The 60948-nt window shown below is 37.3% G+C and overlaps 2 protein-coding genes across 3 annotated transcripts; both read right to left on the reverse strand.

Annotated features, from left to right (window-relative positions):
* Positions 1–26918: 26918 nt before the first annotated feature.
* Positions 26919–27095, reverse strand: LOC133093537 (DNA-directed RNA polymerases I, II, and III subunit RPABC5-like). The gene has a single exon (XM_061193444.1). It carries the CDS (start codon positions 27093–27095, stop codon positions 26919–26921), a length of 177 nt encoding a protein of 58 aa, XP_061049427.1.
* Positions 27096–32049: 4954 nt separating this feature from the next.
* On the reverse strand, positions 32050–60709 carry SEC62 (SEC62 homolog, preprotein translocation factor). Of its 2 annotated transcripts, XM_061194496.1 has the most exons (9): positions 60649–60709; positions 51726–51834; positions 50589–50694; positions 44673–44877; positions 44335–44427; positions 41448–41508; positions 37095–37214; positions 32761–33261; positions 32050–32215 (listed from the first exon to the last, which is right to left on the reverse strand). In XM_061194496.1, the coding sequence occupies exons 1-8, from the start codon at positions 60682–60684 to the stop codon at positions 32792–32794; spliced, it is 1200 nt and encodes a 399-aa protein (XP_061050479.1). In that variant the 5' UTR covers positions 60685–60709; the 3' UTR covers positions 32050–32215; positions 32761–32791. The 2 variants fall into 2 exon arrangements, with proteins under 2 accessions (XP_061050479.1, XP_061050478.1); XM_061194495.1 differs by having other exon boundaries at positions 32050–33261.
* Positions 60710–60948: the final 239 nt, after the last annotated feature.

Consider the following 60948-nt stretch of genomic DNA (forward strand, 5'->3'; position numbering starts at 1 on the left):
ATGTGCTCAGGACTGTACTAGATGCTTTGGGTAGAAGTATAGTGAAAAAAGCATTAGAATGGGAGTTGCGTAACCTGGGTACTATCCCTCTGGCTCCCCCATTAGCTAGTAGCATGACCTTTGGGAAATCCATTTAACCTGTCTGTGCAAATGTTTCTTCATGTGTAAAATGAGAGACGCAGACTCTGTCCCTTTAAAATCTCCAGTTCTTCAATTCTATATTCTAAGAAGTAGAAAAATCATATCTAGAGATTTTAATTGAATATCCACTAAGTGCAAGAGACTGTGAAAATGTTAGATTCCTCAAATTCCTTGGTTAAAACGCTAGGTAATATTGTTTGTGAGGTTATACCATAAAAGGGACTTCCAAATTATGTGACTTAATTAACAAAATGTTCCACCCGGAAGAGACTTGACACAGGAGTTAGGTGTTGCGTCATTCTAGGACCCCTGCTAAAGTGAAGCAGAGGGCTGAGAGTCCCCACAGCTGTCCTGCCCATGTCTTGGAAGTCATATCTCATGGATAATTCAGTCTTAAATCTCTGGATTCATTTTAAAAAATCAATAACCAACTCAAGTTGAGTTAAGCAAGAAGGTGAAATACTTTGGCACGTGACACTGAAATGTCAAAGGATTGGCAGGGTCTGGCATAGTTTGATCCAGGAATTCAGTGGTGTCCCCAGGACTTGGCTTCTCTCTATCTCTCTTGTCTGCTCCTCTCCACGTTGGCGTCATTTTCAGGCTCCATATGTTGGCAAGATGGTGCCAGGAGCTCCAGCCTCAGCCAGTCTGCACTAATAGCTGCCACACTGGTCCTGGAATTCACCCTGGGTAGACTAAGTTGGGAATGACTTAAAATAAGAAGTGACATTTGAGCTGGAACTTAAGTGAACTGTGAGAACTTATGAGTCATTGGTGGGACAGAGGAAACAGTCCAGGCAAAGGCAGAAGAATATATGAAAGCTTGGTGTGTTTAGGGAAATCCAAAACTCCAGTTCATCAGAAGCATGTGTGGTGGGCCTTAGGGGAAGTGAACAGTGACGTGCCCAATTTTTATCCAGAATTTTAGACAGCATCCATACCCAATTCCTTTCCTTCTAATCTACCTACATCACTTGAATTATTTTTATGAGTTGAAAATATCACCAAATAAACTACAAAAGCTTAACTGAAAAAGACTGCCACCCCCAGGGTTAACAAGTTATATTAAGTTTTTAGGAAAAGTAGGCAATGAGTTCACATTTCCAGTCCAAACCCTTGGTCCTTTTTGAAAGGGAGAGTGTCATTGGAAGTTTCCATCCTGTTGGACCTGGGAGTGATATTTGCCTTTAAACCTACTAAGGCCCTGATTGGTTTTCTGTCTTGGCTTTGGCTCCCCTGGAAGCAGACCCTGAGATAAGGACTTGAGTGTATGTAGTTCATTGGGCAGTGATCTCAGGAAACACCAACTGGGGAGTAGGAAAGACAAGGAAGGTGCTATGGGTTGAACTGTATTTCCCCAAAATTCATATGTTGAAGTCCTAACCCCCTCGTACCTCAAAATGCGACCTTATTTGGGAACAGGATATTGCACATGTAATTAGTTAAGTTAGGATGAGGTCATACGAGGTAGAGTGGGCCCTAATCCAATATAACTGATGTCTTTATCAAAAGGGGAAATTTGGACACAGACATGCACACAGGTAGAACACCATGTGAACATGAAAGCAGAGATTGGGGTGATGCTTCTACAAGCCAAGGAACACCAAAGATTTCATGCAAACCACCAGAATATAGGTTAAAGGGATGGAACAGATTTTTTTTTTTTCTTACAGCCTTCAGAAGGAACCAACACTGTTGACATTTTGATCTTGGACTTCTAGCCTCCAGAACTGTGAGACAATACATTTCTGTTGTTTAATCCACCCAGTCTGTGGAACTTTATTATGGCAGTCCTAGCAGACTAATACAGAAGGCAAGGTGCCAATAAAGGATGTGTTATCAGGCAAGTTACCAGTGTGACCAAATGGAGAAAGAACTCTGCAGACAGTGTAGAACTCAAAATTATCCTGCCAGATACAACTCAACAATAAAAGGACAACCCAATTTAAAAATGGGCAAGGATAGATATTTCTCAAAAAAATACATGCAAATGACCAGTAAAGTACAAGAAAAGATGTTTAACATCTGTCTTAGTCTGTTCCAGCTGCTATGACAGAATACTATAGACTGGGTGGCTTGAATAACAGACATTTATTTTTCACAGGTCTAGAGGCTAGAAGCCCAAGATCAGGGTGCCGGAATGATCAGGTTCTTGGAGAGGACCCTCTTCCTGGTTTACAGATGACTGTCTTCTTGTATCTCATATGGAGGAGAGAGAGGGGGCTAGCTCTCTTCCTCTTCTAATAAGGACATTAATCCCATTATGGGACCCCACCCTCATGACCTAATTACCTCCCAAAGTCCCACCTCCAAATACCATCATATTAAGGCTTCAATATATGGATTCTGGGGAACACAAACATTCAGTCCATAGCAACATCATTAGTCATTAAGGAAATGCAAATCAAAACAGCAGTGAGATACCACTTCACACCCACTAGGATGGCTAATGATAAAAAACATGGCAAGGACTTCCCTGGTGGCGCAGTGGATAAGAATCTGCCTGCCAATGCAGGGGACACAGGATCGATCCCTGGTCCGGGAAGATCCCACATGCCTCGGAGCAACTAAGCCCGTGTGCCACAACTACTGAGCCTGCACTCTAGGGCCTGCGAACCACAGCTACTGAAGCCCGCGCGCCTAGAGCCCGTGCTCTTCAACAAGAGAAGCCACCACAATGAGAAGCCTGCGTATCGCAACGAAGAGTAGTCCCCGCTTGCTGCAACTAGAGAAAGCCCGCGTGCAGCAACGAAGACCCAATGCAGCCATAAATAAATAAAAATTTAAAAAAAAAAGAGTCTGCCTGCCAATGCAGGGGACACGGGTTCGAGCCCTGGTCCGGGAAGATCCCACATGCCATGGAGCAACTAAACCCGTGTGCCTCAACTACTGAGCCTGCGCTCTAGAGCCCATGAGCTACAACTACTGAGCCTGCGTGCCACAACTCCTGAAGCCCACGCGCCTAGAGCTTGTGCTCTGCAACAAGAGAAGCCACCGCAATGAGAAGCCTGTGCATCACAACGAAGAGTAGTCCCCGCTTGCCGCAACTAGAGAAAGCCTGCACGCAGCAACGAACACCCAACACAGCCATAAATAAATAAATAAATAAATAAATGGATAAACAAAATGTGGTATATTCATAAAATGGAATATTGAGCAATAAAAAGAATGAAATACTAGTATGTGCTCAACATGAATGAATCTTGAAAAAACGTTAAGTGAAAGAAGCCAGGCGCAAAAGGCTTCATACTGTATGATTCCATTTATATGAAATTCCCCAAAAGACAAATCCATAGAGACCAAAAGTAGATTAGTGATTGCTAGGGGCTGGAGAGAGGATGGGATGAGGAATGAGTGCTACCAGGTACTGAGTTTCTTTTTGGAGTGATGAAAATGTTCTGGAATTAAATAAGAGTTATGGTTGCACAACTGTATGATTATACTAAAAACTACTAAATTGTACACTTTAAAGTATGAGTTTTGGGACTTCCCTGGTGGCGCAGTGGTTAAGAATCTGCCTGCCAATGCAGGAGACACAGGTTAGAGCCCTGGTCCTTGAAGATCCCACAGGCCGCAGAGCAACTAAGACGGCAAGCCACAACTACTGAGCCTGCATGCCACAACTACTGAAACCTGCACGCTTAGAGCCCGAGCTCTGCAAAAAGAGAAGCCACCGCAATGAGAAGCCCACACACCGCAACGAAGAGTAGCCCCCACTTGCCGCAACTAGAGAAAAGCCCGCGCTCAGCAACGAAGACCCAACGCGTGCAAAAATAAATAAATAAATAAAATTTTAAAAGAAGTATGAGTTTTATGATGTGTAATTTATATCTTGATTAAAAAAATGAGAGATAAGATCTTTAAAAATACTGTCCTGCCTGAGGGAGGAGGGAGCTGGAATATTTATCTACCTGCTCCCAGGAGTCATTGGTTGAAGTCTGCTCCTGGGATGTATTTAACTCCCTGGAACTTGTGGCCTGATTCATATGCGGACTCCAGGAGCTAGAGAGAGCCTGTGCAAGAGTTGCCACTTGGAAGTTGGGCCTAAATATTTTTAGGAACTATCCATTCCGAAAGTGTGGAGAGTTCCCTATGGGCTCACCGGCCAATGCTACTTGCCTTCCAGGGTTATACAGTATTGACTTCTTCCTGCTCTGTTCTCACACAAGTCAAAAGTAGTCCCTCAACTTGGAAGATGAAGTGTTATGTAGTGAGGGTTTTCCATTTATGATTTAATTCATTTTGAGATTATCCACAGTCGTTTTAGCTGCAAACAATGGAAACCAACCCAGGCTAGGATGGCTGTACAGCAGTAACAACAGCTGGACAGCAGCAAGTGTTAAGGAGGTCATGGAAGGTTGGAACCCTCATTTGTAAAAGAAGATGAAGTGATTGTTAAAGTCTGAGTGGCTCTGAGACTTACTGGAAACGCTGGAGGATAAGGCTCAAGCAGTGAGCTGCAGCCAGAGAAGCCACGCGTTGGAGCCAGGGCCAAAGTCACGGAATTTTGCTTTGCTTCCAAGGCACACACTTTCAGCAGGTCAAGCTTGAAATGGTTAAGATCACACAGCGATTTCTAGAGGCAGGCAGGATTAGACAGGATTTTGAGTCCAGGGCTCCCTGAATCCAAAGTCCCCCATTCTTCCTTCTGCAAGTTTGCAATTTCTTCATAAGTAAAAGGACTGATGATGGCAGAAAGGTAGCCGTGAATAATGATGCCACCGGGACCTGGGCAGTGTCCCTATGTGCCAGATGCAATTTAAATGGGATTGTTATTAAATGCAGCCACAATCTGCACTCATACATGTGTCTCAAACAACTAATTGCTGAAGGTGCCTGGCAGTTTTGTTTGCTGGGTGCAACTGGTCCACGCCGAGCAGGTAAATGATTTACACCCCAGAGACAATCTCCTCAGGGCTTTTAACCCTCCTCCATTTTGTGTAAATCTCCAGCTTGGATTTTCTGGTCCTATTCTGTTTGCCTCCATTTCTAAAGCCCTTCCTTCATCCTTTTTTTTTTTTTAAAGCCCACATGATTCTGTGTGTCATCAAACCCTCTTTATTTTCAGTCATGTTTGTCCAAGGCCTTTAAATGCTAAGCTGCTCTGGAACAGCAGCTCTCACACCTATTGGTCTCTAGAGTCCTTAAATACTCTTTTCACAATTATTGAGGATGTTAAAAAGCTTTTTTTGTGGATTATTTGTCAGTATTTTACTACATTAGAAATATAAAAAACAAAAATTTTAAAAATAGTTATTAATTAATTTAAAAATAACGAAAGAGATTACAGGTTAACATAAAACGTTATCATGAAAAATATATTTTTCAAAACAAAAAATTTGTGAGGAGTGACTATTTTACATTTTAAACAAACCTCTTGAATGTCTGGGTTAATAGAAGAAAGCTTGGTTCTTATATCTGCCTCTGCATTTATTCTGTTGCCATATCACACTGGAAAACTCCACTATACACTGTGAGGGAACGGGCATGAAAAGGCAATAACTTCTTACTTAGCATTATTATGAAAATAATTTGACTTTGCAGATCTCCTGGAAGGGGACAACCAGGAGTTCCCCTGGACCATACGTTGAGAATTGCTGCCATTTTTAGAGCTCTTCATTCCTTTGTGTAGATCCATACTTCCATCTGGCATCTTTTCATCCCATGTGAATAATAACTTCCTTTTACATTTCTTGCAATGTGGGTTTATTGGTAATGAATCCTTAAACTTTTTGTATGTTTGAAAAAGTGTATTTTGTCTTAGTTTTTGAAAAATATTTTCACTGGGGTAGTAGAATTCTAAGTTGACAGTGTTTTATTTCAGTATTTTAAAGATGTTGCCCTACTGTCTTTTCACTAGCATTGTTTCTTTTTTTAATTAGGTATATTTGACACGTATCATTACATTAGTTTCAGGTGTACAAAATAATGATTTGATATTTGTATATATTGTGAAATGATCACTACAATAAGTCTAGTTAATGTCCATCATCATACATAGCCACGTTTTTTTTTCTTGTGATAAGAACTTTTAAGATCTACTCACCTAGCAACATTCAAATATTCATTACAGTATTATTAACTATAGTCATCATGCTGTTTGATAATAGCCATTCCAACAGGTGTGAGATGATCTCTCACTGTGGTTTTTTTTTTTCACTGTGGTTGTGATTTGCATTTCTCTGATGATTGGTGATGTTGAACACCTTTTCATGTACCTGTTGGCCATCTGTATGTCTTCTTTGGAAAAATGGCTATTCTGATTCTCTGCCCATTTTTAATCGGATTGTTTACTTATTTATTTATTTTTTCTATTGAGTTGTAATCGTTCTTTGTATATTTTGGATACTAACCCCTTATTAGATATATTATTTGCAAATATTTTCTCCCATTTGGTGGGTTGCCTTTTCATTTTATTGATGGTTTCCTTACCTGTGCAGAAGCTTTTTAGTTTGATATAGTTCCACTTGTTTATTTTTTTGTCTTCATTTTCATTGTTTCTGATGAGAAATCCGATGTCACCTTTATCTTTGTTTCTCTGTATGTAATGTGTCTTTTTCTCTTTCTACATTTACGATTTTCTCTTTATCCCAGGTTTTGAGCAATTTGATTATGATGCACCTTGGTGTAATTTGTGTTTTCATGTTTCTTGTGCTTGGTGTTTGTTGGGAGTTTTGGATCTGTAAGTTTAAAGTTTTCATCAAATTGGGAAAAATTTGGCCATTATTTCTTCTAATGCTTTCAGTTCTCCCTCTGCAGTCCCATTCAGGGATTCCAATTGCACACATATTTGGCTACCTGAGGTTGTTCCACAGCTCGCTAGTGCTCAGTTCATGTTTTAAAAAATTATTTTAAAATAAGTATAGTCTCATGGGAAGTTGCAAAAACATACATAGAGTCCCTTGTACTCTTCTTCCAGTTTCTCCCAGTGGTATAACTGTAGAGCAGTATCAAATCCAAGAAAGTAACATTGGTACAATTCTGTTAATTTACCAATTATCTGTATATGTTAAAATACAGATAAGGTTTCGTTTTCACCATTTTTAACATACATTCATTTGTGTTTGTGTGTATAGTTCTATGTATTTTATCTTATGCATAGATTCATGTAACCACCACCACAATAAAGATATAAAACTGTTTCATCACCACAAAAGAACTCCCTTGTGCTACCCTTTTATATTCAACCACCATCCCTGTCTCCTGGTAACCATTAAACCATTCTCCATTTCTGTACTTTTGCATTTTGAGAATATCACATAAATGGAATCATTATGTAGATAACATTTTCAAATTTACCAGTGAAACCATCTGAACCTGGAATTTTCTTTGTGAGAAGGTTTTAAAATACAAATTTAGTTTTTAAAAATGGATATAACAGTATTCAGGTTATCTATTTCTTCTTTTTTTTAAATAGATCTTTATTGGAGTATAATTGCTTCACAATACCGTTTAGTTTCTTTTGCACAACAAAGTGAATCAGCCATATGCATACACATGTCCCCATATCCCTTCCCTCTTGAGCCTCCCTCCCATCCTCACTATCCCACCCATCTAGGTCATCGCAAAGCACCGAGCCGATCTCCCTGTGCTATGCTGCTGCTTCCCACCAGCCAACTATTTTACATTCGGTAGGGTATATATGTCAATGCTACTCTCACTTCGCCCCAGCTTTGCCCTCCCACCCCATGTCATCATGTCCATTCTCTGTGCCTACCTCTTTATTCCTGCCCTGCAACTAGGTTCATCAATACCATTTTTTTGTTGTTAGATTCCATATATATGCGTTAGCATACGGTATTTGTTTTTCTCTTTCTGACTTACTTCACTCTGTATGACAGATTCTAGGTCCATCCACCTCACTACAAATAACTCAATTTCGTTTCTTTTTATGGCTGAGTAATATTCCATTGTATATATGTGCCACATCTTCTTTATCCATTCATCTGTCGATGGACATCTAGGTTGGTTCCATGTCCTGGCTATTGTAAATAGTGCTGCAATGAACATTGTGGTGGATGTCTCTTTTTGAATTATGGTTTTCTCAGGGTATATGCCCAGGAGGGGGATTGCTGGGTCATATGGTAGTTCTATTTTTAGTTTTTTAAGGAACGTCCATACTGTTTTCCATAGTGGTTGTATCAATTTACATTCCCACCAACAGTGTGGGAGGGTTCCCTTTTCACCACACCCTTTCCAGCATTTATTGTTTCTAGCTTTTTTGATAATGGCCATTCTGACTAGTGGGAGGTGATACCTCATTGTAGTTTTGATTTGCATTTCTCTAATAATTAGTGATGTTGAGCATCTTTTCATGTGCCTCTTGGCCATCTGTATGTCTTCCTTGGTGAAATGTCTATTTAGGTCTTCTGCCCATTTTTTAACTGGATTGTTTGTTTTTTTGATATTGAACTCCATGAGCTGTTCGTATATTTTGGAGATTAATCCTTTGTCTGTTGTTTCATTTGCGAATATTTTCTCCCATTCTGAGGGTTGTCTTTTTGTCTTGTTTATGGCTTCCTCTGTTGTGCAAAAGCTTTTAAGTTTAATTAAGTCCCATTTGTTTATCTTTGTTTTTATTTCTGTTACTGTAGGAGGTGGGTCAAAAAAGATCTTGCTGTGGTTTATGTCAAAGAGTGTTTTTCCTATGTTTTCCTCTAAAAGTTTTATAGTGTCTGGTCTTACATTTAAGTCTTTAATCCATTTAGAGTTTATTTTTGTGTATGGTGTTAGGTAGTGTTCTAATTTCATTCTTTTACATGTAGCTGTCCAGTTTTCCCAGCACCACTTATTGAAGAGGCTGTCTTTTCTCCATTGTATGTTCTTGCCTCCTTTGTCATAAATTAGGTGCCCATATGTGCATGGATTTATCTCTGGGCATTCTATCCTGTATCATTAATCTATATTTCTGTTTTTGTGCCAGTACCATACTGTCTTGATTACTGTAGCTTTGTGGTATAGTTTGAAGTCAGGGAGCCTGATTCCTCCAACTCTGTGTTTCTTTCTCAAGATTGCTTTGGCTATTCGTGGTCTTCTGTGTTTCCATATGAATTGTACGATTTTTTGTTCTAATTCTGTGAAGAAACCCATTGGTAGTTTGATAGGGATTGCATTGAATCTGTAGATTGCTTTGGGTAGTGTAGTCATTTTTCACAATATTGATTCTTCCAATCCAAGAACATGGTATATTTCTCCATCTGTTTATGTCATCTTTGATTTCTTTCATCAGTGTTTTATAGTTTTCTGAGTACAACTCTTTTGCCTCCTTAGGCAGGTTAATTCCTAGGTATTTTATTCTTTTTGTTGCAATGGTAAATGGGAGTGTTTCCTTAATTTCTTTTTCTGATTTTTCATTGCTGGTGTATAGGCATGCCAGAGATTTCTGTGCATTAATTTTGTATCCTGCAACCTAACGAAATTCACTGATTAGTTCTAGTAGTTTTCTGGTGGCATCTTTAGGATTTTCTATGTATAGTATCATGTCATCGGCAAATAGTGACAGTTTTACTTCTTCTTTTCCAATTTGTATTCCTTTCATTTCTTTTTCTTCTCTGATTGCTGTGGGTAGGACTTCCAAAACTATGTTGAATAAGAATAGTGAGAGTGGACATCCTTGTCTTGTTCCTGATCCTAGTGGAAATGCTTTCAGTTTTTCACCATTGAGTATGATGCTTGCTGTGGGTTTGTCATATATGGCCTTTATTATGTTGAGGTAGGTTCCCTCTATGCCCATTTTCTGGAGAGTTTTTATCATAAATGGGTGTTGAATTTTGCAAAAGGTTTTTCTGCATCTATTGAAATGATCATGTGGTTTTTATTCCTTGATTTGTTAATGTGGTGTATCACATTTATTGATTTGTGTATACTGAAGAATGCTTGCATCCCTGGGATAAATCCCACTTGATCATGATGTATGATCCTTTTAATGTGCTGTTGGATTCTGTTTGCTAGTATTTTGTTGAGGATTTTTGCATCTATGTTCATCAGTGATATTGCTCTATAATTTTTTTTGTGATATCTTTTTCTGGTTTTGGTATCAGGATGATGGTGGCTATGTAGAATGAATTTGGGAGTGTTTCTCCCTCTGCAATTTTTTGTAAGGGTTTGAGAAGGATGGGTGTTAGCTCTTCTCTAAATGTTTGATAGAATTCGCCTGTGAAGCCATCTAGTCCTGGACTTTTGTTTATTGGAAGATTTTAAAATATGGTGTCAATTTCATTACTTGTGATAGGTCTGTTTATATTTTCTAATTCTTCCTCGTTCAGTCTTGGAAAGTTGTACCTTTCCAAGAATTTGTTCATTTCTTCGTGGTTGTCCATTTTATTGTCATACAGTTGTTTGTACTAGTCTCTTATAATCCTTTGTATTTCTTCAGTGTCAGTTGTGATTTCTCCTTTTTCATTTCTAATTTCATTGATTTGCATCCTCTCCCTTTTTTTCTTGATGAGTCTGGCTAAGGGTTTATCAATTTTGTTTATCTTCTCAAAGAACCACCTTTTAGTTTTATTGATCTTTGCTACTGTTTTCTTTGTTTCTATTTCATTTATTTCTGCTCTGATCTTTATGATTTCTTTCCTTCTACTGACTTTGGGTTTTGTTCTTCTTTCTCTAGTTGTTTTAAGTGTTGGTTAGATTGTTTATTTGAGATTTTTCTTGTTTCTTGAGGTGAGATTGAATTGTTATAAACTTCCCCCTTAGAACTGCTTTTGCTGCATCCCATAGGTTTTGAGTCATCGTATTTTCATTGTCATTTGTTTCTATGCACTTTTTAATTTCTTCTTTGATTTCTTCAGTGATCTCTTGGTTATTTAGTAGTGCACTGTTTAGCCTCCATATATTTTTGTTTTTTACAGTTTTTTTCCTGTAACTGATTCCCAATCTCATAGCGTTGTGGTCAGAAAAGATGCTTGATATGATTTCAATTTTCTTAAGTTTTCAGAGGCTTGATTTGTGACCCAAGATGTGATCTATCCTGGAGAATGTTCCATGTGCACTTGAGAAGAAAGTGTATTCTGCCACTTTTGGGTGGAATGTTCTATAAATATCAATTAGATCTATCTGACCTATTGTGTCATTTAAAGCTTGTGTTTCCTTATTTATTTTCTGTTTGGATGATCTGCCCATTGGTGTAACAGGGGTGTTTTAAAGTCCCCTACTATTATTGTGTTACTGTCGATTTCTCCTTTCATGGTTGTTAGCATTTGCCTTATGTATTGAGGTGCTCCTATGTTGGGTGCATAAACATTTATAATTGTTATATTTGCTTCTTGGATTGATTCTTTGATCATTATGTAGTGTCCCTCCTTATCTCTTGAAACAGTCTTTATTTTAAAGTCTATTTTATCTGATATGAGTATTGCTACTCCAGCTTTCTTTTGATTTCCATTTGCATGGAATATCTTTTTCCATCCCTTCACTTTCAGTCTGTATGTGTCCCTAGGTCTGAAGTGGGTCTCTTGTAGACAGCATATATATGGGTCTTGTTTTTGTATCCATTCAGCCAGTCTGTGTCTTTTGGTTGGGGCATTTAATCCATTTACATTCAAGGTTATTATCAATATGTATGTTCCTATTACCATCTTTTTAATTGTTTTGTGTTTGTGTTTGTGTGTCTTTTTCTTCTCTTGTGTTTCCCCGCTTAGAGAAGTTTCTTTAACATTTGTTGTAAAGCTGGTTTGGTGGTGCTGAATTCTCTTAGCTTTTGTTTGTCTGAAAAGCTTTTGTCTTCTCCATTGAATCTGAACGAGATCCTTGCTGGGTAGAGTAATCTTGGTTGTAGGTTTTTCTCTTTCATCACTTTAAGTATATACTGCCACTGCCTTCTGGCCTGCAGAGTTTCCACTGAAAAATCAGCTGATAACCTTATGGGGATTCCTTTGTATGTTATTTTTTGTTTTTCCCTTGCTGCTTTTAATATTTTTTCTTTGAATTTAATTTTTGTTAGTTTGATTAATATGTGTCTTGTTGTGTTTTTTCTAGGGTTTATTCTGTATGGGACTCTGTGCTTCCTGGACTTGGGTGACAATTTCCTTTCCCATGTTAGGGAAGTTTGCCACCATAATCTCTTCAAGTATTTTCTCAGACCCTTTCTGTTCTCTTCTTCTTCTGGGACCCCTATAATTCAAATGTTGGTGCATTTAGTGTTGTCCCAGAGGTCTCTGAGATTGTCTTCTTTTCACTCTTTTTTCTTTATTCTGCTTCTCGGCAGTTATTTCCACCATTTTGTCTTACAGCTCACTTATTCGTTCTTCTGCCTCCATTATTCTGTTATTGATTACTTCTAGTGTATTTTTCATTTCAGTTATTATGTTGTTCACTTCTGTTTGTTTGTGCTTTAGTTCTTCTAGATCTCTGTTAAACATTTCTTTTATTTCCTCAGTCTGTGCTTCCATTCTATTTCTGAGATTCTGGATCATCTTTACTATCATTACTCTGAATTATTTTTCGGGAAGATTGCCTATTTCCTCTTCATTTATTTGGTCTTGTAGGTTTTTACCTTGCTCCTTCATCTGTGACATATTTTTTGCTGTCTCATTTTTTTTTTTAATGAGTGGGAATGTGTTCCTGTTTTACTGGTTGTTTGGCCTGAGGCTTCCAACACTGGAGTTTGTAGACTATTGGGTAGAGCTGGGTCTTGGTGCTGAGATGAGGAACTCTGTGAGACCTCACTCTAATGAATATTCCCTGGGGTCTGAGGTTCTCTGTTAGTCCAGTGGTTCAGACTCAGAGCTCCCACTGCAGGAGCTTCCACGTGACCCCGGGATTGCAAATCAAGATCCCACAAGCCACGTGGGGTGGCAAAAAATGTAAAAAATAAAATTAGACTAGGAAACTAACAGATATGTTAGAAAGAATGTAAAAATAAAAATATAGATGAATCAACAACTGGAAGGTACATTGGTGCCACAGTAGTAAAAAAGAGGAAGGAAAAAAAAACGGGCTGGGGAGGAAGGCCTTGGCTGTGGAGAGCAGGGCCTAAGCAAGGGCGAGGTTTGGGCAGTGGGCTGGGCCAGTGCTCAGGACTCAAAGGGCTGGAAAAGGCCATGGGGGCTGTGGGGGTGGGGCTTAGGCTCAAGGAACAGAAGGGGCCCAGGCGTGCCCCCCACCCCTGGTCTCAGAGGGCAGGGGACCTCACCTGGGCGCCCAGCAGGCTTCCTGGGCTTGAGTGGGCGGGGCAAACACCCTCCTCTCCTGCTCCTTGGGTCTGGGGTCTGGGGTCTGGGGTCTGGGGTCTGGGGTCTGGGAGGGCCCCTGCCCTCCCTCCTGCCTCTCCTGATCTCCCTGGCCTCCCTCCTACGCCCCCAGGACCAATGCGGGTGGGGGTGGGGTGGGGTGGGAGGGGGCACCTTGGAGGGCAGGGGACCAGCTTGGGAGCTCAGCAGGCTCCCTGGGCCGAGTGGGCGGGGCAATCACCCTCCATTCCTCTCCCACTCCTCTCCGAGCGCCCCTCCCACCTGCATCTCCTGATCTCCCCTGACTCAGGGGCACCGATCCTTGGTGGTCAGAGTTCCCCACCAGCAGGCGGCAGGTACCCTAGTTGTGGGGAGACGCTAACTCCACGTCTTCCCACACCGCCATCTTGACTCCTCCCTATCTATTTCTTTTTGAGTGGGCTTTGATCATTTTCATCTTTCACGGAATCTGTCCATTTCATCTAATTTATCCAATTTATTATATAAAACAATTAAAAAATTACTATCTGTTTAATGTCTGTAGGCTCTCATATTTGTAATTTGTGTCTTTTTTCTTTTTCTTGATGAGTTTGGCTAGAGGTATACCCTTTTAAAATATTTTCAGAGAACTTTGGTTTCATTGATTTTGTTCTGTCCTTTTCAATGATATCACTTCTTCTATTTATGGTTTCTTTCTGCTTGCTTTGGACTTAGTTTATTTGTTTATTTCTAGTTTCTTAAGGTAGCAGCTTAGGTTCTTAATTTGAAAACCTTCTCTTTTTCTAATGTAAACATTTAGTGCTATAAATTTCTCTCTAAGCACTGCTTTGGCTATATGCCCAAAATTCCCATATGTTTTGTCTTTATTTTCATTTAATTCAAAATATTTTCTGATTGTCTATTTGACACCCTCTTAGGCCCATGGGTTATTTAGAAGCATGTTGTTTAATTTCCAGACATTTGGGGATTTATCTGATACCTTCTATTTTATATTTATGTTTTAACTGTTGTGATCAGAAAATTTTGTACAATTTCAATTCTTTAAAACATTTTTTATGGCCTAGGATATGGTGTATCTTGGTGAATGTTTCATGTGCACTTGAAAAGAATATGTACTCTGATGTGATTGGGTAGCATGTTCTATAAATGGAAATTAGGTCAAAAAGATTGATAGTGTAATTCACTTTTATATCCTTTTTGATTTTTCTGTCTACTTGTCCTGAGACAATAGTGTTAAAGTCTCTAATTGTGTTTGTAGAACAGTCTATTTCTCCTATCAGTTCTAATAGTTTTTGCTTCTTGTATTTTGAAACTGTGTTCTTAGGTGGATACACATTTGGGATTATGTTTTCTTGATGAATTAATGCCTTTATCATCATGTAATGTCCCTCTTTATTGTTGTCCACTTTGTTATAATAAAGCCACTACAGCTTTCTTTTGATTTTCACTCGCATGGTATATCTTTTTCCATCCTTTTCTTTTTAGCCTATCTATACCTTTATTTTTATCCAATTTGGCAACCTCTGACTTTTACTTGGGGGTGGTTCTTAGACCACTTACTCTTAGTGTTAGCCATAAACCTACCGTCTTTCTAGTTGCTTTCTGTTTGTCTGATCTGTTCTTAATTCATTTCCCTTTCTTTCCCTGCCTTTTAATTTGATCAATTGAGTATTTATTATGTTTTAATTTAATCTTCACTAGACTTATTAATCATGCATTAAAAAATTTTTTTTTGGTGGATGCCCTGAAGTTTACAATATAGATCTTTAACTTAACACAGTGTACTTTCAAATAATATTATGGCTTTTTTGTTGCTGCTGCTATTGGTCTGCAATCAGATGAGGTTTGTAACAGAATATAAATCAACTGTATCACTAAGCACATTGTTTAGTACCTGACTTTTTTTCAGATCAAGTCTTTCTTGATGAAGTAAGCAGTATGTTGACTACATTCTTGCACAAGCTTTCTTTGTTTTTGTGGTCTAGTAATAAAACCATCACAGCCCAGCACCACTCCTCAGACCACACTTTGAGTAGCACACTGGTCTAAGCTATAGGCAAGAGTATCTTTAAGGATAAGGAGGCATATGTCTTCTTCTACCAGTGCCTGATGCATGATCTAGAGCCCAGTACCTTCAAGGAAGGAGCAGTCTATTCTTTTCTCAATTATCTCAAAGTACATAAAAGATATCAAAGTAAATAGCCCATAGCACCTTTGACTAAAGACTTCTTTTCTCAGATACGTGCACCCCTATGTTCACTGCAGCACTATTCACAATAGCCAAGACATGGAAAAAACCTAAATGTCCATCAACGGATGAATGGATAAAGAAGATGTGGTACATATATACAATGGAATACTACTGAGACATAAAAAAGAACAAAATAATGCCATTTGCAGCAACATGGATGCAGCTAGAGATGGATAAACAACAAGATCCTACTGCATAACACAGAGAAATATATTCAGCATCCTATGATAAACCATAATGGAAAAGAATATAAAAAAAGAATATCTGTGTGTATATATATATATATATATATATATATATATATATAACTCAATCACTTTGCTGTACAGCAGAAATTAACATGACATTGTAAATCAACTACACTTCAATTAAAAAAAAGACTTCTTTTCTCATATTCTCTAACACTCCACAATTTTTGTTTTTGCTTTACTTTTTATTGAAGTATAATCTACATATAGAAAAGTACACATATCATAAATGTACAGCTCAATGAATTTTCAGAAACTGATTACACTAGGGTAACCAGCACACAGATTGAAAAACAGAACACCACCAGCACCAAAGAAGACCTCCTTGAGCCCCCCGCCCTTTCAGTCACTGTCCCCTCATCAAGGGTACCACTATTCTGACCTCTAACAGTGTACCTTAGTGTTGCTTGTTTTGGATACTTATATGAATGGAACTGTACTCTTTTGTGTCTGGTTTCTTTTGCTCAACCATTATGTTCATGAGATTTATCCATATTGCTGCCTGTAGTTTTAGTTCATTCATTCTCACTGCTGCACAGTGTTCCATTGTGTGAATATCTCACAATGTGTATATCCAATCCACTGTTGATGGGCATTTGTATTGGTTCCAGTTTTTAGCTATCACAAATAATGCTGCTTGGATTCATCTTAAAAAAGAATTTGTAAACATCTTTTGATGCATTTCTGTTTGGTATATTCCTAGGAGTGGCATGGTTATGTCATAGAATTGGCATGTGTTCGGCTTTAGAAGATATTGCCAAACAGCTTTCTGAAATTATTATATCTATTCTCCTGCTGACAAGGCATGAAAATTCCATTTGCTTCACATCTTCACCAACACTTGAATTTTCTGTCTTTCATTTTAGCCGTTCTAGTGGTTATGTAGTGGTGTCACACTGTGGTTTTAATTTGATGACTACTGATATTGAGGATGTTTGCACATGTTTATTTGAGAAACATTTCATATGCTTACTTGAGAAATGCTTGCTCAAATCTTTTGCTTACTTTTTATTTGGGTTATCTGCTTTTTTCTTACTGATTCATAAAAGTTCCTTATATATTCTGGATACAAGTCAGACATAAGTACTATATATATCTTCACTTACTCTGTGTCTTATTTTTTCACCTTCTTAATAGTATCTTTTGATAAACAGAAGTTTTTACTTTTACTGTAGTTAAATTTATCATTTTCTTTCCCTTTATGGTCTGCATGCTTTTGGTGACCTGTTTAAGAAATTTTTACATACCCAAGGTCATGAAGATATACTCCTCTCTTTTCTTCATAAACCTTTATTATTCTACTTTTCATATTTAGACCTTTAGTCATCTGGAATTCATTTTTGTGTATGACATGATGTAGGGGGTCAATATTTTTTTTCCATATAGATATCCAATTGACTCACATTCACTCCCCACCAGACTGGAGTATCATCTTTATTGTAAATCAAGTGAATATAAACATGTGAGTATTAATCTTTTTCAAGGATGTCTTGGCTATTTTTGGCCCTTATATTTCCATCTACATTTTAGAATCAGCCTATCAATTTCTATTTTTAAAAATCCCTGTTGGGGTACTGATTAGAACTTAATTTAACACATAAATCAATTTGAGGAGAACTGAAATCTTTATAATATTGTCATAATTCAGGAACATGTTATATATTAATCCATTTGTGTCTTCTTAATATGTCTTAGTTCATCTTAATATTTTCAGTTTTCAGTGTAGAGAAGTGTTATTTCAGCACAATAACATTTTGTGCACATTTTGTTAGATTTAATCCTAGGTAATTTACATTTTTGGATGCTATTGTAAATGGTATCATTTAAATCAATTTCTACTTGTTTGTTGTTTGTATATAGAAATTCCATTGAGTTTTTAATCTATGTTAACCTTTATCCAGTAGCTTTCCTAGTTCCAGTGGCTTGTCTGTAAATTCTTTTGTATTCTTTGTATATAATCATGTCATACAATTTCTTTCTTTCCAATTCTTATGCCCTTTATTCCTTTTTCTTTCCTTATTGCATCAGCTGGTACTTCTACTATGATATTGAATAGGAGGCCCTCTTGTTTCATTCCCAGTCTTAGTGGCAAAGTTTTCAGTAATTCATCTTTAAATGTGATGTTTGTAATAGATTTTTGTAGGTTCTCTTTAACAGATTTAGAAAAATTTCTTCTATTTGTAGTTTGCTTCTGCTTATTATATTTCAAGTCAATCACTTAGTCATCAGTCTAGGAAGTGAGAGAGAGTTAATGTCTAGAGCTCAGCTCTGCACTTCTGGAGGACACCAGATCCACCTCTGCATTTGCCTTTAGCCAATGGTGACATTTTCCTTTTGCTACACCTGAATCAGCCATTCCATCCCAGTCCTCCAAACTCCCAAGTTTCTGACCACTATCAAGTTTTGTAGGTCTGCTGATTTCCTGCTGTTAACCCCCAAACAGATTTTTCTACACTTTTGCCACTCTACCCCCAACAGGCATTTATTCTGAAAAGTGGCAGCATCCTGTTTTCTCATGTGGAGTAATAATCTTTGATGTGTGTTTAAATTTCAGTTATTCTTATAGCTGATTTGGAATAGAGAAAAGATGAGAACTGGTTAATATTTCCAGCAAATTGCTCTCAAACCTGCTGTACTCAAAAAATGAAGCGCCTAAAGAATATACAATGGAGAAAAGACATCTCTTCAGCAAGAGGTGCTGGGAAAGTTGGACAGCTGCAGTAAATCAATGAGGTTAGAACACACCCTCACACCATATGCAAAAATAAACTCAAAATGGCTTAAAGACTTAAACATAAGACATGACACCATAAAACTCCTAGAAGAGAACATAGGCAAAACATTCTCTGACATAAATCATACTGATGTTTTCTTAGGTCAGTCTCCTAAGGCAATAGAAATAAAAGCAAAAATAAACAAATAGGACCTAATCAAACTTACAAGCTTTTGTACAGCAAAGGAAACCATAAACAAAATGAAAAGACAATTTACAGAATGGGAGAAAACATTTGCAAATGATGCAACCGACAAGGGCTTAATTTGCAAAATATACAAATAGCTCATACAACTCAACAATAAAAAAACAAACAACCCAATAGGAAATGGGCAGAAGACCTAAATAAACATTTCCCCAAAGATGACATACAGATGGCCAACAGGCACATGAAAAGATGCTCAATATCACTAATTATTAGAGAAATGCAAATCAAAATTACAATGAGGTACCACCTCACACCAGTCAGAATGGCCATCATTAAAAAGTCTACAAATAACAAATGCTGGAGAGGGTGTGGAGAAAAAGTAACCGTCCTACTTGTTGGTGGGAATGTAAATTGGTACAGGCACTATGGAAAATAGTATAGAGGTTCCTCAAAAAACTAAAAATAGAGTTGCCAATATGATCCAGTGATCCCACTCCTGTGCATATATCTGGACAAAACTATAATTCAAAAAGATACATGAACCCCTATGTTCATAGCAGCACTATTCACAATAGCCAAGACATGGAAACAACCTAAATGTCCATTGACAGATGAATGGATAAAGAAGATGTGGCACATATATATTATACAATGAAACATTACTCAGCCATAAAAAGAATGAAATGATGCCCTCTGCAGCAACATGGATGGACCTAGAGATTGTCATACTAAGTGAAGTAAGTCAGACAAAGACAAATACCATATGATATCACTTGTATGTGGAATCTAAAATATTCACAAATAAACTTATCTACGAAACAGAAACAGTCTCACAGACACAGAGAACAGACTTGTGGTTGCCAAGGGGAAGGGGGGGTGGGGGAGGGATGGATTGGGAATTTGGGGTTAACAGATGCAAACTATTATATATAGAATGGATAAACAATAAGGTCCTACAGTATAGTACAGGAAACTTTATTCAATATCCTGTGATAAGGCATAATGGAAAAGAATATAAGAAAGAATGTGTGTATATATATATATATATATATATAAATAACTGAATCACTTTGCTGTAGAGCAGAAATTAACACAACATTGTAAATCAACTATACTTCAATTTAAAAAATGTAGTGCCTAAATATTATGGTTGATGGGCAATTCAACCAGACTGAATGAAAAGACACGTATAATAAACTTTTCAGGCATTTATGACAGCAGCACGTTAGGAAAATACTCTTAAAATAAGGCAACTCTCTTATCATATGATCCAGCAATCCCACTCCTGGGCATATATCCGGAGAAAAGCATAATTCAAAAAGATACATGCATGGGACTTCCCTGGTGGCACAGTGGTTAAGAATACGTCTCCCAGTGCAGGGGGCATGGGTTCGAGCCCTGGTCTGGGAAGATCCCACATGCCGCAGAGCAACTAAGCCTGTGCGCCACAACTCCTGAGCCTGAGCTCTAGAGCCCATGAGCCACAACTACTGAGCCCACGTGCTGCAACTACTGAAGCCCGTGTGCCTAGAGCCCGTGCTCCGCAACGAGAAGCCACCGCAATGAGAAGCCCGCGCACTGCAACGAAGAGTAGCCCCTGCTCGCCGCAACGAAGAGTAGCCCCCACTCGCCACAACTAGAGAAAGCCCACCTACAGCAATGAAGACCCAACACAGCCAAAAATAAATAAATAAATAAATTTATTAAAAAAAAAAAGATACATGCACCCCAATGTTCATTGCAGCACTGTTTACAATAGCCAAGACATGGAAACAACCTAAATGTCCACTGTCAGATGAATGGATAAAGATGTGGTACATATATACAATGGAATATTAGCCATTAAAAAGAATGAAATAATGCCATTTGTAGCAACATGGATGGACTTGGAGACTATCATACTAAGTGAAGTAATTCAGACAGAGAAAGACAAATATATGATATCACTTATATGGGGAATCTAAAAAAATTGATACAAATGAACTTATTTACAAAACAGAAACAGACTCACAGACTTAGAAAACAAACTTATGGTTACCAAAGGGGAAAGGTTGGGGGAGGGATAAATTGGGAGATTGGGATTCACACATACACACTACTGTATATAAAATAGATAACCAACCAGGACCTACTGTATAGCACAGGGAACTCTGCTCAACACTCTGTAATAACCTATATGGGAAAAGAATCTGAAAAAGAATAGATACATGTATATGTATAAATGAATCACTTTGCTGTATATCTGAAGCTAATATAACATTGTAAATCAACTATACTCCTATATAAAATAAAAATTTAAAAAAATAAGGCAGCTCTCTACTATCCAATGATATGGAAAGTTTTACCAGCACATGTTTGTTAAGTGCTAAAAAGTAAGATACAGAAGAGAGGATATAGTGTGTGCCTTTAGGGTAAAAACAAAGGGTGGGAGGGAGTGAAAATAAGAACTTTTATTCATACTTTATTATAAATGCATAAAGAAACTCTGGAAGGATATCTATAGGGGAGGGGGTGGAGTGGGATGAGAAACTGGGCAGATGCAAAGTTAAGAGAGAGATTTTGTATACCCTTTATAACTTATGATTTTTGAACCAGGTGAATATAATACAAAATTTAACTTTAAAAAGAGAGAAGAAAAAGAAGATGCTCTTGAAGACCCTGAAGTATAGAAGCTGGTGAGCTCCCACATAGGACTCCCTTTTCCCCTTCTGTCTCTCTAGGCTGTGGCTCCAGCAGTCAAACCCAGTCCAGATCTTCGATGCTAATCAGGAAGCAGAATGGCAGTCAAAAGACCTTTTAAATATTTCAGTAAGTAAAGGGACACTTTTGAAATAGAATGGACAGAATTTGGTGGCTGACTATATATGGGGACTGTGGATGACTGGATTTCCAGTTGGGCCAATTGCGACTTGAGGCCAGTAAGGGGTGCAGCCCTGAAGTTCCACTTGGGACACACTGATATTGAGGTGTCTATGGGACTTAAGCCCAGAATGAGAATCAAGGCTGGAGCAGAAAATTTAGGGTCACATTTGGAGCCAAGGATATAAATGTAATTTCCCGAGGGAGTGTATATAAGGATCGAGGACAAGGAAGGGATTTGGGGAGCCTCAACACTGAAGAGGCGGATAGAGGAGTAGTGACCAGAAGCAGAGAAGAACCAGGAAAAAGCCATATCCTGGATGCTGAAGGAAGAGGGAAGTTTAAGAAGGTGGGAGGTGGAGGACTGGTGGCTGATGGTGATGAATGATGCAGAGATAAAGTGGAATGAACGCTCAAAAGAGGCTGCTTGGCTTAGCAGTTGGGAGAGGCTGTACTTATTCAAATAGCTTACTATTTTGGAAACTCTGCCTCTCACTAAAAAGCTGATAAGGGTAAATAGTTCTCCTCCCTGACTCCTGGGTGAGAGGCCAGACCCCTGACCCAAGGTCAGCCAGAAGGATGCTCCCACCCAGGACCTTGACCCTTGAAAGAGTGATGCAAAGAGTTGGGGCAGTCAGATCAATCAAGCAGAGGTGTGATAGGAGGATTCAATGGCATGGAGACCTGAGTAGCCTGTTCTGGTGGCTGGGTTCTAGGTTGCCAGATATTTCTTTGTTCATTCCTGTTTTCTAAGCATACTTTTCCAGTTTTCCCTTCAATCTTGGGAGCCACTCAATATCCTTCCCCGTAAATCCCATTTCTCCTTCCTCTAGCCAGAGCTGGTTCAGTTCTTTACAACCAAGAACTCTGAGACATACAAAGATCTCAGCAATAGTAATTTTGGAAGAATGTTCGATAGAAACCAGCTGGCAGTGGGTTAAACTGAAGTGGAGAATAAGACTCTTAAAAAGGACGAGGAGTGAAGGGAGGAATAAAGATACTTAGGAGAGAAGAAAAGTGGACAGAAGTTGTTAGAAAAGGGAGGTCTGAGCACCCTTGTAGGCTGAAGGGCAGAAGCCAGTGGAAAAAGCCAGTGGAATAAATTCCTTCCTTACCTTGATATCTAAGGCCTCCTGCAAAATGATTTCCTCCTGGCTTTCAAGACTTAATTCCTGATAAGCAACAAGGTCCTACCGTACAGCACAGAGAACTATATTCAATAAACCATAATGTAAAAGAATATTAAAAAAGAATGTGTATATATATGTATAACTGCATCACTTTGCTGTACAGCAGTAATTAACACAACACTATAAATCAACTATACTTTAAAAAAACCCCTCAATTCCCAATATTCCCTATGATTAAGACAACTGGGTCACTTACTACTCTCCACAAAGTGATCCTTATCTGTCTTTGTTTTTTGTTTTTACTCAGCATATAGCCTTGGCCTGGAGTCTTTCCACAGATCATCCTATTGATCCCATTGGGCCTCCAAGTCTTGAACACCATTGCAGTCTTTTTCTGATCCCTGAGTGTGATTTCCTCCGACTTTAAAACTCCCAGAGTACCTTGTATTTCTCTTATCACCTCTAATCAGATTGAGCCCTTGAATGATAGTTATTGGTGTACTGTCTCATTGCTCCCATTGCATCTTCTTGGGATTGTTATCCCTGCAGCATTCACACAGCACAGGGATTTACACATGGGGGGGGGGGTGCTCAGCAAATACTAGTTGAACTCACAGTGAAGGGAACAGAAGAATTCTTAATAGGGACTGAGGTTTAATGGTCAGAGAGTTCTCAGGAAACTGCTCTCCCAGCCAGGAATCCACCCTCAGTGGATAGTGGTGGCTCTGTCTGTGCATCCAGTGTTAGACTGGGGAGACAAGGCAATGGCACTGCACTTGGAGTCCCAGTCTGAGGGAAACCTCCACTCATCTGTGTGGTTCTCTCTCCCATCCAGGATGTGACTAATCATCCGTGCAAAGTGATGCAGCTGTTGCTACATACAATATGGATCTCCCAACGTTGAAAAGTCCAGCATAAAAGAGTACATAAGATAGTTCCATTTTATATGATGTTAAAAACAGGCAGAAGTGAGCATGGTGGGGAAGGGAAGAGTCAGGTGGCTGGGGGCGGCATGGGGGTTTCTGGGTGCTGGTGTTCTACTTCTTGGTCTGACTGATGTCACGTGGGTGTGTTCACTGTGACAATTCACTGAGCCATACACTTAGGATTTGTATACTTTTCTTTAGGTATGTTACACTTTATTTCAAAATTTTATTTAAAAAGATTTCCTGTGCATGTGTGCATTTCTTAATTATCCAATTGAGCTGTTCCAGCAAGAGAACATTAAAAGGCAACAGGAAGTTGGTCACACACAACATTAAAGCAAACCCCCTTCTCTAAGTGCACCATTCTTGGCTGCCTTGATCTGCAGGAGGATCTTATGTTGCTGCAGAAGAGACTGAATTTTATAGTACAAATCTGTTTGAAAAAAATTCCCGTAATTACATGTTGTATCAAGAAAAATAAAATCAGCCAACAGGAAGGAAATGGAATTGTTCTCAGCAGCACAGAACAATGTCTTGGGTTGCTTCCTCTTTGTAGTGCAGCATAGGGTAAACAAAATGAGCATCCTGATGGATTTTATTTTAAGCAGATGTAACTATGATAAGCACAAGATACTTAAGAAATAAGTGGAATGCTTGTTTGACATTGTCCCAGATGTTAAGGCTGTGTACTGGAAGCCTCCATCACAGAGGCCCAAGGAGTTATTCTTTTGTTCCTTTCCTTTCTACTCCAACAGTTTGTGGTTATTTTTCACTTGGATTTGTAAACTCCTGGAGGGCAATATTCCCAATTCTGGAAAACATCCGTTGGTGGTAAAAAGGAAGCACAGGGAATGAGTGATTGCAGCGGTAAAACCCTTGCTTGTCGCAGAAGCGCTACCCCAATCGTCTTCCTTTTTTGCCTCCCCAGTCTTTCCTTCATGATCTAAGCCCCACAGCACCAATGTTTTGTCTCCATGGCACATAGGGTTTGACTCTGTATTTGCCTTATCTTCCCCCACAAGGCTGGAAACTTTCAGGTGGCAGAGACTGTGCTATTAGGGTAGAGGATGGATCTCCCTCTGCACCGTGTTTGCTCTTGTATGGGCAGAGGCTTGCTGCATGCTCCTTCCCTGGGCTGTGAGCTGCTTGGGGGCAGGGACTACAGGTTCCTCATGTCGTATCTTCCTTGTTTGGTACATAGTAGGGGCTCAGTTGGCCGAACGAAGAAAAGAAGGGAAGGTGGATCGGGTCTCCCAGTTTCAAGAGTCTTCAGATGACCAACTTCCTGAGTGCTGCAGAAAACTGTAATTGCCTCGTGGAAAAGCAGTCTATGGTCTATATTGGGGGTCTAAATGGCATTCCTTCTGTCCCTACTGGTCACCACACTCCTCTTAATCTGTATAGGGTGGAATAAAGACTGTGAGTTGGGGGAATTCCCTGGCGGTCCAGTGGTTAGGACTCAGCACTTTCACTGCCTGGTAGGGGAACTAAGATCTCGCAAGCCATGCGGCATGGCCAGAAAAAAAAAAAGAATGTGAGTAGGCAATGGGGCTGAAAATTTGAGCTTGTTTCCCAGGAATTGGTCCCCTTGCTCTAGGGAAACTGTTTATAATTGTGCCTTGGCATTGATGGAAACTTTAAAACAAACATTCCATGCTGCCTTCCAGTACTGTTATTTAATAAGTCACTTTGGTTGGAGCCTGAGGGAATCACTAGACATCTTCAGAGTCCTTGCATATGCTGTTTTTAAGAAATAAAATTTACAATCTGTCCTTAGGAAAGAGACTGAATTGGAGGCAGGCTGGAAGATGAGGTAGAAGCAAATGTATAGGAGTTTGAGAAGTGGAGAACTCTGAGGGTTCTATTAAACAGTGAGAACAAAGTTATTAAGAATAAGAGTTTCAATCTTGTAAACCTTGCAGAGTATATGCAACTAGAGAGCAGGGATGGAGATGTGATCTGTCTTACTTAGGTAGCATCTAATAGCTCTTTCTAGTCGTGAAGTCTGACAGATATTGTATAGACTATATATTCAATAAATGCAGACCAGTTTCTACATACTCAATTGCTATTTTCTTCAGTTGTAGACTAATTTGTTAGTAATCTTTACTTTTTCTTTGCAGTACAAACTGCTATAATTGTAAGAGGTAAAGATATGGGTAAGTTAACCATTAAATCTTCCTCACCTAAATCCCTCTTATGTTCATCATCAAACACATCCTAATGTGAAATCTTTGTAACATGCATTTGGCATATACTTAGTCTCAGGTTAACATTAAGTTCACAATTTGAAGCTTGAAGTTGATGAACAGAAATACAATTTAAAATCATAAGCTGGTCAATGATTTGTCCTTCTGGAAAAAATGTTAAGTCTGTAGTTTCACACATGTTCTTTTTCCAGATCAGCAATTTTTGCATATTCTAAGTGCAAGGTACTTGCACTTATTTAATACATTTTCCCACCTCAGTGAACTCACAGTTACACAGGTAAGAGTTTAGAAGTATAAACGTTAAGTTTTAACAGTGGTTGTCCCTGCAGGGTAGATTTGGGGGTTTTCTGTTTCCTTATTTTTGCTTTTAAGTATTTTCTGAGTTTTCTGTAATAAGAAAAAAATCTCTATTTTAAAACAAGAGGGAAGTTTTGGTTAGAACACGTAAATTTAAGAACTATTAGAAATATTCAGAGAATCTGATGGTCGCTCCAAGAGCCACATCTTCTCCTTCCCTCTAGACTTGCCCCTCATGAGCCCATTTCCATGTGGTTAGTATAGTCTAAGATGCAAATTTGATTGTGGCACTTCCCCACTTTGAGTTAATTCCCTCCAACAGAACTTCAGTGTCACTGTTCATACTTATTATCCTGTGTAAGTTGGTCATCTTTCAGTTCCAAGGGACAGAGCCTCACAAAATAGCTTAAGCAAAAATGAGGAATTCGTTCACTCATGTAACTGAAAAATCCAGGCAGGGCTAGATCTAGGAGTTCCAAGATGGCATTATGTCTTGTCTTTCCTGGTTCTGCTTTTTTCACGTTGGTTTTATTTCTAGGCAGGCTTGGTCCACCTGAAGGAAACACAGCCATTGGTGCCTCCAGGCCCACTTGGTCCTTAGAACTCTAGATCCTGAAGAGAGGACTTGGATTGGTCTGGGTTGGGTCATGTGCTCTTCCATGGGGCCAGTCACCCTAGAATGGAATGAGGAGACTACAGAAGAGGAAGGAGTGTTCCCCAAAGGAAGAGATTTTAAGCAAACCATGACCGGGCTCCAGAACCATCACTTCTGCAGGGGTGCATAATTGAGCAGCTTCTCGGTCAGGTCCATGTGGGCCAGCGGCACGCAGCACTGCAGGGAGTCCTCCTGGGTGTTCTCGGCTTGCAGCAGCCCCAGGCAGGCCGCCCACTTGTTGCTGACGATCCTGCTACACGTGAAGCAGTGCACAGGTATGATCATGGCAACAGCACAGCATCTGGCTGGTCCCGAAGGCTGTCCCACCATGGAACTTGCTAAATATGTGTTAATGAAGTAGACATGAGCTGTGAATCACATTAAATACTAAATTATGCTAAATTAAGTATCACTGGCCTTTGAATATAATGTTATAGTCTCACTTGATATTGGTGTATCTGATTAGCTAGGTAAAGGGGTCTTACCTTGGAGTCCACAGACCTCTAAGGGATTTGATAGAATTCAGAGGATATGTGAACTTGGATGGGAAAAAAATTACTTTTTTTTCACTAGACTGTAACTGAAATTTAGTATTTCCTTTGATTATAAATGCATACAACAATCCAGAGTTGTTTTAGGCAGTAACGTGACTTCGTCACTAACAGAAATCAGGTCTTTTCATATCACATTACAGTTGCAGAGATCTCAATATATTGTTCATGCTACTTCAATGTCATAGTAGTTATTAAACTCTCTGCTAGATCTGGCTATTAAATGAACATATATTACTGTATCACACATGTACATATTTTGATAACTTACACTTCAACATAATTGGTTTTGTAATGCTATGCATTTTATTTTCTGCACTTAAAAACATTATTCTGAGAAAGGATCCATGGCACAAAAAGTTGAAGTGATCTAGGTATTCACTTAAAACAAGATGAGACCAAAGTGTGATGATTTGACTCCAGAGAACCTTAGCCCACTCTACTCTTTCGACTGCCATGCTGAAATAGAGATGACGAGCCTTTTGGACAATCCAAAAACTACAGACCTATGTGTGATTTACTTTAGTTTCAGAGGGTCTCTGGACTAGGTTAGAAGAGTGGAGTAAATGCATTTGGACCTACTCAAAAACTTATAACTAAATGCTGCAGACATTGGCTTAGGAGCTTGCTAAAGAAGACAAATTTGTTTCTTTGTGTGGTTATCTGCATAGGTGTCTACCAGAATAGGATTTTGGTTATCAAAACTCTTAGGGCAGAAAATCTACAAACAACAAATGCTGGAGAGCGTGTGGAGAAAAGGGACCCCTCTTGCACTGTTGGTGGGAAAGTAAATTGATACAGCCACTATGGCGAACAGTATGGAGGTTCCTTAAAAAACTAAAAATAGAATTACCATATGACCCAGCAATCCCACTACTGGGCATATACCCAGAGAAAACCATAATTCAAAAAGACACATGCACCCCAATGTTCATTGCAGCACTATTTACAATAGCCAGGCCATGGAAACAACCTAAATGGCCATCGACAGACGAATGGGTAAAGAAGATGTGGTACATATATACAATGGAATATTACTCAGCCATAAAAAGGAACGAAATTGGGTCATTTGTAGAGACGTGGATGGACCTAGAGATTGTCATACAGAGTGAAGTAAGTCAGAAAAACAAATATCGTATATTAACTCATATATGTGGAATCTAGAAAAATGGTACAGATGAACTGGTTTGCAAGGCAGAAATAGAGACACAGATGTAGAGAACAAACATATGGACACCAAGGGTGGAAAGGGGGGGCGGGGGTGGTGGTGGTGGGATGAATTGGGAGGTTGGGATTGACATATAGACACTAATATGTATAAAATAGATAACTAATAAGAACCTGCTGTATAAAAAATAAATAAAATAAAATTCAAAAAAACCCCCCCCAGAAAACAAAAACAAAAACAAAACTCTTAGGGCATGCTCTGTAAGGTTGTGAGATACTTTCTAATAATGTTTGGGGACAAGGACCCATCAAAGAGGTAAACTCTTCATCAGAATTGTTCTCTAGGAATTTCTCTGGTTTACTGGTCTTGGTTCCCAATAGGAAGCAGATGGTTCTCAAATTAAGATACTTTGAGGAGATACTAACAAAGATGTGGGGTGTAGGGGAGCCAAAAGAGGAGGCACAATAGCTTCAACAGCTCCAGGCTAGTATCAGCAGAGCTGACATCACCCCTTGGCCAGAAGGGAAGAGAACAGGAAGTGGCAACTCGAAGGAAAGGAGTGAAGAAAAGTTTAGAGGAAGTGGTAACCTTTGACTATTGAGGCAGCCCATAGTGGGAGAGCAGAGAGGTTACCCTGACCATCCTCAGATCTCCAGCTAGGACACTCCTTAGTCACACCCACCCAGAAGCCAGGAGGCGAAGCAGCCCACTGCTGTGGTCCACTCATAAGTCTCTTGAGGGCAGAGAGCAGAGTGGAACTGGAGAGGTAGAGATATCCAGCACATTTGGCAAATCCCTACCATAGCACTTTTCACACTATCTGATGGTCCAAGAGGGCAAAACTTTTTTTAAAATTCATGGCTACACCTAAAATTCTGGCACGTTGTGTTTGGTATTACTGAACAAATGGACAAAGAACTGAAATACTGCTAAAACAAAGAGTAAAAGGAAACTACTACATACAATTAGGAACTAAGTATTTACTTTCAGACAGAATGGATATTTAAAATGTTATGGAAATACTGGAGCATGATTCAGCAATAAATCCTATTCTGTAGATCATACAGATACGTCACAGCTTTATAATACAGTTAAGTACAGTTGATCCTTATTTGTGGATTCTGTATTTGTAAATTTGCCTGTTGTTTAAAACATTTGTGGTGCTTTCACAATCATGCAGGGGTGAAAAATTTGACTTGCCCAATGCATATGTTCCCAGTTGAGGGTGACAAGTTGACATGCTGTGTCCTTGGTTCAGCTCTCTTAAACAAGCATCCTTTGCTCTATTTAGTGCATTGTTTTTTGCATTTTTGTGCTTTTTTACTGGTGATTTTACTGTTTAAAATGGCCCCCAACTGTAGTGCTGAAATGCTGTCTAGTGTTCCTAAGTACTAGAAGGCTGTAATAGACCATATGGAGAAAGCACGTGTGTTAGATAAGCTTGGGTCGGGCATGAAGTTATGGTGCTGTTGACCATGAGTTCAATGTTAGTTAACTCAACAAAACAGAAAGACACCTAAAACAAATTTATGTATTGATTAGTTGGTGAAAATGTGGCCAGAAGCTCACACAATAACCCCAGTATTTCCCCTAGGAGCAATGATTCAGTATTTGTTAATTCCGTGTTGGTGGTGACTTTACAGAACCTAACTACACGAATAATGATGATCAACTGTACTTATTGTTTTCCAATTCCTCATAAAGATTCAAAAAAGAAAATTCAATTTACAAAAGACACAAGATGATTCTTCTATAGTTAGCAGCTAATTGGTACTCATAATGTAAAACCAGAAGGGGGGAAAACATTAAAACCCATCACCACTGCATAATTTTAATGTGATATATTAAAATTTATTACTTTTTGATAGTATTTGGCTAAATCCAAATTATTTCAATTAAAGTCATCTAGAAGGCCATATAGTTTGAAAATTAAAGAAATCAGTGGCAGGGAAAAGGAGAAACAACCTATTTAATACATTGACTTTACAATCACAAATGCATTATTATTATTATTTGGACTCAGTTTGTTAATTCAATCCTGCTTATTAGTTAAGTCAATTTATACCCACTCCACAATAAATCCTACATTATCCAAAAGCTTCATGCTTCTATTTACAGTAGCATAGCAAACCTGAAGTTTTTTTTTTTTTAAGTCACGATTCCAATGACTAATGTAAACAATTTTCCATGCTCTGGCATAAGAATATTTAATGTTAGTCAACAAAGACAGCCATCTATTATTCTGAGAAATATAACAGTGGCAGTCTTTTGATTTTTTGTTTAAAGTATACAACCTTGAATAGTAAAAGAGCTGAAATTTCTAACTTGCTTTCTAACCATAGTAAGAATGACATTTTCCCCCAGGGACCACCAAATATTTATAAAAATTTTTACTAACATTCTTTAAGAATCCACACATATCGATAAGAAGCTGACTTTCCTGCCATGCTCCAAATGTCTTAAAGGTTAGACATAGTACATATATTATAAAGAGTTTAAGGATAAATATTGAGTGCCTGGGCATTATCACAACAGTAAAGGTTAAATCATTTTTATTTCTGAAAGACACTTTTGGTACCATTATCATATCCCAAAATAGATATTAATGCTACTGGTGATTAAGAAGCTCAGAAGTTATAATTATGCATCCCTTTTGGGGAAATAAAGCAGAAGAGCTCTGAAAACGTGAGGGGAAAACACCCAGGCACTTAAACCAATGAACATTTGCTAGGAGGAAACTTAAACTGATTGCAGCCTTGATAGAGTTGCATTAACATCAAATAGCCACATTTCTGTCCACTTAACAAGGAATACTATAAAGAAGCAAACAAGCCATGATTAACAAAATGTGTCAGTATACAGACAGTGTACTTTTTCACAATTAGAAAAATTTAACATCTTTAGTCTAACACTTAGGTGGGAAACTGCCTAAAGAAAAATGAAGACCTATACACACCACCTACTTCAACTACAAAGCAAAATGCTCTCACTGTGACTGAAGGAAAATAATTTAATATTCATTATCATTTTATAAGACTATAACTCCAAGGAATGATTATGCTCATAGGTAAACACATTATTTTTCCTAAAGATTTGTAACTAAGGTTTGCAAGACATGAAATCAAACTGCAAAACTAGTTTAAAGCAATTAGAGTCCAATGGTTCTCTTATGTTTTCTTTTATGTTCTTTATTTTAAATCGATATTTTAGAACAGTAAATTATCTTTCATAGCAGTCCTCCTGGTCTGATAATACAGCACCCCATTTCTGAATGTAGAGATTTAAGATAAATCAAAATGAACATTAAGGCGTACAAACAGCTACTTTAAGTCTGCTCTTATTTCATAGGATCGTTTTAATTCATATTCAAATACATGGAATGTTGGCACAAAACTGAAGCTGCTGCAGAAAGATCACAGATGTTTTCTGGGTTATTGAAACTTCCGTTTCTCTAAAAACATATGCTTAAATGGTCTTAATTTTACAAATTTAAGTGTTGAGAAAATGTCTAAATAAGAAGTCAATTAAAATAAAATGTTTATTTGTAAATTATGTACAGAATACATTTTACTTTATGACAAGGAAATGGGAAGAAGAGCCATCACCTTCCAACCAATGCTGCTTGCTTCCTCTGTTGGAGATGACCACCTTACTCTGACTCAGTCGTACAAATCAGTTTGGATTTCCTAAGTTGGAAAAGGAGAATTTGTAGTTAAACTAAAAGTGTTGCTGCATTATTACTAGTTGGCTTGTTTCCACAAAATGCTTTTGAACCCTGCTAACTCGGAATCTTGGAAATTTTCTGGTATAATCAACAAAAGCTAAACTATCAAGAACAATAATTTAAGCATTTCAACTTAAAGAAACTGTGAAATGGCTACATAACTATGCATAATCTGAAATGTTGGTGTTTGTTTTTATCCCTTTTAGTTATTTTGATTAGTCTAACAGTAAAAAGCCATACAACTATCAAAAAATGTCATTAATGTAAATGTCACTGTGGAAAGTGCACCTTTGATAACTATCAAAATAAATGAGACCTATTTACTGTAAAATTATCAAATAGATAAAACTTACAAATGGCTTTAGACTGTACCAATAATAGTATTACATGAAATGAGGGGCTGAATATAACTGCTTGGATGTCAAATCCACTTCAGTAAATGGATTTAAAGAATGCTACAAATGTCATGTGTACATTATGATGATCAGCCAACCTAGAAAATCCAACCTCTTGCACTTTAGTCCCCAAATTAGTCAGATTATGATTTTTCATGTGAAGATTTAGTTGTTTCTCCATCACTGTCGTCTTCTTCCTCCTCTTCACAATCCCCATCTGTTTGCTGTTCCAGTTCCTCTTTTGTGATCATTTCAAAATCATTCCCATTTCCACTACTGTGTTGGGATCGGTCATCTTCTCGCCTGTCACTGTCTGTGTCTGAATGCCGTTCTCCACCTGAGCCTTCTGTTCCATGATTTCCTGGTCCTACTTTTCCTTCCTCATCTTCCTTTTTCTCACTGTCTGACTTTTCCTCACTGTCGGACTTCTGCTGCTTTTTGGTTTCAGACTTCTCATCTTTCTTTAAGTCTGCTTTTGGTCCTTTATATTCATGTGTGTACAGAGGCCTGAAGGAGTCAATGAAGCCCACGTCAGCAGTCAGATTTGGCAAGAACCAAAAATGGTGCCTTCCTCCAGTTATGAGCCAAATGATGAGAAATAGAATGCAACGAGCTGTGGGAGAAAAATTTCTCTAATTGAATAATTCAAGCATTGACTCAGAAAGTACGGAATATTTGTTAATGAAAAAGTGGGAAAACATTCAGAGTTTTATTATTTGCATATTACATGCACCTTAAGTATAAACAATTAAATCCTAGTTTAGCAGCTATCAACAGTATTCTAGGCACAGAGCATTCTTCTCTGAACTTGAGGGCATAATGCTACAATGCCATTCAAAAAATTGCTTTTATAATTTTTTAATTCGGGTGCTGTTTCATGGATATACTTATGATTTACGCACTTTGCTATGTTATAGTTCAATAAGCACAGCTGCCAGTTGGACCCTGAAGTACACATGAGACCACGGTAGAAGAAAAAGGAAACAAATGCAGGATGAAGGATACCTTAAGCAGCCTTAAAAAGGAGAAAGCAGGGCTGCACCATGACTTCCCTAGACCCCAGACACTTTTGTCTTTGTAAGGCAATTCCTTCATTAAAAAATATTAAAAATTCTGCTTTTCCGACCATACTGGTACAAATACAAATATAATCCTGCGCAGGTTCACTATGATATACATGTGTATATATTATTACTTTTGATTTTAAAAGAAATGAAAATGAAACAATTTCCGTGGGCCCCTAAATGTATCATGAGTTCAAGGCATGTGCCTACCCTGCCTAAAGGATAAGTCTTCTAAGAAAAAATACTTTTGAACAATAAGATAATGTTTTACTAAAAGTTACGAGTTTCTGAAATAAGTATATAATTTCTGTTTATTTTGAGGACCAACCTTCTCCCAATATTAGGAAACATACAATGCTAATGAAAGCCAGATTGCTTCAACAAATAGGTTTGAAGTTACTCTTTTAGAGCAATATATGACAAAACTGCGGTTTAGATAATGGAAGAAATTGAGAATTTTAAAGTTTATAGTAATGAGCTATCACAAACACAAACCCCAATATTTCATATAGTTTTCTCTTATTTATCAAACATATAGAAGAGCTGAGTGAGTGATTTGCCTGGTTTTTCTTTTTCTTTTTTTTAAGGTCATGATTATGTGAATGTTATGGACTAATCAATTATGACAGGTTTTTTGGTTTTATTTTAGTTCTTGTTTTCTTTACTGATAATTGTATCATTGTTTTCAAATAAGACCTGAGAAAAGCTCATCTATGTTTCTTCCATTATATTGCTTTGGACAAATAAAATGGTTATAGCTGCCTTGACTTTTATAAAGCAGTAATTTCTGTTTTCACAAAAGAACATAAATATTCTGAAAGACTGTGTGTGTATACATCAGTATCTTTTGTGGTACAAACAGAAAAGGCAAATATGCTTTGAAATTATGGAATTATCAGTGAATAAACCCCACTGATAAAAATAAATAGTGAACATCTCTTAAGGAGGCTGCATATTTTTCCCTCCAAATAGAATTATGATGTTATGATAGGCTTTGAAGGGTTGTAAGACAGACAGTTCATAATATGAAATCTTGCCTCAAATCCAAGAAAGAGCAATATCGAAATGGCAAATAAAATCTAAATTCTAATGTCATATATAAACTGGGTATAGCAGAATTCTAACATTTTTTACAGTTTTTCTCTATGTGGCAGTAGATTATCAGGGGCAAAAGGAGAGGAATCATGAGAAAACCGCTGTGATATGTACTGTCACACCATTTCTATACTAAAAGTGACATATTTAGAAAATCGGCAAAGATCTTATTTTAAATGGCAATACTAAGAATATGTATTCAAAGTAGCACCAAATATAATTTTGACCAATATATAATACTTCATGAGATAATATTAAAAAAATCTCCAATTTACAAGTGGGGTACAGATCAAAACCATTTGAAAGTATATTTGGAATCTTCCAAGAGAAACAACATTTTCTAAGAGAAGCAACGAAAACGTTGGGTTTATTTTCTGATTTGATTCACAAGACTATTTAATGCACAATGCTACTTAAATCCATGGTGTATTTAAAATGAAAAATTATAGAAAACATTACTGAAGAAACAATACTTTAAAAAGCAAAACAAGATAATAACCATAAATTACTGTGAATATTGGTTTAAATAAAAGATAACCAAATGGGTTAATTCTATTCAGTGGAGTTAAACCTTTACTGAAAAATTTCAAACAGCTTCTAAATTTTCAGAGATTTGGGAACCAGAAGACACCAACTTGATTAGTATATCTAATGGCAGATAAAAGTTTATGGCTTCTCATTCTTGATGCAGGTAGTACACTACCACGAATTACCTGCTTCACACTCTTAGATATTATTTCTTGGCCTACAAGTGTGCTGTTACATGCAGAAACTTCAGGGGCTATTTTCAAGGTGACTAATCTAGAGGAAGGAAAAACTGAAAGGTGGATGAAAAAGGCTTCACACACAGTCAGAGATCCCAGAAAAAAATGGAGGCCCATAAACAAGATGAATTGAATGAAAATACTCAATGAATTCCTGGGTCCATGGGTGGTGGCACCAACTCAGGACACTTTGATGTCCAGGGTGAAGGGATGTGCAGAGGGGAACTGCTTAGGGCTATAGCAGTAATGTTTTATAAACATAAGAATCTATTACATTATATATCATAGAATCTCAGAATAACACACACCCTCCTCAGATAATCTTGGTCAAATCATGTCCTCTAAAAACAGATATTAAATCATTAATGTGGATATTTAAAAACATTTCTATAAAGAAGTACTCCTATATGTCCTAGTGGAAAAGCTTATTTGTCATTTGAGGAAAACAATCAGAACTTAGTACCATATACCAACGTAAACTCTCGATGGTTCAAATAATTATATATAACGTTAAAAAAAAAAAAATCACTAAAGAGCTTTAGACAAGCATAAAAAAATTCCTATTTCTTTCCCAAAATGAAAAACTAAATTAGACCAGTTTACCCTATACAGGAAAATCTTCAAAGACTAGAATTTTAAGCAAAATAATACTTGTTTTTTCTCATAGTAACATGTTCATTGTAAAAAATACAGACAAGTGTAAAGAAGAACATTAAAATCATTCAAAACTACCACCACCATTTATATTTAGGCATATTTCCTTATAGTCAAACCCTCCTTGGCACTATTTCCATTTCAAACAAAACAAAACAAAAAAACAAAAAAAAGTTCCTAATTATATAAGCAAAAAATACCCCATTATCTTAATTTTATCATTTGATAACTAGTGATGAGCATTTTTCATATATTTATTAATCAATTGTTTTGAATTTCCTCTTTTGAATTGGGTTATTTTTATATTGTTATTTTTAGCTATGAAAGACCCCAATCAACCAGAAACATAAAATAACATTATTTACATTTTCTTGTTGATTTTTAAAAAGCATTTTACAACCTGTTAATGCATCAAGAATTTATCTTGGTACATGGTACAAACTGATTTTTATTAAAAATGGCAAATCAATTGTTTACAATCATTTACGGTATAAAATGTAAATGTTTAAAATAAATTTCATTTGCCTTAAGTAAAAAAAAAAAGTGTTTACTGAAAGTATTATGTCTAATAAATGATCAACCACTGTAAAAATACTGAAGTCCTTGTGGTAGTTAAATCTTAAAGCATAACTATTTGCAGATTGAGACATATTAAATCCTTTCATCACAACAGACCAAATCTAATCAAGCACATATACTACTTCAAGCCTGAGTCAGTTTTGGGATATGACCCAAAAAGTAGGCCCATATACTTCTTGATTCACTTACATTAATTTTGCTGTTAAACTTTACTGAAGCTCCAGATTACAGTCCAAACTGCTCAATATCTACCTCTTACCGAGGTCAGTCTTACTAATAACAATACTTACCAACAGCAAGGAGAAGAATGCTGGCTACAAAACAGCCTGCACCCACACTGAGGTAATAAACACCTACTCTCATTTCTGCTGGCCAAAGAGGGAAGAGGGTGGCTGCTATCACTGCAATCACTGGAACAAGAAATGAAAAAGTTACATACATAACCTTTAGATTAAAATTTTAAATGGCTTAGCTGCCATAACAGTGAATATACTCCTAGGGGGAGAAATAAAACATAACCATATTGAAACATATAAAATTGCCATTTTTATAGGTAAAAAATGGTCGATTATCAACCATTTCATAGTTCAACCTAATAGTTTAACTACTATTTTTAAATCAGATTAGGATTTTTCTAGTATAAATTATATATAATTAGAAAAAAGTGTTGTCTAAAAATGTGAGACTGTTAGCTCCTTAAATGATCAACTGCTGCTGCTGTCAACCTTATTTTTGACTATAAGATATCTGTCTATCAAATAGGGAAGCTTAAAGAAACAACAACCAAACAATAGAACCAACCAAAAATGATTCCAAAGATCCCTCCCTGCAGATTGGTTCTGGGGTGAAGCTCTGACATCTACCAAATGAAACGCTCACCAGGAAATTCTGATACAGATCATTTTTGGTAGTTAGGGAAGCTGTATACAAGCATCTCCAGTTTTTTTCTAAGTACAGTGGGACCACATGGAACAATCAAAAGAAAGACCTGGTTTTTAGGTATTTACAGCAAAAGAGATCAGGATTCAAATTCAAATTCTAGCTATTTCATTTATAAGCTAAGGATTGGATTTATTATTTTGAATGGGATCCTATGATCATATTGATCAAACTTGTTTAACTATTTTTTCCTACTTGTTAAATCATTCCCTCCCTCTACTCCTATACCCTCCCCTCCCCCCCACCAAATTTACAGGAATAACACATACCTATGGTAACAAGCAAAAAAAACCCCAAAACAAACAAACAAAAAACCCAAAACAGTAAAGAAAAAACAATAAAAAACCAAAAGGTATAACGTGAAGTCTTCATCCAATTCTTGGTCCATTCCCCAGAGGTTAATTACTATGATTTATTTGTACTCCCAGAGACTGCCTATATACAATTAAAACTAGCTACATAGAATTTTTTTTTTTTTTTACAAAAATGAGCTTATAATACTCTTACTCTTTTACAGTGTTCATTTAATCTATTCTAGATATCTTTCCGTGAGTACTAATAAGAATTAGTCTTATCTAATTCTTTAAAAGCTGCATGATATTCTGGCACGCAGTTGTACTGTAATTTATTTCACCATACTCCTACTGAGGGACTTGATCTGTTTCCAGTTTTATCCTATTATAGACAAGAGGGCAACAAATACCAATGTACATGTACATGTGTGCAATTGTGATTACAGCACAGGATAAATTCTTTGAAGTGTAACTATTAGGTCAAAGGGTAAAGGCATTTAAAACTTGAAAGATGTTTGCAGATGACACGATACTATACGTAGAGAATCCTAAAAATGCCACCAGAAAACTACTAGAGCTAATCAATGAATTCGGTAAAGTTGCAGGATATAAAATTAATGCACAGAAATCTCTTGCATTCTTATACACTAATGATGAAAAATCTGAAAGAGAAATTAAGGAAACACGCCCATTTACCAGTGCAACAAAAAGAATAAAATACCTAGGAATAAACCTACCTAGGGAGACAAAAGACCTGTATGCAGAAAACTGTAAGACACTGATGAAAGAAGTTAAAGATGATACCAACAGATGGAGAGATATACCATGTTCTTGGATTGGAAGAATCAATATTGTGAAAATGACTATACTACCCAAAGCAATCTACAGATTCAATGCAATCCCTATCAAATTACCAATGGCATTTTTTATGGAACTAGAACAAAAAATCTTAAAATTTGTATGGAGACACAAAAGACCCCGAATAGCCAAAGCAGCCTTGAGGGAAAAAAACGGAGCTGGAGGATTCAGACTCCCTGACTTCAGACTATACTACAAAGCTACAGTAATCAACACAATATGGTACTGGCACAAAAACAGAAACATAGATCAATGGAACAAGATAGAAAGCCCAGAGATAAACCCACGCACCTATGGTCAACTAATCTATGACAAAGGAGGCAAGGATATACAATGGAGAAAAGACAGTTTCTTCAATAAGCGGTGCTGGGAAAACTGGACAGCTACATGTAAAAGAATGAAATTAGAACACTCCCTAACACCATACACAAAAATAAACTCAAAATGGATTCGAGACCTAAATGTAAGACTGGACACTATAAAACTCTTAGAGGAAAACATAGGAAGAACACTCTTGGACATAAATCACAGCAAGATCTTTTTTGATCCACCTCCTAGAGGAATGGAAATAAAAGCAAAAATAAACAAATGGGACCTAATGAAACTTCAAAGCTTTTGCACAGCAAAGGAAACCATAAGCAAGATGAAAAGACAACCCTCAGAATGGGAGAAAATATTTGCAAACCAATCAACGGACAAAGGATTAACCTCCAAACTATATAAACAGCTCATGCAGCTCAATATTAAAGAAACAAACAACCCAATCCAAAAATAGGCAGAAGACCTAAATAGACATTTCTCCAAAGAAGACATACAGATGGCCAAGAAGCACATGAAAAGCTGCTCAACATCACTAATTATTAGAGAAATGCAAATCAAAACTACAATGAGGTATCACCTCACACCAGTTAGAATGGGCGTCATCAGAAAATCTACAAACAACAAATGCTGGAGAGGGTGTGGAGAAAAGGGAACCCTCTTGCACTGTTGGTGGGAATGTAAATTGATACAGCCACTATGGAGAACAGTATGGAGGTTCCTTAAAAAACTAAAAATAGAATTACCATATGATCCAGCAATCCCACTACTGGGCATATACCCAGAGAAAACCATAATTCAAAAAGACACATGCACCCCAATGTTCATTGCAGCACTATTTACAATAGCCAGGTCATGGAAGCAACCTAAATGCCCATCGACAGACGAATGGATAAAGAAGTTGTGGTACATATATACAATGGAATATTACTCAGCCATAAAAAGGAACGAAATTGAGTCATTTGTTGAGACGTGGATGGATCTAGAGACTGTCATACAGAGTGAAGTAAGTCAGAAAGGGAAAAACAAATATCGTATATTAACGCATGTATGTGCAACCTAGAAAAATGGTACAGATGAACTGGTTTGCAGGGCAGAAATAGAGACACAGATGTAGAGAACAAACGTATGGATACCAAGGGGGGAAAGCCGTGGGGGGGCGGGGATGGTGGTGTGCTGAATTGGGCGATTGGGATTGACATGTATACACTGATGTGTATAAAATTGATGACTAATAACCTGCTGTATAAAAAATAAATAAAATAAAATTCAAAAATTAAAAAAAGAAAAAAACTTGAAAGATATTTGCTAATGGCCCTCCTAAATATAGTCTGAGGGATATGGATTAGAATAAAGTGTCAATGCATATTTCTGAATAGATACTTTGTGCAACTGTATTAGGAACAGCCATGAGATAAATTCCTAGAAGTAGAATAGTTGAGTCAGTGTGTATACATTTAAAATTTGGAAGATACTGCCAAACTGCCCTCCATAAAAAATAAAACAACGGACATATCATCAATTACTGGAGAGTATTGGTTTTTCTTAAGTGTTGGACCTTCACTAAGAGTAGGTACTATTAAACTTTATAATTCTCTTGATAATCACTGTTACTTTAATTTGTATCTAATATGAGTGTGATTAAGTATCACTCACAATTATTGGTCACTGTATTTCTTTTTTTAAATACATTTATTTATTTATTTATATTTTATTTTTGGCTGCATAGGGTCTTCGTTGCTGCATGCGGGCTTTCTCTGGTCGTGGTGAGCAGGGGTTACTCTTCATTGAGGTGAGTGGGCTTCTCATTGCGGTGGCTTCTCTTGTTGTGGAGCATGGGCTCTAGGCGCGTGGGCTCAGTAGTTGTGGCTCACAGGCTCCAGAGCACAGCCTCAGCAGTTGTGGCGCACAGGCTTAGTTGCTCCGTGGCATGTGGGATCTTCCCGGACCAGGGCTTGAACCCATGTTCCCTGCATTGGCAGGCGGATTCTTAACCACTGCGCCACCAGGGAAGTCCAGTCACTGTATTTCTTTATCTGTGAGTTACCTTTACCATTTTTCTAGCAGGTTGTTAATCTCTTAAAGATGTAGTGCAAATATTCTCCTCAGTTTATCATTTATCTTCTGGCTTTATTTAAAATGTACTTTAAAAAAATAACTATTTTATGTTAAACATTTTCTTTCTGGCTTCTGCATTGTTTATATTCCTTTCTAAATTTCAGAGATTGTACTTACCAAGAATTAATCCCATGACAAATGTTTTAAAGTGAACTGGGTCATAGATCCACACAAATACCTAGAAGAATCAAGAAACCTCAGTGCTTAAAGTTCTAAGATTACATTAGAACAACAGTTACTTCCAACCTCTTAACATATAAGAACTACTTTTAAAGGTAAACAAATTCCAAAGACTGTTCCTTTAGTAGCAGTGTTTCCTTTGGTATCCATTCAGTTAGAAAATTATTTTAAAAACTATAAATTACCTAACGCAGTTAAGTACATTTCTATGTACCTGCATGCTTTTAACAGTTTACTCCTGTGTGCAAACCATTACTTAACCACTACTTATTCAACCTAAAGACCAGCAACTGTACAGCCTTTTTGCCCCTAATGTAATGATGTATACTGGCATGAGTAGAGTAGAACCAACCAGTCTAAGAGCACGGTTATGATAGATTCCAGTCAGGCCCTATTAAAGATCCAGCAGCTCTCAATTCCACCCAACTGATGAGAAGCAAAGAACCATTATTAAAGATCTTGCTCAGTGAACATAAAGATTCTATGACTCCCTGCAATAATTTCATTGCCAGCTCCCCACGGAGGGTCTGTAGCCGCAAAGCTGGGAACCACTGCTTTAAAGCTTACTTTATAAAACAGAAATTTACTTCATTTAGAATAATCAGAACTCTGTTCATCATCCATAAAACTCTTAGTTTTATCTCTTAGTTTCTATAAATAACAGTACTCTTCCATTTCCTGGTTCTATTTTGACTAGCACTCTTGGTTACTGCTTTTTGATTTGCTTCTATTTCTAACATTCCTCTTTTTTAATGCTGCACATTTATCCTGGAAATCGGATCCACAGACATCACTTCTGCCATTTAGCATTCTAAAGAAACAAGTTTTTAAAGACGTTTCCCATCTTTAAAAGTTTCAAAGCCTGCTTCTTTCTGCAGAATAAAATCTTAGCCTTTTTGGGAATGCAAGCACCCATGCTTCTGCTCAGGAAAAAGCTTCCTTTGTCTAACAGACCTATAACTCCTTTGCAGTCTACCTGGCAATCTACCAGTCATCCTTCAAGGCTTAGGTCAAGTGTCCAGAATCTCCAGACCCTCCTTATCCTCTCTTGATTAAATTACCTATCCCTAATTGGTATTCTCCCATCATAATACTCACCATGCTGTAATATAGTACAGGCATGTACTATATTATACTGTACTATATAATATATACAGTGTACCTCAGAGGTATTTCCAGTTCAGCTCCAGATCACCGCAATAATGCATTTTTTTTTGGGTTTCCCAGTGCATGTAAAAGTTATGTTTACATTAGACTATAGTCTATTAAGTGTGCAATAGCATTATGTCTAAGAAAACAATGTACATACCCTAAGTAAAAAATACTTTATTGTTAAAAAATGCTAACCATCACCTGAGCCTTTGGTGAGTCTTAATTTTTTTGCTGGAGGAGGGTTTGAAATATTGTGAAAAATACCAAAACGGGACAGACACAAAGTGATCAAGTGCTGTTGGAAAAACGGAGTTGATAGACTTAATGCAGGGTAAACCTTCAATTTGCTGAAACAAAAAAACAAACAAAAAACTTTATCTCTGAAGCACAATAAAGAGAAGTACAATAAAATGAGGTATGCCCATACCATGTTTAAACGCTTGTATGCCTGCTAGACTATAAGAGCTTCCAAGAAGATAATTTTATCCTATTTATCATGTTATTCCCAACACCTATAAAAACGACTTCGCATATAGCCAATGCTTGATGTTTAACTGAAGGTATTTGCGCTTTCACATTAAGAAAGACCTGTGGTCTTCTATTACATTGGTTCTTAAGCAGGGGTTCACATCAGAATCACCCAGGGATACATTATACAAAACACACACACACATCCATACACACACTTACTATAGATTCCACCCTAGAGATCCTCATGCAAGTATGCCTGGAATGAGCCTAGTGCACATGTTCTGTGAAAAGCCTTCCCAGATTTTCAAGCTCATAGCTCCAGGAACCACTGCTTTCTATTTATACTACTTTTGTATTAGGTATAGCAAGAAATTCACAACTCAATGGCCAGTATATATGTAAATGTTTTTGTATTGGTTAAATGATTAAATTAAGTGGTCTTCACGGATGGCTACAACCATACAAATAAGCCACTAAATAAATAAAAATGATCTCCTTGAGTAAAGCATCAAGTAATGTTGAAAATTTTAGACCCTTATAGTCGTGTGTCTAACTATAAGAGGCAGAAACCTGTAGGTGTCCCTCCTTAACCATTGTACTTTTTTTCCTTTGATTCTAATGGAAATCTTATATTTTACTGGGCAAATGACCATCCAGTATAAAAAGCATATTTCTAAGGCTTTACTGCAGGTAGGCATGACCATATGAGTAGGTTCTGCCCAATGGAATCCATGAAGAAATAAAATCGCCAGCTTCCTGGAAAGTATCCTTAAAAAGGAAGCATGTCTCTAATTCTCCTTCCCTCCTCTGGATGCAGATATAAGGCTGGCAGTCATTTTGCACCATGAGGTAATCTTTACTAACTGCCTCACACAGGCGGAAAAGTTCAGATCCACCATGGAGCTGCCGTATCTGCTTATCCTCCGATTTCATTAATGAGAGAGAAACAAGTATCTGTTTTGTTTTAAGCCACTGTTATTTCATGTTTCCTATCTATCATAGACAGCTGAACCCGATTCGGATTGATTTAAAAAATTTTTTATAAATCTAAATTCAGAGACATTCACTTTTAAAAAGTAGATTTTGTATCTACATGGTTAAATTTATCTAAATTACTTCTTTTCTTAGTGAAGGCATCAAAAATAATTCTAAAAACTCCTATGGAAAATTGGGTTTCTACTTATAAGCTAGATACTCTCACCTCATTTCCATCCAGAAAAACTTGATCATCATGCGGCTCAAGCTTGAATTTTTTCTTAGTTTCCTTCTTTTTGGGAGTTCCAGGAGTTTCCTCCTATTAAAAAACAAGTTGAACAGAAGAAAACGCATTTGCAAACAAGCAAAAAGCAATGTAACATCCGTATCGTCAGAGTTTCACTATATGAGACACAGAAATCAAAATTCTCAACCACGGTATTTGTAAGAACCCTAATGCGGTTTAAGTGGTTGTTGAGCAATATTTTAAAGTGCTGATACACCAGTAGTGCTAACGTGCAAGTAATAATTTTTTGATTTTTACTTAATTTTAGTTGAAATCACCTTTTTGGATTCTTCCTTTTCACCATCTTTCTTTTTTTCTTTTTCCTTTTTTGTCTTTTCATCCTTTAGATTTTCTTTCTTGCTCTTTTTATCTTCTTCTTTTCCACTTTCAGCTTTTCCTTTCTCTTTTTCTTTTTTTATGTCTTTCTCATACTTCATTTTCATTACTTTTAGTGCCCGATGAAAAAATTGTTTCTTTAAAAGCCTTTGGAAACAAAGATATGACATTACATTCCCTATAAATTATATAGATACAGACTAAAAAGCAAAAATATCAAGACCTGAATAAAATGAGCAAAGGAAGACATACACTGGCAACTCACAAGAGAAATTACAACTAGTAAGCCCACTGAAGAACAATCAAAAATGTCTAACTGAAAACCTGTGCAGCCAATTTGATTATATGAAAGTTGTCAACCTAATTTTCAGTTTTTAACTGTATAATTTAATGAGATTATAGGTTTGGAATTATCCTTAAGTTTTTCTCTAGGTTCATTAGGAGTAATCAAGACTCTGCTTTATTTAAAGTTAAGTCTCAAATTCAAGAGCAGACATAAGTGGTATATAAATATATGGGGAAAATAAATATAACAGTTTAAGAAATGTTAGCAGATTAAAAATGTGCCCATGATCTGACTGATCCAAATCGTGTCTTCAGCTGTCCTTCTTGATGTATTTTTCTTCTCTCCATGTACTTCACTATTCAGCCTGTCACTATAATGAAATATCTCCAATTAACTAATGAATAATTAAATACGCGAAGATGAGATTTCTGGACTCTGAAAACAACTCTTCACAGTATCAAGTTGAAAACTGTACAATATATGTAGCAAAACAACACCATGTGTTCCTTGCTTCACTAATTTCTCTCAATAAACTGATCTTTCTTATATTTAGCAGGGGTTTTTTTGGTTTTAATATTCCTACTTCAGGGCATTTCCACTGGCTATTCCCTTTACCTAGAATGCTCCTCCCCCAAATAAGCATGTCCTTTTGGTCTACTTCCTCACTTCTTTCAAGTCTTCCCTCAAATGTTACCCTCTCTACTAAGCCTACCCTGTTTAAAATTATAAATCTATCACCCATCCTTCCTCCTGTTTCCTGTTATCCTATCCACAGCATTTATTCTTTTAGTTTCATATACAATTTATAACATGCTTGTTTGCCTCCTTCACTAGACTGTAAACTTCTTAAGAGTAATATCCTTGCTTTATTCACTTCTTTATCTGATGAATTTAGAAGCTCAGCTGACCCCAAATTAAGTCAACCTTGGCTGACTCAATCTTTTCTAATCCTACTCAAGAAACTGGTTTACCCTTACCTTTGTCATCTAAAAGCCATCTTTTCAAATCTTATGTTGCAGTTTCAGAGTTCCTGATTTCTTTATTCCTGCCTTGATAAAGTACAACTACCAAAACACAACTAGAAGCTAGGTCTCACTGCCACCATCTGTGCCTGTTAATGTTAACTATCCACCTTTCTATTCAATACCTTCACTGGTGCCTACTCCAGCACATCATACCACTTGCTAACTAGATGCCTCCTTCTTGCCTGAAGACCACTTATTTCTGATCATTATCTTGTGCCCACCTGTGTTTTGACCTGCTTGGCTGGGCTTCCTTCTGCTGCTCAATTAGGTCCACCCTATGAACATCTCCACAAAGCTAACTTCTAGGTCTCCTCATTTGGACTTTTACTTGTTCAGAAGATCTATACAGCATATATAATTATGCCACTGTCTGAAACGCCCCCAAAGAATCCATCATTAATATCTGCTACACATACACATATATATGTAAACAAGCAAAAATCTGAAATGAGACCCTTAATAATTAACTACTTATAAGTAGAAAGTGAGACTTAAAGAGTAGTGGTGGGTATTTGAATATGAAGGGGGATCTTTAATTTTTACTCTACTTCAGAACTTCTTACAAAAATTTATAATGAAAATATTCTAATCTCTTTATTTTTGCACTTAGATGATTTCCAGATTTTCTATCAGGATCATTCATTACAACTTCACACATTACTGACCGCAGATGTATTAACACCACAGGCGTTAGTTTCTGCAAAACCCCCCACCCCAGTCAATAATGTGTTAATATGAAAACAAAAATACATCTTATTCACTGTACGTTAATTGAAAACCAGCATTTCATACTACAGTTCACATTATAGCTCTCCATATATTAAGAGTACATGTGCACACACACAGATACTTGAGTATATAGTCTCAAATGGTAATATAATTATCCATGAGGCAACATTACTAGTAATTTGGATTTTCTTCTGTATCATTTTCAAAATTTTCTCAAATTTACTTTAGTGAAAAAAAATGTTCTTAATAAAGAAATAAACAATTAAAAAAAATAAACCACAGAACTTTAGGAGAAAAAAAAAATCCTTCCCTTGACCAGCAGATACAGAAGAGCACAGAATCAGCAGGAACACCTGCTTCTGTTACTCCTCCTGTACAGCTGCCCCAACCCCTTGAGAGAAAAGAAGACTATTAACCAATCAAATTGGTCTTGAGAAGTTCACATTCAGGTAGATGGGTTCAAATATCACCTCTACCACTTAACGAGCTATGTAGTGTTGGGTAAGTTACTTAATTTTAGTGTATTTCTAAAATGGGGTATAAATGAGAAGCATGTAGATTGTTCAGTGTGGTGCCTGGCATGCATGTTCTCAATGTTAGCCATTACTACTGCTGTAGCAAAATCCTGAATTTCATTTAATATTGATAGTTATGGAAAACACAAACACATTTGGTTTTATAAATAGTTACATTATACCCTTATTCCATTCATTAATAAGTAGAATCATTCACTTATTCCTTGACAGTTCCTTAGAGAATGTCTACTTCAATTCACTCTATGCCTCAAAAAATGAGATGACATTTACTATTGTAATAAAATCAGTGCCTCCATTTATTTAGCTTTAAACACACTGTACAGTACAGATCATCTACATAAACTCTGACATTTTCACAGACTACTCATACTTTCCTATCTCAGTATGTTCTGTGCCCTCTGCCAGGATCAAATGTCCACTCTCCTATTGTTTGCTGGGTAATCACCTATTTCTGTTTCAAAATTTGATTAAAACATTTTCCCTGAGAGGCCATTCTTGAAGTTTCCCCATTTCTGTCTTTCTTACAGAACATACTGTATTGTAATTAGTCACAAATCTTCTCTAACAGATGATAATATGTGCTTTGGAGGCAGGAACCAAGTCACAGTTATCTCTGTATTCCTGAGGCCTGGCCTATAATAGATATTTGATAAGTATTTCTAGAATAAATGAATGGATTAAAAGCAGCTTGTAAAAAGTTATTAAACTGCTTATTATTTTTCTTCACCTCTTAATTTTTTTTACCAGGTTTAATAAATGTTTATTAAATGCCAGACATATGTTTAGGACTTTCACTTATCTGACAATGGTGAATGCCCACATTGTGCTAATTGCTGTGGAGTTACAATAAAGTATAAAACAGTCCTCCAATTGCCTTCAGATTTAGCGGGCAAGAAATTTAGAAAAACTAACACACATGCAACAGTTCTATTTAAATAGTTAAGGACTAAACTGTATGCTATTACCTTTATAAATTCTGTAGAACATTAGATTAATGTGGGCTAGAGGATCTGGGGAATACTAAATGGTAGAGATGGAATTTGAGAGATATTTATATTGAGAGGCAGGCAGGATAGAGCAAGAACTGTTTGCGGAAAGTGGCAGGTTATTATCAAAGAAAGACCAGAAGAGAGAATGAGTATGGTATATGAATGAGAGTGAGAAGGACACTTCTGGACTGGGGGGTTGGAGATGCAAAGTCACTAGGAGGGTTAGGATGATGCTAGATAAAAGGTTGAAGAGTCTGTACTTGAAATAGGCCATAAAGAGGCACATCCTACAGTTTGCTGTTTTCTTTTGTTTTTCCTTAGACTCCCTCAAGACCACTTCAGAAAATGAGACAGGACAAGTGTCCCTTTGTGGTTTTGCCTGTAGTCAGGCAGGACCCCATGAGGGCTGGCCATCATGAGGTCACCATGGTTATTATTAGAAGTGGCTTTGAAAACTTTAGGTAGTTATGCTTCTCTATCTTAGTGCAAAAAGGACACAAAAAGCTTGATATGAATGGGAATAACATATACAACAGAAAGTGAGTGTATTGCTAGGACAATCCCTGTACTCAGGTTTTTTTGGCTTTTCATATAACGAAGTATCAAGTCTCCTAAAAGGCCAAGTGAAGTGTATTAATACTGGCTGCTCTCCTCAGAGATTTGGGCTCAGATTTAATATTCAAATAGTATTGACAGGTTAATCCTTCATCTTAATTTTTGCTTCATTAAATGCATCATCATTTTGGAGGAGATAGTATAGTGCAGTGGTTAAGAGCATGGACTATGAAGTCAGATTGTTGGATTTAGAATTCTGGCTCAGCCACTTACTAGCTGTGTGACCTTGGGTAAGTGATTTAACTTCTCTGTTTCTGCATTTACAGCATCTTTTAATTTTTACACTATATATATAAAAAATAAAGTCTGTTTTGAGGCAGGCAGGGAAATTTGCACTTTGGAGTTCTAATACACAGACGGCTGTAAAGGAAAATACCGACTACACCACTGTTAGCTAATCCCTGCCCCGACAATGAAATTTCCATTGTTTCTGAAAGGTCCATTAGTGACTCTAGTTTATGGCAGCTAAGAATTTTTTTTTTTTGGCTGTGCAGTGTGGCTTGTGGGATCTTAGTTCCCCGACCAGGGATCAAACCTGGGCCCGTGGCAGTGCAAGCGCGGAGTCTTAACCACTGGACTGCCAGGCAAGTCCCTGGCAGCTAAGAATTTTAAGAAATAGTTAATAATTCTTCAACTTTACAGCTTTAGAAACCAGGTTGTAAAATAGTGGTTTTTAAGAGGGGTCTCATGTGGCTGATACTTTAAATGCCATTAAGCAATATATTAGTAAATGCTATGTGCATCTCCCTGCTAAGCATATAAAATAATCTAAAATGTCAAATTCCCACCAATTATAAAATTTAGTGTCACAAAAACAAAATTTGATTTACTAACATCTTAATATGTTTAAGTAGTAAATAAACCAAGGGAAAAATAGGAAAAAAAAAAAAAAACAAAAAAAACCCAGCATACTTCTTTCCAAGAGAAAAGTGATTTTCTTTTTGGCTGCGCCGTGCAGCATGTGGAATCTTAGTTCCCTGACCAGGGATCGAACCTGTGCTCCTTGCAGTGGAAGCGAGGAGTCCTAACCACTGGACCACTAGGGAATTCCCCAGAAAAGTGATTTTTTTTTTTTTTTTTGTACACCATTCACCATGAAAAGTTTTTCCCAAAGGAGAAGTACTTATTATAAAAAATATGGATATGTTACTGAACTGTCTATACTTCATCTTGGAATGAAGAAAAGACAGATGTTTCAGCTGCCTTGATTTCACAAGGAATGTATTAGCAATCACAAACAAAATAGGGAAGGGTACCTGGCTAATGGCTCAGTAGGCACTGAAAAAACAAAACAAAACAGGGACAACAGGTCTATTAGGAATCCCTGACAAAGTTTTGGAAAAGATTCCCCAACTTTTGCTCTAGAAAAGAAAGAACTTCTTTGTTCACGACAGGCACTGGTATATGATTTTTATTGCTGATCCTTCAGTTCAGTCAGCCTGGCAAATGTACAAATGTAACAGAACACAAATAAAAGTTATAAAAATATGATAGCCTAACACCAAATAAATGCATTTCCAGAGGTACTGAAGAAATCCAGATTACATGTAAAAGCTATACTTGAGCTATGCTGTAACAGCACTATACTTAATGATGAAATAGAGAAGGAGCTTCAGGACCATGGAGAATATTTTTAAATTACTATTTATATTATCCTTCACTAAGAAATAAAAACTACCTGTTGCAGTAGTCAACCACAGACTCCCTCGTTGTAAATAAAGCTTCCTCTCCTTTCTTGGCCTTCGCCCACTTTGAATCCAAAAGGCAATCCACTGCTTTTGAAGCTAAAGAAGAAATTTATTATTTTAAATTTAGTATACAGCAGAATTTGTGTCTATATAAACAATATTCTATAAGGCAAATTTCAACATTCTGGCATCCAAAAATAAAACCAAGTTCAACAGAAAATTTAAGTCTGACATAATCATGACAAATAGTTCCTCAAAACCTCAATTTGTGAAACATACTGATTAAGCATCTTTCTTAAAGTAATGCTGTGAAATAAATGACATTCAAAAATATTAACTAAAGCAAGATAAATTAATGAGAAAATGTTCTTTAAAAAATTCAAAATAAATGTAAATAACACTTTTTATCAAATAATCATAATATAGGATAAACAAACCAAAAATCTTCCTCTACCACAGTAACAGAAATTCTGTCACCAAGCTTTATTGTAACCCACCGAGGAATAAGCTCTGTGAAACGAGCTACTGTCACTGGAAGAAGCTAAATATATGAGATGTGAAAAAAACAGCATGTCTATTTTTATAAACTTTTAAGGACTATCAAAGTCATTAATCATAACACTGAAGAGAAGATAAATAAATTTCTTCCCAATAATGGTAATTCAACCTTAATTGATCAGACAGGCAAACTCAACAACTATTGATTTATAAGCTATGGGGCAATATTACAGATAATATTAGCTTATTATGAAGTTGTTTAGATTATGTGAAGAATAAACACTCCTAAGTTGGTTCTGACACACTTGTTTCACACTGAATTCTATGCCAGAGTTTTACAAAAAGAGTATCGTTAAGTACATGTACTATCTGAATAAAAGTTAGTGTTAGTACTGAAAATAAATCCTATTTTAAAAATTTCCAAGAAACGTTATTAAAAAGCACTTTCTTTTATTTTTATTGACATTTTCAATCATAAAAGGAAAGAACAGGATAATCAATTGTCATATGCTCATCACCTAGCTTCACCAATCATGCTTGGAGAGCATTTTAAAAATATCTACCTATCCCCAAATTAGGTATCTTCATAAGATATGTACACAAATATAATTTTATTGATGTAATCCTACCAATAAAATAATCAACCCGGTGACCCATCATATTGGTGGACTTTGTTGGACAGTTGAATCGAAGAAACTTGGCTACAGCCTTCTCTTCTTTAGATGGTTCACCAACTTCCTGCAAAGTAAGAATATTAATTTAACGTAATCATTTACTTGTGACATTGATACACTGAAGAATAATTTACAGATCTCTTCTGAAAATCTTTTTAAGTTTACTACAGGCCTTTCTTTCAAGCTTTTTCTGGAGCAGACCTGGTAATGTATACAGAAGACAGAATGGAGATTTTTAAAATCACGTTTTTCAAATACAAGTTGATAGGGCCCAAACCTGTCTGCCTCTTGGCCTCAGCTACAAGGCATTTATTTTGAGTTGTTTTTCCAGCATGGTAATCATTTTGTACCAGTTCACCTTCACTCTTGCCTGGTCTCTTTTTAAAAGCCGTAAGGCAATAATTCAAAACTTTAAGAGGTTGTCAATAGTGAGTGCCCAAATGTCAAAGTAAGTAGAAACAGGTGCCATAAATAAATGTTAAATAACAGCCAAAGCCATGTACCTTGAACAATGGACAAGAGATTGCAGGAGGAGTTCTCAAATTAACCAAAGACAGCTGTCCCAGTGTGGTCCCAGATACAAACTACTATCAGAGATGCTGAAGATTTGTATTCCCTTCCCTTTCCCCTGTGGTTACAGATTCTAGATACTGTCAGGGAATCTTTTCTCACCTTGCCTTTCTTCTTTTCTTTCTGAACGGGGTAAAGCAAAAATAAAAATGCAATAGACAAATAAATTACAATCTCATTTAAGAACTGATTAATGGAAGGGCACAAAGAGTTTTGGAAAGGCTGCTTTAATCCTTCCCTGTTTTCTTTTTTCCATTCCCTCCTCCAAACTTTCTACCACCTTCATTGTTTATCATTCCCCATCTTGCTTTTATTTCCTTACATTCTGAACTTATGTTCCTGTATACTTATTCTCCCCACTCATATACTGAAGAAAATGAGGTCAGTCTATGTTTGCATATATCTTTTATATATATATTTTTAGTTGTCTTATTGCTGTAAGCTATCGTAATAAAAGTACTGTCTTTAATTACACGTTTAAGCACAGTACATAGAGCACTCAAGCAATATTTCTAGCAATATACAATTTAAATGTGAATGATTTCAGGAAGGTCTATTTCTTAAGATGAATAAAGTGCCAAATAATAGTAAAGAATTATCTGCCAAGAATCTAGTCTGCTGAGAAAAATTAATGCTGAAGACAGTTATGTTTTAGGCAAGACATTCTAATAACACAAAACAGGAAAAATAAACTCTCTAAATCATCTATCTTTACGTCAGTTTTCCCACAAATTTCAAGTTAGTTTGCATTCAGTTATGTTTTTTGAAAATAAGGAACAACTAACAAATCAAAGTTTCAGCTTTAATTTTATCCTGAAGAGGAGTAATTTGTGAGATGAAGCGAAAATCTGTGTCGTGGTTGCTGGGTCACCTGGCAGCTACTTCTCGTATTTCCTTCTTTGCACTTCCCAACTTCTCTACTTCCAACAGCCAATTAACAATGCATGATTCTTATACTCTCGTACTACCCCATTTGTGGGTTACTATTTGTGACAATAAAAATTAAAAGCCTGCACAACATTGTATATCAACTATACTCTAATATACAATAAAAATTTTAAAAAAGAAAAAAAAAAAGCCCAAACCATTCAATCCAAATGAAGACTATAGTAAAAACCAAATATTTATGTGAATAAAAGAGCTTTAGTTTTATATATAAAAACACATATCACAGGACTTCCCTGGTGGCACAGTGGTGGGAAGTCCGCCTGCCGGTGCAGGGGACACGGGTTCGGGCCCTGGCCCGGGAGGATCCCACGTGCCGCGGAGCGGCTAGGCCCGTGTGCCACAAGTGCTGAGCCTGCGCTCTGGAGCCCGTGGGCCACAGCTGCTGAGCCCGCGTGCTGCAACTGCTGAGGTCTGCGCGCCTGGAGCCTGTGCTCCGCGGCAGGAGAGGCCACAGCAATGGGAGGCCCACGCACCGCGGCGGGGAGTGGCCCCCGCTCGCCGCGGCTGGAGAGAGCCCGCGCACAGCAAAGGACCCAACGCAGCCAAAAAAAAAAAAAAAAAATCAATCAATAAAAAAAAAAAAAAAACAAAACACATATCACAAAAAAATAGAATCTTAAAAAACTGTAAATTCAAAATTTAGCACTCCAAGTTCAGTAACATCTACAATGTTCATAATTATTTAATCTGGGTCCTAGTCACAAAATATAGTTTCTGACAAACTAAAAAGTAAAAATTCTATATTTCCGTTTTTGAAATCACACTAAAATTATTAACATATATGTTAGTATATGTTAAACGATAGCATTTAATTATGTCTGTGTAACGCACTGCATTTCTAGGAGCCTTATCTATTAGTAAATAATATCCTATATATTCACGTACAGCCAAAAAAGTAATACTATATAAATAGTTGGAAATAATGAGATACTATAATTGGCTTTATAGAAACCAATTCTATTTTATAATCACACCCATATATGTTCAATTTTTCCCTCAGTTGATACAACTGTTGCCAATTTAAAGATTTATCCAATTAACTGATAACTTGTTACTGGGATATGCTTGATTAAAAATGGTATGTGGGGGAGACGTCTCAATAAACATAAATTATTCAAATACATACTTACTGAGTGTTTACCCTATAATAACTTTGGGTGCTACCTTTAATACCAAAAATTTGTTAAGGCATGATACCTACACTTTGTTACAACCTTCCAAAACAACAACTGTTATTTTCCAAAATGAGTGGTAGAAAAAATATTTTAGGAGTACAAAAGGAGTGAGATTATCAATGTGGATGAGAACAGCTATGAAAGACCTCTTGGAAGAGGGACCTGGATTTTGAAAGATGAACAAATTTGGGATAAGCTGAATGAATAGCATAAAAATACTGTGGCTAAAAGAGCATAAAATTTGGCTCTAGTAGAGACAAGTTAGGAAGAATTGTGAGGTTAAGTATGTATAATAGGGCTAAACAGTATTCAAGGCAGTCTAAGAAATTTCAAATTTACTCCTTAAGTCACAGAAACTAGTTTTTGAATAGAAGGAGGACATAATGAGAAAAAAAAATGACTTAGACACTATTTTGGAGCCTGTATGTAGAATGAACTGGGGGAAAAAAGCACAAGGAAGGGAAACTACTTAGTATTCAAGTAAGATGTGATGTGATACTAGACTAGGAATGGGAAGGATTTTGACATTTGAAACATTTCAAATGTAGAACAGATAGGACTCAATGATAAAAGATGAATGAAATGGCTTAGTAAAAGATGTTAGATTTCTAATTTGATCAACTGAAAGGACAGTTTTTCAATTAACAGAAGTTTGGGAGGAAGGTGATTCTGGGGGAAAAACAATCACATCAACTTTAGGCATGACAAGTCTACACTCATACTAACACTCAAACCATTTACTGAACACAGGCATACAGGTACTAATCTACTGATTGTTGATAAGAGGCATCAGACGTAAAATCTATTAGAATACCCAAGAAACTGAAAAGTCAGTTCTATTACGATATAATAGGGAATCTGATAATACATGAATCCACATTTTAAAACCTCATTTTAACAATTAACTTCAAGTTCACCAAACTCTTTTCCACAACTGCAAAAACAGACTTGAGTATTCTATTTGCATTCCCTTCCCCTCCTTGGTAAAGGCACTACAAAGCAAGAATGAAGAGAACAGACCCACAAAACATGGACTTGGATAATCTCTCCCAACCAGACACAGAGTTACTTATTCATTGATACTTTCTTAAAGTATCAGTTAACTTCCCTTAAACATCTGACTAGAAAAGTAGTGAATTCTATCAACATATTGGTACAACAGAACTGATTCCTTCCTTGCTCCTCCTTCAAGTTCAAATCCTTAAAAAGTTTCTATTATCCTCTGTGAAATATTATGAAATATTCATTATACCACATATAAGTTATACATACTGTAGACTGCCTCTAACAGTACAGGATTTGTGCCATCTGCTGAGGCTTTAAAGCCAGAAAGAAAGATTGCTACAGAAGAGCACCAAGAGAATATGACCTGGGGAAGCTAGTAATATAGAAGAGCCTGCCAAGGAATCTTCATTCTCACTGCTCCCCTGCTGCAGGCTAAAACAGTCTTATCCTCTTCCTGTTTATACATTAGACTATAGTACCTCCCCTCTTTGTTCCCTTTTGATGTGAAGAAATCTTCAGAATATTTTCCTAACTTTTCTAGAAACCTTCTGACAAAAAGTGAAGGCCTTTTGCGAATAGCATCACCCACTAATAAAGAGAAACCAGCTCATCAAGTCTTGAATGAAGAGAACTTTGTAGCTCAATGAATGAGCTCAAATGTCTTAGAATGAGGAAGCAAAGAACCAGTACGTTTTGAGGCTGGACTGCCAACCCAAACATCAAGATGCCGGGTGTTGCAACTCTTAATCCAAAATTACAAAAATTGAAAGTTTGGGTAGAACATTCTTTTTAAATTATTTAACAAATACTATTTTTATTTTAGAATACTTCAACACTCAAATACTACAATGAAACTGGGGTTACCATTTCTAACTATATATTATTTTTGGTACTTAAGATAATCTTTTTGAGAAAAAAAATATTAGATCAAGAGTCAGTAAGCCACGGACTTCAACCTTACAGAATTTTTGACTTAGAATTTTTTTTCCCCATCCTCCCACCCCCAAAACGACTAGAATTTTTAAAAATTGCTATATTCAATAGAAATAAGCTTAGGTAATAAATAAGCTTGTTGAATGAATTGAGCAAAAGAAAAAGATTAGTTCACCAACTGTCAATTTGTATCTTTATACAAACAGTATAAAATATTTGTGAAAATGCAAATAGGTTAACAGGTTAAAATCTGAAAGGTGGAGAAGATCTTAGATAAATCATTTGCTTAAAGTCACACAGTATGTTACTAATAGAGCTTTACAAGAGTCTCTGTATCTTGACTTGGGCAGTGCCCTTCTAAAATCCCCCACCCCCTGCCATTGTAAGCCCTTCATTAAACCTCTGGGGGGAGTTTTCACTTAGGACTGGCTTCCTGGGTTCCACCTCTTTTCTTCAGAAAGTCCCAGAGTCAGAGCGCATAATCCTAATCTTTCCCTTTTCTGAAATTAAGCATATTGGTTCGTAATATGTCAGGGTTTTACTGACAGGGAGACAGATGGGTGCAACAAAGTTAATTGAGATGCAGGTATTATAAAATTTCTAGGAATGAATAAGCCATTTCAATGTCCCAAAACTCAACTAGATACCTTACACATAAGCAGAATACTAAATGGGATGAGTCTCTTTAGCAGGGACAAGTCTCGTTAAGTCTTTGTTGTACAATTTAATATAAAGATTGCAAGATTAAAGTATGTCAAAACAATTTATTTTTTATTTTATCAATGGTGCGATGGAATGAACATTCAACTGGAATTAGAAGACTTGGTCTAAATCTGGTTTTACTATCTTGATGAGTGACCCTGGGTCAAGCCACATAACCTCACTGAACCTCAGTGTATCTGTAAAATGATGTTAATGGTTTAGATCAATATGTTTTATACCTAGTAATACTTTTAGATCTAGGTCCTAAAAGTAGCTTAAGGATGAGGAATAATGGTAGTGAAGTAGTGGGGTACTGAGGTGATAGGGCTTTGGGCCCACCCCTCTGCTTTTACATAAGAGCTGCATTTGTGCAAAAGGATTCCAAAAACCCCTACTATTTGAAAATCGTTTTCAACTCTAAAATTTTATGGTACTAGGATTCTCAATTAACCCTTCTAGTAAGCAGTACTCTGTTAACCTATAAGCACTGATTTTAATGTTCTTAAAAACTTACATAATTGCATAATTTTACATAATTTTCTAAGTTTCTTAGAAAACTTACAATTATTTACTTTCAAATGTTTTATTAATTTGAATTGAGATCACTCTCACTTGAGAATCTCAATCATGAAAACTTTGCAATATAACGTCAGTGAACACGTAGCTCACTTTTGGTTTTCAGTGACCAGTAAAGTGAATCCAAGAAGGAAATGTGACAAAATAGTCTTCTTGCTTCCAACTTTGATGGAATACCAGAATCTAAAATTAGGCTACATTAGAAAAAGCATACAGGGCTTCCCTGGTGGCGCAATGGTTGAGAATCCGCCTGCCGATGCAGGGGACATGGGTTCGAGCCCTGGTCCGGGAAGATCCCACATGCCGCAGAGCAACTAAGCCCGCGTGCCACAACTACTGAGCCTGTGAGCCACAACTACTGAAGCCTGCACACCTAGAGCCCATGCTCCGCAACGAGAAGCCACCACAATGAGAAGCCCGCGCACCACAATGAAGAGTAGCCCCCGCTCACCGCTAGAGAAAGCCCGCGCGCAGCAACGAAGACCCAACGCAGCCAAAAATAAATAAATTTAAAAAAAAAGAAAAGAAAAAGCATACAAATTAACTACTTTTTAAAACCCTGAACTTGTCTGTATCAATCATTTCCCCCAATATACAAATTACAATTCAAGGTCAGTAAATCTACTAAACATAAAAATCTTTTCTAAACATGAAACATCAAGTAGCAACAGGGAACTGAGTTAATATTACAGATCTTTTTGCCCAGAGTCTCACAATAGAATTTTTTCTGTAACTTCAACTCTGAACTTGGTCATTACGTTTGATCTTTTTGTCTAAAGTAATGCCAATATTATAGAGTTTCTGATTCTCTGGAGGGAAAAAAACCAAGGAGTTTTATAAGATACTGTACACTTTTATTAATTTGTTGACACTGCACAGTAGTACTCCAGGTAGCACTCCCAAGATCTCCACAACATTTTACATAGCACAGCTATGTAGAGAACTTACATAGCACAGCTATGTAGAGGTGAAAAATGTTATTTATTTTCACTTAGCAGTACACCAACTTGATTTTTAACAATCAGATCCTCACACACTTATCTAATCCCCAACTAAACAACAGTAAGTAAATAGCCATTCTTTATGGAACTCACAACTCAAAGGTTTATTTACTGAATAGATAACTGTTAATCTTTCTTCAGCATATCAGAGTGCTTAACAAAAACCAAAACAAATTATCCTAAAGCCTTCATCCTTGGCGAAGGGGAAAAAGGAGTTATGTGCTAAGCACTCTTTTAATAGCTTTTATAACCTTTAATAACAAGTCACCCACGCACCTATTTTTTCCACAACAACCCAATGAGGATATTTAAGGTAAATATTCCTTCTTATGGATTTGGAAATAGAGGAAAAAAATTAAGTAACTTGACCAAAGTTACACGGCCAATAGTTATTGACACTGGGGTACAAACAGGTACAAGTTTTAGCTCCCAGTCACTACCACTACTATACAGGTTTTTAAATCTATCTTTCTGCTTATATGAGATCACAATTGAAATAGAGCAGCTATTCAAAGTGAATTAGGATCACCTTTACAACAATATTAAAGAACAGTTGAAACTGTAAAAACAATGTTTATTTAAGGCCATAAAATGTACCATGTGTGTAAATATAAGTCCAGTAAGTCCTAATTTGACAACTTCAATACAAATTTTAATAAAAGTATATTTTGTATCCATACCTGACCAATAACACTAAATTTTGAAAGACTAGAAATAGTATAATTAGAAACCTCTTCCATAATAACCTTAAGCCTTGGTTTTATGACCTGTCTGAACTTGGGGGGCAATTGTCTCTGGTCCCCTTCTGCACTCTTTTTGAAACTACTTTCTTATTTCTGCCTAATTCTAAAATTCCAAATTTACTGATCACTGGCATCGTTTTTTTCCCTAGTACTTCAAAGTTTTCAGGAGAATTTTAACTTGCATAGCTCAAATCACCTGTGGTGTAAGTCAGTTAAGTGATAAAAATGGGGGAAAAAAACATTAGAAAGTCATCTAAGCAATGAAATAGTAAGGAACAGAAAGACAATGACGAGTGTAACAATTTGTGATTAGTATATTAACAGTTTACAACACGCCATCAATTTATGACGACATATGAAGGTTTCTAGGCACAGGAGCTAATAAGGAGACAACAGAACATCCTGAGTCTAAGATGTTCCCCATATTTAATCCTCTCGGCAAAGAGCAAGAACAACAGGGGGAAAATTGCAAGGAAGAAATACACAGATGACATGCATGTGGAATGAGGGAGGGATGCTATGTAGGTTATGAGGATGACACACTGGCATGTGAAAGGTTTCTGGGCGGGACCCGCTCGTTGCAGTACCAAGGGAGTTTTGTTTATTTACACTGTGTCGCTGAAAAAAAGCCGGAAAGCTTCAGTTGGACGCTTAAGTTAATAACTGTGAGGAGAAAGGAGGCTGCACGCAAACGAACATCTGGATACGCAGATCGCCGCCTGGGCCCCTGGGGCAGCTGACCAAACCCCGATCACTCCCCCCTCCTACGGTCCTTCAATCTGCGCACAAAGAACGGGCGGCTTTAGGTCAGTCCTCCGCCTCCTTCTACCCTAATTATCGCGGCCTTAATTTCGGGACAGCTAAGGCGAAAGGATGGCGTGGAGAAGGGAGGGGAGGAGCCCGGGGAGGGTCGGTGTCTGCGCTCGGAGGACGCGGACCTCCCAGCACAGGCCCAGGCCGGCAACGCCGCCGCCGCCGCCACCGCCACCCTGGGCTGGCGGCCGCTCCTCCCGCCTTCCGCCGCTGCCCCAGCACCTCCGCCTCAGTCTCCGCCGTCGCCAACACCGCCCTTCCTCAGGCCCCTCACAACGACTCAGCCCGCAACCGGCGACCTCACGGGGGAACCCCACCCCACCTCGTCCTCGATTTCGCCCGCCCTTCCCGGGAGCTTTCCCTGCGTCTTCCACTTCCGAGAGTCCCCTATCCCAGGGCTCGGCTTTGCTACCTGAATCCGCTTCTTGTGTCGCCTGCGTTCCGCCATGTTGGCCGCTCCGCCCGGTTCCCTCTGACGTGGAGGTAGGCGGGGGCAGCGGAAACATCGCGAGAGCGCGCCGCGGGGCTGTTATGTAACCTACCGGCTGGCGCCGGAGCGGGGAGGCTGGCGAGAGGCCGGTACGAGGAGGGCTCGGCGGGTGTTGGCTGCGCTTTCTCTCCCCTCTTTCCTTGGCTCCTTTTGTTGCAGGAACTGGAAATCGCTGGGACCAGAAGGAAGTTGAGAAGTGGATCAAAGAACAGGAGGACTAGA

This window comes from Eubalaena glacialis, chromosome 6 (assembly GCF_028564815.1).
Source record: "Eubalaena glacialis isolate mEubGla1 chromosome 6, mEubGla1.1.hap2.+ XY, whole genome shotgun sequence".
NCBI classification, from domain to species: domain Eukaryota; kingdom Metazoa; phylum Chordata; class Mammalia; order Artiodactyla; family Balaenidae; genus Eubalaena; species Eubalaena glacialis.

What these genes read in the sequence shown, in the direction of transcription:
- SEC62 (XM_061194496.1), bottom strand. Translation starts at nt 60,684, where the DNA reads ATGGCGGAACGCAGGCGACACAAGAAGCGGATTCAG. An exon ending in CCGGGTTGATTATTTTATTG is followed by an intron (nt 50,695 to 51,725) that starts GTAGGATTACAT and finishes TTTCTTCTTTAG; the next exon opens with CTTCAAAAGCAGTGGATTGC. An exon ending in CATTCTTCTCCTTGCTGTTG is followed by an intron (nt 33,262 to 37,094) that starts GTAAGTATTGTT and finishes TTTCTCCCACAG; the next exon opens with CTCGTTGCATTCTATTTCTC.
- LOC133093537 (XM_061193444.1), bottom strand. Translation starts at nt 27,095, where the DNA reads ATGATCATACCTGTGCACTGCTTCACGTGTAGCAGGATCGTCAGCAAC.